Source organism: Cibotium barometz, chromosome 42, assembly GCF_041138505.1.
Source record: "Cibotium barometz isolate CiBa-2024 chromosome 42, ASM4113850v1, whole genome shotgun sequence".
Classification (NCBI taxonomy): Eukaryota; Viridiplantae; Streptophyta; class Polypodiopsida; order Cyatheales; family Cibotiaceae; genus Cibotium; species Cibotium barometz.
In genome coordinates this window covers 4,387,025-4,459,113 of record NC_141087.1, presented here as the reverse complement: position 1 = coordinate 4,459,113, position 72,089 = coordinate 4,387,025, and the positions used below count along the sequence as shown (strand labels likewise).

Below are 72,089 nucleotides of genomic sequence, written 5' to 3'. Positions count from 1 at the left end.
GTCACGGTGTTAACTGGAATGGGAAACTCGTTGAGCTCCTTTTGCCAGCAGAAGTAAGACTGTGTGCTAACAGCCTCCACATATCTTAGACAATGTTCTTCAGATTCTAATGGGAAGATGTAAGCTTCCCTTCCTTTGAAGCCATTTGTTTTATGGGTCTTGCAGGTGGGTTTTGCTCATAAAAATGATCTTTCCGCTTTGATGCTCACAGGTTCATGGCTCATAGCATCGGGCATACACATGATTCTATGAGGGATGTGATCTCTTTCCCGTCTGCCATGACAAATCTTATATCCGTGCATTTTAGAAGTATGTCCATGGTAGCAAGGATGTGCATCTGGTTCTTAGAGTCTTTCGACTTTGGGAGAGGTGAGAATTCCATGCTATTATGTTTTTCGTCCAATGTTTTATGGCATGTTTGGCATAAGTGTATTGTCATAGATCTCGCAGTAGTTACTAAATTCTCTGCCAAAGGGTCCCCCACTCAAGGAATGGATCTTCCAAGTATGTAGGTTGATATTTAGCGTTCGGTCTTTTTTTTCGAATGTAAATGTTATCCGTGTCGTCCTAGTCATGGATCATCTTGGTTTCTCTCATAAAGGGTCATTCTAAGATGTAATCGTAGGAAACAGGCTATTGGCCAAAATTCATCACAAAGGTGTGTCAAATAATTTTTTCGAGAATCTTAATCTTTAAATCCCGCAAAAGACCTATAGGTTTTGTGGTGGCTCCATCAACTAGTTTCACAATCAATGCGGTGTCATTCCATAGGAGGTTTTCCCCATTTTTCCTAGCATTGTTTGGTAAAAATGCAATGCTTACTCCTACTACCCCTCCGTCTCGGCGGATGGTGGTGACTTGAAGCTCATCAAAAGTTAGGGGCAGTGCTACGTTGAGTTCTTCTCCTTCAAAATATTGCTCTAACTAGTTCACACGGACCATGAAAACATCAGTAATTCCATCTAGTTCTATGGATCCTTACTCATCGGTCTCATTGGAACTTCCTAGTTCCACATGTTCTTCCATTCATTCTCCAGGTCTTCCTTCCATCCAATCCTTCAAATCCTTCCACATAGACTCAGGCTACCTTGGAGTAAGGTGCCAATGGGAATCTGGACTCGTGAAGATAGAAAGGAGGAGAGACCCGCAATATCTCTCAGAATGGGTGGATGCACATTCATGAATCTAGTTATCCCTATTCTCATGCTTAGGATTTTTAAGGTGTAGGGTATAGGGATATGAACTTCAATGTCTGATCTTCTTAGGTGGTCATCCCTCAGATTCTTAAGATACATAGCAATGGGGTCCACCTATTGTGAGGGAATGTTATGGCTTTTGGGTTTACCTCTCAAAGGAGGTTCTCAAGGGGTGCTTGGTGGTTGGGACTTCTGTTAAGCTTCTGGGTTTCCTTGGTTGGTTTTAACTTAGGCATAGAGGAACTTCCCAGAGTTTGAACTACTTGAGGTTTCTCCTCCATTTGAGCTTGACAGTCCTTGACTAGCTCTTAAGCAACCTTCAGTCTCCCCTTTGGATATTTGAATAACTTTTTGGGTAGATCAATAGGGTTTATTTTCTCTCTTTCTTGAGGGGCAGATAATAGTATCTTTTCTTCATTAGATGAGGAAGATGACACATTGGTAGTTTTCCCTTTGTTGGACCCACTTTTTATGATAACACGGCTATCTCCCTTTGACAAGCTTTGTGGACTTTTTCTATCGAGAGCACCTAGTGGCTCATGCTTATTTAGGAATCTCCTTAGAAGATAAGATGATTTCATGTCCTAAGGCTTCTTGCTTTTGCAAAGTAGAGGCTTCGACGACAATAACATGGGTTGTAGCTCTCCTCTCCTGCTTTGCATTCGAGTGACTACATTCAGAGGCACTGTGTGGATGAAGCCATCCCGTATACTCAACAAATTAATATTGGTACTTGTTTTAGCTTTATTTCCATTCCCCATTGCTCCGTTCTTTATGGGCAATCCTTGTACATATGGTCTATCCCCCACAACCTGTGCATAAATGAGTTAAGGTGGGAGTACTCATAGGAGTACTAGACATACCTTTCTTGACTAGACACTGATCTATTGGATGAGCTCTGGCACAACGATAGCATTGTATAGGCTATCATTTAGACATGCTATTCAAGTCTTGTCCCCATGGTGTTGCATTTTTTAGGTATATGGGGTACATGTTCTCACCCTCCATCACTCAAAGTAAGGGTACTTCGGGTAACCTGAGGATTCTTCTCGGGGCCATGAAGTGAGGATGACTCTCAGGGCCACTTCATGGCCAGGTTGAGGTGCATTGTATTGTGTTGGGATGGCAAGGCTAACGGTGGTTGCCTTGGGTTAGGCAGGGCCTGCGAGGCCTTGCTTGAGAAGATCTTTGGTGGTTTTTTGAATTTTGTGATTGCCCCACCTTTGGTAAGTAAGCGCAATAAAGAGGGGATCTGGGTATTAAATGTGGACATTCCGTACTAGTGTGGTTTGCTCGACAAATTGGACACCATACTAGTTCTCTCTTTGGGTAAAGATGAGGTTGCCCAACTTGGTCATGACTTTGGCCTACTCTCCATTGTTGGGTCATTTGTTGCATTAATGCATCTGCTAGCTTTTCCACCTGTTGTCTTGAAGAGGATTCTTTTCCCTTTCCTTCTAATTTTGTGCTAGTGGTTTTGAAGGAAGCTTCAGAAGTACCCTCATCATGCAATTCTCAAGAATGAGTTCCCTTGAAATTATCTTCAAAATCCATGGCACTTTTGCATCATTGCTCAAAGGAGGTGTGCCCTAGGGCATATAGGGAGTTATGCAAGGCTACATCTTCAAGTCCTTTTAGGAATTGACTGATCAGTCTTTCATCAGAGAACTTGTCCCTATCATATTACAGCGGGAGTAAGATATCTCATCCACTTGATATAGTCCAAGATGGATTCTCTCTCTTTCTGTTTGACATTATGCAACTGTTCAATCAGACTCCATTGAGTTCCTTATCTCAAATATCCTACTCTGAAAGCCTCTTTCAAGGCATCAAAGGTAGCCTTATCTTATACTTTTAGTGACCAGAACCACTGTCTTGCTTTTCCATCAAGGGTGAGGCCAAAGGCACTCACCTTAATCTGATCTTCCATGTGGCCAAATTCCTCACAGATCTGGTTAAACATCTCTAGATAAGGTATGGGGTCTCTGGACCCGTCAAACTTCGTGTGATAAGTTTGGAGATACGGACCAATTTATTCCTTTTCGATCTCGGCCCTTGCACCGGCTGTGTGGGTGTTGGTGGTATAATTCTTGAAGCTACCCCCTCCCTATTTCCATGGCTATCCTCAACATTTCCAGTGTCAATCCTGCCATAGTTGGGGCTGGTATAGGTTGGGGTATGATAGGTAGGGGAGCTAGGCCTGGAGGATAGTATCCCCTCTATGGATTGTGCCCCAGTGGTGGTGGGCTAGTGTGTGCTTTGTAAGGATCCATATGGTATCCGCCGAGATACACTTTGCAAGACAGGTAGTGGCTGTACATGTGTGATGTGTGCTAGTTGGAGTGTTCTAGGTGGGCTCTTTCTCTTTGGTAAGAGGTCTCTAGACCTAGGCTTGGTGTGGCCTACAGTCCTAGAATGAATATGTGACATAGTAGTCGACATGTCTCCCCAGAATGTTGGATCGGTTTGGATGGGGTTATCAAGGCCCTTTCCCACCTTAGGTCTCGAATCTAGCAGAGGTGTGACAGTCCTCAGGTTGATAATCCATACCCGTGTCCTTGGGATGAGGCTCTTTTGACGGAGTGTTTCCTAGGATAAAGTTTTTTAGTCTCCAGGAAAGACTTCTCTATGAATGTGCAAGGGATCTTGGGGCTTGCTCTTGAATCAATGGTCTGTGTATGCATTGGGTAGCCAATCCTCCCGACTCTAAGTTAGAGGTGGTTCATCCCATGCTTGGATGTTCTTCACTTTCATTAGTTCTATCAAGGATCAACACCATTTGACTCCACCTTGTGTTAACCAAAGGGTCAGATCTAGTAAGTGATTATGCATAGGATGGTTCAACGTCGTCAAATAAGGGGTTATTTTGCACCAATTTCCCTAAGCGTAGGTGTATGAATGTGTCGAGTGATCATGCAGTCACGCTTCGGACATGGAAAATTTTACCCTCTGGAAGCTTAGAAACGGTCATTCGTTCTTCACAAAGGAACGGGAATTTGCCTGATGTTCGTACGAGCATGGCTTTATCGAAGCTACGACTATTCATGGTCGTAAACAGGAGCATGCGTTCCCTTGTGAAGGAATGAGCATTCGTGCATCGGCTGGGTATGACCATGGATAGACAAAAGAACGGCCATTGCTCGGCTAAGGAATGATTGTCCAATTACAAAAGGTACAGTCGTGTCTTGTGTCAGCAAAAAGACTTTTGCTAATGGGGAGAAACAAGCATTCAATTGTGAAGGTATGATCATTCACTCGTTAGAGGAACAAATGTATGTTTGTGAAGGTACAGATGTACGCTCACAGACTGACAAGCATGTCTCTTAACTGCGTGCCAAAACGAGCATTCAATTGTGAAGGTATGATCATTCACTCGTTAGAGGAACAAATGTATGTTTGTGAAGGTACAGATGTACGCTCACAGACTGACAAGCATGTCTCTTAACTGCGTGCCAAAACGACGTATCTTTTAATAGTCAACTTCAAATATTCTCCTGACAATTTAGTTGTACCTATTTTATGCTCCCTTAATGCATATTTATGCTCTTTTTAATGCCCCTTACTCTCATTTATGAGATAGATTTTGATAGATTCTCTAATAAGAAGTGAACAGGCGTGGCTAAAGAAGGTATGGCTATACCTCTATGAAGTCAACGGCTGTTCACGTCTGAGAGATACAGCTCAAGACTAAATCGTGCCCAGTATTTTCTTGGTCTTTCCCTAATTTCTCTCCCTCAATGATGATTTAGGGTTTTCTTTTTATGAATGGCTTAGGCTAGTCCCAAGCTACCTAATGATGCAAGGAGTGCCTAATTAATCTTAATATCCTATAATTAATGATGGGATTAAACTAATATTTAGTTATTAAACTCCCTGAAGAAAAAACCAAAATTAATAGAATGAAGAGCAAAATTAGGGCACTTGTAGCTTCCGCTTTTGGTGTAGCCTCCAAAGCTCCTTATGCTCCCAATGCTCCATTGCACTTCATTGTATGAAGAAAAACAAAATGACACAAATCAAGTACACATCTCATAACCAACTCCTACCGGTGGATTTGCATTCCATCCATGTGTGAATAAGGACTCTAGCTTAGGAATAGATTGTGGAGGACCCTAAGCTAAGTGCTATCCCCACTAGCACTTGTGTCACCCAAGTGGAGCTTTCCTTGAGTTGGGCACAGCAGGGAGAAATGAGAGAAGGAGCTATGGAGAGCTCAACTCCTATCTCAATACCTTTGTATGTGCAAGAGTGAATGAGAGAGAGAGAGAGAGAGAGAGCAAGAAGAAGGACAAGAGGCAAAGGAGCATCACCTACAAGCACACATATAGAATCAAGCAAGTAAGCATGCATACACACAAGCTCACCACCATAGCCACAAGACAACAAGAGGGAGAGAGAAGAAGACTCAATTGTGATAATGGCATTGTATATCCTTTTCATATTTCATAAGTCGCTTATATACATGAGCTCTCTTTTTACAAGGCCAACTGCCCATTTAACTATTAGGGGCCAAAAATTGGTTCTCTAGCTCTATGTACACCTAGGCTTGTTGCTCATGGCCGGTGCTACAAATGTCGTAAGCAAGGTCATCCCATATCTTTTTGTCCCACGCTACATTAGAATTGTCTTTTGGTTCCTATGGGGTTTCGGTTGAAGGGAATTTAACTAGACATAAACGCTAAACCTCCTAAAGTCACTAGTCTCCCTATCTAAAGGTCTCTTATTCTCGAGGAAATGTAGATGGCATGTCTTATACAAATGGTTCAAATAGATTGGCGCCATGGAAAGGATGCAGGGAATAACCTAATATCATGGGGCTTTATCCAACCGTATTAATCTTAACTTGGGCAACCTTTATTCTTGATTTCTACTCGTCGACATCTCGACCGTGTAAAGATGTGGGGATACGACTAATAGGTAAGACCTAGTTCTACTCGCAGGGGGAGCATGGTCTCATAAATGACTCTTAAATTTAAATCACCTTTACAGTGATTAATCTTAACTTGGGCAACCTTTATTCTTGATTCCTAGAAACAACCCTTTTTTCCCCATCTACACGAGGCACATCCGTTGGCGTAATCCTCTAGAGTAGGGTTGCCCAGGGACCTACTTACCTAACGTAGAACTTTCAATTAATTTTGTTGGAAAGCTAGCCGACTAATCGGGTCCACCAAATACTTGCAGCCAATGACTCCATTAGGTGAAAGAGAATTTTGAGCCTCTGAGCATAAACCATGAAAATAATTTGAGAGAGTAGATCATGTTACTTGCATCCATCCAAACAGACATTCAAAAAGTTAGCATGTGTGTGTCTTGCACATGTCACAGGATCTACCACGTGTTATAGATGTCACCCAAACTATCTTATGATTTATGCGGTAGAGGGATAGTGGACCCTTGATATAACTTAGGTTTATTATCCTAGTATCCTTCAGGAGTCAAGGAATAAGACATTATCTTAGTTAGGCTCAACCATATATATGAGAGATTATAAGGCAGCCATCAAAGTCAAAAATGCTAACCCTAGGATTGCCACATGCAACTAAGAAGAGACCATACAATATACAGTCATTATGCAAAGGCGAATCACATATACAATACCCTGAGAGGTATGAGTTAAGTTAATATGCGAAGCTTGATATAACAAAAATAACATACATACCATGCATGCATTTTCCTCAAGTACAAAGCATAAATTGGTGTGTATAATGGAACATGCAATAATGAATAAAAAACATATTGAAACATCTACCATTAATCCCAGATGAGAACCATATTATCTCGGCAAAAACAGCAAGCTATCTTATCATAGCAAGTCAACACAGCCAGAGTATCTCATGCCATTCTTAGTTAGGCTCAGTCACATTGCCTAACTAATCCATCATATTTATGAGAGATTTTAGGGCATTGACAGTAGAATTACCACATACGAGTTATGCAAGGCTACATCTTCAAGTCCTTTTAGGAATTGACTGATCAGTCTTTCATCAGAGAACTTGTCCCTATCATATTACAGCGGGAGTAAGATATCTCATCCACTTGATATAGTCCAAGATGGATTCTCTCTCTTTCTGTTTGACATTATGCAACTGTTCAATCAGACTCCATTGAGTTCCTTATCTCAAATATCCTACTCTGAAAGCCTCTTTCAAGGCATCAAAGGTAGCCTTATCTTATACTTTTAGTGACCAGAACCACTGTCTTGCTTTTCCATCAAGGGTGAGGCCAAAGGCACTCACCTTAATCTGATCTTCCATGTGGCCAAATTCCTCACAGATCTGGTTAAACATCTCTAGATAAGGTATGGGGTCTCTGGACCCGTCAAACTTCGTGTGATAAGTTTGGAGATACGGACCAATTTATTCCTTTTCGATCTCGGCCCTTGCACCGGCTGTGTAGGTGTTGGTGGTATAATTCTTGAAGCTACCCCCTCCCTATTTCCATGGCTATCCTCAACATTTCCAGTGTCAATCCTGCCATAGTTGGGGCTGGTATAGGTTGGGGTATGATAGGTAGGGGAGCTAGGCCTGGAGGATAGTATCCCCTCTATGGATTGTGCCCCAGTGGTGGTGGGCTAGTGTGTGCTTTGTAAGGATCCATATGGTATCCGCCGAGATACACTTTGCAAGATAGGTAGTGGCTGTACATGTGTGATGTGTGCTAGTTGGAGTGTTCTAGGTGGGCTCTTTCTCTTTGGTAAGAGGTCTCTAGACCTAGGCTTGGTGTGGCTTACAGTCCTAGAATGAATATGTGACATAGTAGTCGACATGTCTCCCCAGAATGTTGGATCGGTTTGGATGGGGTTATCAAGGCCCTTTCCCACCTTAGGTCTCGAATCTAGCAGAGGTGTGACAGTCCTCAGGTTGATAATCCATACCCGTGTCCTTGGGATGAGGCTCTTTTGACGGAGTGTTTCCTAGGATAAAGTTTTTTAGTCTCCAGGAAAGACTTCTCTATGAATGTGCAAGGGATCTTGGGGCTTGCTCTTGAATCAATGGTCTGTGTATGCATTGGGTAGCCAATCCTCCCGACTCTAAGTTAGAGGTGGTTCATCCCATGCTTGGATGTTCTTCACTTTCATTAGTTCTATCAAGGATCAACACCATTTGACTCCACCTTGTGTTAACCAAAGGGTCAGATCTAGTAAGTGATTATGCATAGGATGGTTCAACGTCGTCAAATAAGGGGTTATTTTGCACCAATTTCCCTAAGCGTAGGTGTATGAACGTGTCAAGTGATCATGCAGTCACGCTTCGGACATGGAAAATTTTACCCTCTGGAAGCTTAGAAACGGTCATTCGTTCTTCACAAAGGAACGGGAATTTGCCTGATGTTCGTACGAGCATGGCTTTATCGAAGCTACGACTATTCATGGTCGTAAACAGGAGCATGCGTTCCCTTGTGAAGGAATGAGCATTCGTGCATCGGCTGGGTATGACCATGGATAGACAAAAGAACGGCCATTGCTCGGCTAAGGAATGATTGTCCAATTACAAAAGGTACAGTCGTGTCTTGTGTCAGCAAAAAGACTTTTGCTAATGGGGAGAAACGAGCATTCAATTGTGAAGGTATGATCATTCACTCGTTAGAGGAACAAATGTATGTTTGTGAAGGTACAGATGTACGCTCACAGACTGACAAGCATGTCTCTTAACTGCGTGCCAAAATGAGCATTCAATTGTGAAGGTATGATCATTCACTCGTTAGAGGAACAAATGTATGTTTGTGAAGGTACAGATGTACACTCACAGACTGACAAGCATGTCTCTTAACTGCGTGCCAAAACGACGTATCTTTTAATAGTCAACTTCAAATATTCTCCTGACAATTTAGTTGTACCTATTTTATGCTCCCTTAATGCATATTTATGCTCTTTTTAATGCCCCTTACTCTCATTTATGAGATAGATTTTGATAGATTCTCTAATAAGAAGTGAACAGGCGTGGCTAAAGAAGGTATGGCTATACCTCTATACATTGTTAATGTTTACCATCATAATCATTACTGTAGGAGCAAGTTGATATAGTTTTACCAATGTTGTTTATCATTGTTATTGTTTGTCATATGGTTCTTTCATTGTTTACCGTGTAATTTTCATTTCGCACAAGTTTGTCATATGGTTTTTTGTCCAACAGGCCATGGGTGACTCACCGCCCTACGACTACAGTCCAGATTTCTCATTTAATCCTACACCGCAGGGTTTGAGTCCCCAGTAGTTATATGGTTTTCTTTCGTCCGTGACTCAAGAGCAGAGAGCCATGGCTCAGAGTTATTGGGGTTCTGGAGCAGGGACATCTGCCTCACCATCTGGCTTCCCGACGCCAGTTCCCACACCCGTGGGTACGACAGCAGCTCCCACACCTCATACCACACAGCCTTCCACTCCTCTTACAGCTCGATCTACCACCTCTTCACATAGACGGCGCTCACGTAGTAGGTCTTCAGGGGGAGGTTGTTATGGTGGTAGTGCCACAGATGCTGTGACACCACCACCACGTGAGCGTCGTCCTTCGCTCTCATCTGTTGATAGCACACCCATAGGGTCACCTTCCACTCCCTGGGGTGCACATGACCATGACAACAGCAAGATTTACACAATTAGGGATGGGGCACCAATAATGGATAGTGCAGGGACGGCAATGAAGACACGCATTCGACAATTGTGCACTATACAGTTTCACGACTCTGTCATGACTAAATGGGATCAGCAAGATAAGGGGAAGAAAAATTATATAAATACAAAGATAAAGCAAGAGTTTCAGCCATCTGACCCTATGAATGTCGTCTCTAATGAGTGGATACAGTATACAGCTCGCATTTTGATGGGGCATCGTAGGTCAGAGGCGAGGGACGCATTTAGAGAGGGGAAAGAGAAACTTGTTTGGCTAGATGACAGGGAGTGGGCAGCCATTGCTCAGGAGCTCACCGAGACACCAGAGAGGTTTCAACAACAAAGAGAGGTGGCAAGGGCAAGACTCCAAAACAGTAGGGGCTTCTCATCTTGGGAGTGGTGGTTACGAAACCATGCGCCATGAATTCGTAAGTATTTGTAGCAATTTTATTTATGTAAATGTATGTATGTGGGCTAAATGTTGATTTCTAAAAGTTATAATTGTTAATCGTTTGTGCAGGAGTTGGCCATGAATCGCCCACCAAGTAGGCGAGAGGAGAAGTACGCTCACAAACATGGCCTTATGGCCTTGTTTGAGATGCTTGAAGAAGAAGGAGAGACCGTCAATTGGGAGGCATTACCATGATGTAAGATGACCTTCAAACTAATGAAATATGATCAAAACATTCTTGAGTATTAATGTTTAATTTAATTTCTTGTTTGTCGATCAGGAAAATAAAAAAACGAGCACGGTTGTTTTTGTGCTCTATTTTAGACAAAATGGTGCTGTCTGTTTGCTGTTGTTGATCTTGTTCATTGCAGGCAGCCAGGCAGCACTATTTTGCCCAAAAAAAAATTTCTGGTACAGCGTCGGTATATTCCCCGGTACTAGCGTCGATATATTCATTGGTATATCTCTCGGTATTAACGTCGGTATAAAACCCGATATATAGCCCGGTATACAGCCTGGTATATGCACCGGTATAGACGCCGGTTTAGCCGTCGGTATGACCCCCGGTGAGCGTCGATATAGGCAACGGTATAGGCGCTGGTAATGTTACCCGACGCTTATACCGACGGTGTGGTTCCGGCGCTTATACCGGCGTTTATACCGATGACGAGGCTTTTTTAGACCCCGTTAAATGACGTCGATATAAGCGCCGGTATTAGGCTAACATGTAGTAGTGATAGTTCTCACATGGTATCAGAGCTTTGAGAACTTAGCCATCCACAAGCCTTTTTCATCTTGAGATCTCATCTTAGCTTCACTCCTCTCTACCTCCAAACTTAAGCTCCTTCTCCTCAATCAAGGTATCATGGAGGTAGTCTCATCTTCCGCTACAACGACCAAGCCAAGGTTGTTCTCACCAACCTCATAGTTCTCACATGGTATCAGAGCTTTGAGAACTTAGCCATCCACAAGCCTTTTTCATCTTGAGATCTCATCTTAGCTTCACTCCCCGTCCTAATTCTTCAATTAAAAAGTAAAAGCAAGAACATATTAGGAGAAGGAGAAAAGGAGAAAAGAAGAAAGAAGGAGAAAAGAGGAGAGAGGAAAAAAGAGGAGAGGGAGAGAAAGAGACCCTCTCTGCAACTCTGCAACGCTGTCTGCGAAAAAATCAGAAAATACGTTCTCGGCTGTAAAAAACTTACGAGCGTCGGTATATGCGTCGGTATATGCTACGGAATATGCGTCGGTATATGCTACGGATTATGCGTCGGTATATGATTCGGAATAACCGTCGGTATGTGCTTCGGTATACGCGTCGGTAAACAAAAATTTGAAAAAACCCCGCCCGACTTGTCTCCTCCAACATTATGACGGGCATACCGACGTTCGACATTTGCGTCGGTATTTTAGCGTCGGTATGCCCTCAAGCTCTTGTAGTGTATGAGGTTGGTGAGACGAATGAGTAGAGTACGCAGAGAGAGAGAGAGAGAGAGAGAGACTTGAGTATCTAACACCTTGCAAGTTTGATCATATTTCCGAATGAAAGAGAGTGTCTCTTTATACAAACTAAGGTCAGTATAAATTGTAGTGACCGTTTGACTAGAGCTGTTACATTTGAAATAAAATGGCAAGATGCTTTCCTATATTTGAAAGCATCTTCCTACAAGCAAGGAGAGAATAAATCTAATCTAAGCGTTAGTCCACTCCGGAACCTTATCCACTTATCACTAATTATAGCTGAAACATAACAAAAACAAGTCACGTTAATTTATAATTCCTAAACTCAAGAAATTGTCTCTAATTGCAGATAGCAAATTATAATTATAATCTCCTGTTCTGCAATTTGCTGCATTATGCCGTACGCATGCCTGGTGGTGTAACGGTTTTCAGGGGGCAGAGTGTGAAACCACCCTAAAAGCCATGGTATAAGTACCTATGAGCGGTTGTATGCTCCCGCGGAGATCGCTCTCTTTGGCGCAGCTCTAAGATCGGATGCCGCTCTTTCTTCATCTCTCCTTTTCTTGCAACCTTGATGATCCGCTTAAGAAGATTCCGTGTGCAGATGCTGCCAGTGGTGTCACCCAAGTGCATGCGCTACCGCATCATAAGATAGAGGACGACGTGGAGTACAATGCAGCCGAAGTGCCTGATCATATTACTCGGCCTTCCACAACGTCGTCCACGTCCTCCGATGGGCGGCACAACAGCGCCAGCGCTAGCAGGTGCGCGCAGTGGAGACAGAAATCTTGGTGCTGGACGCAACGCGCATGTGCAGCGCTTGACGGGAGAAGATTGGTCCATTCCGTCAAAGCTGGCCTGGCTTTGGCCTTGGTTTCTTGCACCGTACTCTTGCAGGCAGTGTACGAGAGGCTAGGTAAAAATGTTCTGTGGGCGGTCCTGACGGTCGTTGTTGTGTTCGAATGCACAGTAGGTGAATATATACTATTGCTCTTCCTCAAGAATATATTCATCTTCGATCAATTTGTTCTAGCTTTTCTTGAATATCGTTACTGCTTAATGCTTGCTTGTTTACTTTGACGACACTAGACGTAAACGTGGTGTCGTAACAGGCGCAACGCTGAGCAAAGGTTTGAACAGAGGGCTGGGAACGATCTTCGCTGCCTCGTTGGGTCTGCTCTTTGATCATGTCGCAAACAAGAGCGGACCAGCCATAGCACCTTATATTGTGGGATGCTCCATATCTGTCATCGGTACTAAACCGCTTGATCAAACCATAATATATAAGTTAAGTTCTTATAATTTACTCAGGCCAAAAGTAATGTGTAGCTGCTTACATAATGTTTCGACATTGACAGCCATGGCCACCACTTACGCCCGCTTCTTCCCACAAATAAAAGCCAAATACGACTATGGCATTGTCATGTTCTTGCTCACATTCAGCCTGGTGGTTGTCTCTGGCTACCGAGCTTCCGACAACGTGGATCTTGCTCTTGACCGTATGTTGACTGTAATTCTAGGTTGTTTGGTGTGCGTTGTGGTGAGCGTGTTCGTATGCCCGGTGTGGGCAGGAGAGGACCTTCACAATCTCATCGTTAACAACTTCGATGATTTAGCTGCAGCCATTGAAGGTTTGATCATTATATGCTATGATCTCCGCGCCCCAGCTGGCCGGTACTATGATGATATATACGTACAGTATTGATATTGTAATTCGCACAGGATCATCGATGATAGGCACAGGATGAGAAGCTGTTGATTTTTTCATTTTGTTTGATGAAATTGAGACCATATTTCGAACCCTGCGCAGGCTGTACGAGAGAGTATTTCTTTGGCATAGAAAAGCTGGCAGCTGCGCCACGAAGGTCTTCCAAAATATGTAAAGGTGAACCTTTTGACGACCCAATTTACAAAGGCTACAGGGCCGTGCTCCTTTCCAAGCAAACAGAGGAGTCTCTCGTAAGCTAATTAAACAAGTATCCCTCATCTGCTTTTTTTTTTTTTTTTTGTAGAAAACCAAGAATAAGGAAACATCAACAGTGAGAATTAATGATGTGCAGGCCAATTATGCAAGCTGGGAGCCCTGGCATGGCCGTTTTGGCTACATGTATCCGTGGGGAAAATGCCTTCAAGTGGGTGCGATTTTACGGCATTGCGCGTATAGCGTTTGCGCTTTGCATGGGTGCGTACTCTCGGAAATACAGGTTTGACTTTTAGCAGCGCAGTTCTTGAACGTAGGTCATATTGCAGAGATAACTTAATCACTATGTAGATGAGTATGATATAATTGAGCGCGTGTTGCGAATGATTGCGCGCGCCTGCAGGCTCCTGACTCCCTGCGGCAGATCTTCTCGCAGCCATGCATGCGGATGAGCTCGGAGGTTGTGAGGGTGCTTCGAGAGCTGGCGGATGGACTCAAAGAGTGCCGCAAAACCCGTAGGTCGAAGGAGTGCATGCTGGAAGCCTTGCATGGAGCTGTGTTGCACCTACATGCGTCCATGGAGTCTTACAACTACGATGCTGCTCAACAAGCCCAACAACATGGTCATGATAGTGGAGCAACTTCTTCTACTACTGCACATGATGATCATCATCTACCTGAATATGAGCGACTGTCCTTTGTTACGCTTCTCCGCCCGCCCCCAACTTTGCCGGATAACAGTTATAATCGTAATATCACAACGTCAGCGGCTGCAGGAGATGCAACCTATTTCACGTTGGACGAGGAACTACGTTTGCAGAGGTGTAAGGAGTTCACCGAATCTCTGTCTGTGACGACTGTCGCCACCTTGTTAATCGAAATTGTGTCACGCCTACAGCCTCTTCTGAGAGCAGTGGCAGAGTTAGAAGAGCAGGCTCTTTTCAAGGAACCTGAGGAGCCCAAACCATCATGGGCCAAGAGGCCTAATCTCAAAAGATACAATACAGAGAAGCTTATTTTGCAGCATGCGTCATCACAAATTCATCCATTATAGAAGACTTTTTTGATGAGCGTGCATAGAATCAAATGGCAGAAAAGATGACCCGTGCAGTACATGGCCCGATTTGTTAATTTATGAATTATGAATATGCCAAAAAAAAAAAGTAGATACGAAGCAGGGAGGAAGCCTTCCTGGATGCTTGATAAAATGTAGCATGCTAATATTTTTTGTGGTGATAGTTCAAGCACATGATTTGTGCTAATTGGGCATTTGGGCATAAAATGTAACATCGACATAATATTTTTTGTGGTGATAATTCAAGCACATGATTTGTGAATAATATTTTCATTAATGAAAGTAAAAATTTTGGATGAAACTTTAAAGAATAATGAAGGGTGCTGCCCATGAGCACACCTCAACGTGGCTCATTCTCCCAACAAAATCTTACGGGCTAAAGTTTGTAGTTTATATAAATGAATGAGAGAAAAGATTCTATACTTGTCCATGTGAAAGTCTTGGTAATATAATTGTGGTGCTATACAAAAGCTGTAAATCCTTGTGAAGTTCACTCTTTCTCTTCCAATATAGCTCTCCATGACATCATGTACTTGTACAACAATAAAAGCTTAAATATTGCAAGTAACCTCTACTATAAAAATAATGTGTTAGCTAAAGATAGATTGTCTACTAGAAGTATAACAATTATAGAGAAAACCAACATGGCCTATGTAGCAAGATCACATTCCAAACGCTTCTCATGCATCTCCTCTCCAAAATCTATAAAATCCAAGAACATGCACTACAAGAGATCTACCGAGTACCGATGTTTTCTACCAACATTTTTAAGGAGAGAGTTTTTATTAGGCATGTGATCTTATTCGCCTCCAGTGCCTTGATTATAATACTAGATTCGGTTGTATTCACATGTAGTGTGTATTGTCCACATCCTAAGTATACACAGTAATTGTTGAGAGAGTGAGCAAGATTGAGAGAGAGAGAGAGAGAGAGAGAGAGAGAGAATGTGTGTGTGTGTTTTCAGTCTTCTACATCAGCAAGTCAGAAAAATCCAAGAACCTTATCCAAATTGACCAGTAAAAATGTTAAACATGATTATATAACAACAAATTTGTATCCAATAATCATGTTACAAGCAAGTGGAGCCAGTGACTCCATTATTTGAAAACATTTGCCATGGAGCATAAACCCAACGATATTTTGAGAGAATAGATATTGTTATCTGCATCCATCCATACAGACAAAACCAATTGTTATCCCGTATGTGTAGTACATGTGTCATAGGATCTACTACGTGTTATAGATGTCACTCAAAATAATCCTAGTCTTATGCTCTAATAGGGTCCATCACCCTATAGCATGTTGTGCTATGTGTAAGCAAGGAAATAGTATTATCCTAAGGTCAAACCCTTTGAAAATAGACCCTTAGTTTGTGTGTAATGATGGCCAAGGTAAAAGTCAGCCATTATAATTTTACAATCTTGTATCAAGACAAGAAAATATATATCCATTATCACTAGTGATGGTCCCACATAAGAAGTCAACCATAAGACTAGTCATTACTCGAGTCTGCAATAGAACTCATGCTCCATACCTTAATCAAGGTTTGATAGTTTAATTAAATAATCGGAGATATTCTTCTAACGATCCCCGACCAATCAGATAAATAGGGCCTATGTATTCATAACACCAATGCAAATTTAATCATTGTAACCTGAAATTGTATGTTTACAATAGCAAACATAATATTTGCCCGAGGTCAAACTGATAATGCCTTCTTAAAACACATACCTCTGTTAGAAACCAGAGAATACAAAAACAAAACAACCAAGTAATTTAGCTAATGTTTTATTCCTATAGAACATATGCAAGAGTCAAATCAATGGTCTCCTCTACAATCTTATTGTGACCAAGATATCTGCAAGAATTCAAAGAACAGAGATGTACTGTGCCTCTTTTAACCTTTGTTCGTGGACATTCCGCAAAGCACACATGGAAACAATATAATGTACAACCATATATCATAAGCCTATGAAAAGAGGACACCAGGTTATGATCAAAGACAATCATCATTGCATAGAGAGATACAGGTTTTATGTGAAGCAATATTTAAAATGCATGGGATATTGGGGCCCCCGTAGATTTCAAAAAAATTATGTTAATCACCTCAACAACTCATTAGGCCGCGCAGAATAGCACTTAGAGAACTTGATGAAAAACATTCAGAATTCAGATATTACACAAGAAGATTCGAGATGAGATGTCCATCTAAAGTATTTGCACAATGTGGGTCTTGTTTACATTATTGAACCAATATACCATGCTTAACCACAAACACATTATGAAAAAACACTATCATGGGACTTGGCTATTCATTGTCCATGCAGTGTTCAAATTTTGCACATTGTTAACGATAAGCTTTTTGTAACCCGTCTAAAGCATATACACAATCTGAGTCTCTTCTTTGTCATCGACTCAATGTATCATACATAGCCGAGTAGTCAATGAGTTGTGGAAAGAAGCGTAAAAATCAATCATGGGACTTGGTCTCCCATTATTCTATGCCCTAGTGAAAAAACCTCAAATGTTCATCTCAAACATAGCAACATATACACAGTCCACGCAGCATCATATATACCAATAGCAAAAACCAGGTGATTAATGTTCAGATATAAGACACATGCAAAATCCAAGATGGGATTTCCATAGGTATAATATTCATATACCGATCTCATATCAGTCCGCGGCTTTGTGCAGAGCCAAGAGATTCTCAAAATATGCACAAACATAATATTATGAAAGCCCTCCTAGGATTCCCTATCAGACACTAGTGAATCAAATGCGTTAAGTTACCTGAGAGGAGCTCCTAGTTGTTGCTAGCACGATAGACATAGCTAGAAAAACACCAGACAATACAGGCTAAAAGTGAGTGTGTGTGCACTCACCTGCACGGCCCAATTTATAGGCGGAGCGAAGTAGCTACCCTTCATTGTCATGAAAGCACCTTGCCGTCGGCACCGACTTCATGATCAGAGATATAACCCACAAAATGCCGCAACCAGTCATTTTGTAAACAGAGTGCCTGACATCAGCTAAGCCATAACCACAAAATGTCATAGCCAGAGTGTTTAACACATGCAGGCGGCCTTCGCATGTATCCAACATGAGCATGTATGATGTGCATGCATCTCACACGAGAATGAAGATTTTGCATGCCTTGAATTAATACTCTTGGTGGGTGGTTGCAAGATGAAGTGAATCGCGATTGTCAAACAAACCTCGTTTGTGGTACTCACTCAAGATCTAAGCCATCCATGTATCTCAAAGGAGATATGCATTTCAAATCGCAGTCCCATCGATCAACCACCAACCCTAAAATCAAACGCATATTTTGGCTGTTTGTCTCACTAACCCTAAAATTACGGCTACATCCGGGGCATTGATCTTGCAAACTCTAAAATGCATGCCACCGAACCTCGACCGAGGTTATAAAACCAAAAAGTTTTTTTTGCCTCATTCTCACACGTCATTTTCACTCTCCTTGCTCTCTTGATTTGGATTAGCAATTACTAGGCTCATTAGTATTGTTTTATAGCTTCATTAGTGCTACTTAGCACTAAGCATTGAACCTTTCACATTAGACCTTTCACATTGGCCTTTCACATTAGACCTTTCACATTAGACCTTTCACATTGGCCTTTCACATTTGTGTTAGGCCTAGGTTCTAGCATGGAGTCATGCGAGGAGGACCACGAGGAGGGCCGCTCATCTATTGTAGACCTCATTGTTGCAGAGATAGACCATGAGTTAGCGGCTATCCGTAGTAGGATTGCTAGAGACACACCGTCTACATTACATATCGTGTCAGACTTAGAGGCGATGCTATGATCCCTTCGTAGCCTTCACGATATTATTTATGTAGATGAGTGGATAGCTCACCATCGCACTTCTCCTGTGTCACATGGCCTGACATATCATCAGGTCTGTGAGCTTGGTCTGATTAGGGATGGAGCCTACTTAGACCTTTTCCTTGATAACCGTGGGATGCGGCCTAGGCGGGAAGCCCCTTACTATTTCGCGGTGTTTGCATCCTTGTATGGCGGCACATATCTATAGTCGATATGTTGCCGCATATGGGAGGATGCCAAGCAACCGTCAGATTCCCATATACTTTGCAAAGAAATTATATGCGGAATTTGTCTTAAGGGAGAAGGTGGATTACACTAGCCATCGGCCTAGTGGTGGTGTTGGTCAAGGTTGTCTCCAGGACCAGGGTAGGTGGCCTCCACCAACCCTTCGTGTAGCTGCTACTACAGATCCCACGTTTGTGCCTTTGTCGATGCTCGAGGCACTTGGCACCTAGATGGGTATCGGCGTATGGAGTACCACAGAGAGCATCCAGCATGTGGTTCACTTTTTTTCACGATCGCTACTGACAAATGTCGAGGTATTTACATATATTTATTACTTCTTAAGGTTTTTCACAGTCATTTGTTTACATGTTTATATGTACTTTTCTATATTTTTAAAATGAGCAGCATGGTTGATTGTGTCATGTAGGGTCCCACACCTACCAGTGAGAGACTCATTTAGGAGTTGATAGAGGCAAGAGCAGAGATTGACCACCTTAGAGTAGTATTGTAGATAACAGAGGCAGCCACTGCAGAGGCACGCCATGCGAGAGAGTCTGACATCCAGCAGGTAGGTTTCCCTTGTACGTATTAAGGTTTCCCTTGTACGTAAAAGAGTTATAATTAAGGTCTAAAGTTATAAATTTCTTTAAGTAATACCTAATGAAAGAGACTAATCAATTATTTGTATGCTTTACTTTTTGAGTAAGCCTATTGAGGTAGAGTTGAGGCCGAGTAGCACATGGTTATGGAGCAAATTAAACAGCATAGGGCAGAGCAGTTGATGCTGCATGTTTTGGAGTTTCGTAGCTCTTCAGACGTGATAGTGCCTTACTTGCCTCTATATCCACGGCTTGTTTTTTTTACAGAGTTTTTTCCATGACCTCTCCCTCAAAATGCACCACCATTCCTCCATGATGCATGTTGTGCTCTATGCCTCGAGGACATTGATAGTACTGGTGGATATGCTCTAGGATGTGGACATTTTTTCCATTTGTCCTACATCATCGAGGAGCTAGTACGCTTCTCGGCATGCCCCTCTTGTCGAGCATGCGTCGAGACCTAGCGACATATAGAGTTCTTGGCATTGACGATCTTCACCCAGGCTTTTCTTGAGTAGATGCTAGGACTGGCAGGCCACTTGATTTTACCTCAACTACTAACATAGGACTCGACGCCGTCCGATGACAAAGATCAAGAGCTTGAGGTGCCTCCAGAGATTGAGTGAAGTGCAACAAGTTTGATGCATACCAGAGAGTCCTTCAGGAGAGCCACCTCACATCACATGAGTGTGTGGGTGGTGCTGGTTCTAGTGGCACCTCAGGCGATGGTGCTGGCATCAGTGCTGCTTCCCATGAGCAACGTGTCCTTATAGAGCAAAGAAGCTTGCATGCATAGAGTAGCAAGCACATACCATTGTTGATTACATATTTTGGTTTTATAAACAGAGACGTCTTGCAGTAGCATGACGTAGAGAGAGAGAGAGAGAGAGAGAGAGAGAGAGAGAGAGAGAGAGAGGGCTGTAGGCAACTTATGGGACTCGTGAGCTCCCGATACACCAACACCATCTTATGATCCTGCCTTTGAGACAAACCTCCCCGTAGATATTTGACGACCCCCACAGCCAGCACAGCCTCCTTGACGTGCACACAACAGCCTCAATGTCCACGTCAACCACACCAATTAAAGATGACGATATTAATTGGATTCCCGTTTTGATAGTGACTAAACTCACACTAGCTGGGTTAGCTCACTTACATTGTACTTAGATTTATTGGCAGTGACAAACCTCAGACTAGCTGGGGTAGCTCATTTTCATTATGCCTTGATCTGTTGAGTTAGTGGCTAAACCCAAAGTAGCTGGGTTAGCTCACATTCTGATATACTTAGTTGATGTTTATATCATTATGAGTTTTTTAATATATTGAGAATGATTTCATTTTAGTTGATGTTCATGGTTAGAGTGCCGATTTTTCAAGTCTCTTGTGCTGAGAGGCCATAGAAAATCTCGCTCTTCTCCATGTCATCATACCCAAACATGCTCTGATGATGACCAAACTTTGCAAGCATGTGGAGGGGACCACCCCCACATGCTCACAAATTTTGGTCACCATCGAAGCATGTTTGGATTAGAAATTAGCACTAGTACAGATTTTTCAAGTCTCTTGGTGCTTGATAGGCCATGGAAAATCCCGCTCTTCTCCATACCATCATACCTGAACATGCTCTGATTGGTGACCAAATTTTACGAGCATGTGGGAGGGACCCACCTCCACATGCTCGCAAAGTTTGGTCACCACCATCAAAGCATGTTTGGATTAGCAATTAGCACCCAGTGTAGATTTTTCAAGTCTCTTGGTGCTTGAGAGGCCATGGAAAATCCCGCTCTTCTCCATACCATCGTACCCAAACATGCTCCAATGGTGACCAAACTTTGTAGCATGTGGGGGGGACCGGCCCCAAATGCTCGCAAAGTTTGGTCACCATCGGAGCATGTTTGGATTAGCAATTAGCGCCTAGTGCGGATTTTTCAAATCTCTTGGTGCTTGAGAGGTGCTTGAGAGGCCATCGAAAATCTCTTGGTGCTTGAGAGGCCATCGAAAATCCCGCTCTTCTCCATGTCATCGTACCCAAAACATGCTCCAATGGTGACCAAACTTTGCCAGCATGTGGGGGGGACCCACCCCTACATGCTCGTAGAAAGTTTGGTCACCCATTAGAGCATGTTTGGACTAGCAAAAATAGCGCCCAATGTGGATTTTTCAAGTCTCTTGGTGCTTGAGAGGCCATGGTGACCAAACTTTGCCAGCATGTGGGGGGGACCCACCCCTACATGCTCGTAGAAAGTTTGGTCACCCATTAGAGCATGTTTGGACTAGCAAATAGCGCCCAATGTGGATTTTTCAAGTCTCTTGGTGCTTGAGAGGCCATGGAAAATCCTGCTCTTCTCCATGCTATCGTACCCAAACATGCTTTGATGGTGACCAAACTTTGCAAGCATGTGGGGGGGGATGCACCCCCACATGGTCGCAAAGTCTGGTCACCATTGGAGCATGTTTGGATTAGTAATTAGTGCCCATTGTGGACTTTTCAAGTCTCTTGGTGCTTGAGAGGCCATGGAAAATCCCGCTCTTCTCTATACCATTATACCCAAACATGCTCCGATGGTGACCAAACTTTGCGAGCATGTGGGTGGGACCCGCCCTCACATGCTTGCAAAGTTTGGTCACCATTGGAGCTTTTTTGGATTAACAATTAGCACCCAGTGCAGATTATTTTTCAAGTCTCTAGGCGCTTGAGAGGCTATGGAAAATCCCTCTCTTCTCCATGTATTCGTACCCAATCATGCTCCAATGGTGACCAAACTTTGCAACTTTGCAAGCATGTGGGGGGGACCCACATGCTTGTGGGGGGGACCCACCCCCACCACATGCTCGCAAAGTTTGGTCACCATCGGAGCATGTTTGGATTAGCAATTAGTGCCCCCAGTGTAGATTTTTCAAGTCTCTTAGTGTTTGAGAGGCCATGGAAAATCCCACTCTTCTCCATACCATCATACGTAGAACACATCATCATTATCATTTATTGCATCTCCATGCTCATTGGAGGATTTGTACTAGTCATCCCCATATCCTCATGTCATGCATTTGTTCCATAATAGTATGACCACTATCATTACCCAAATGAACTTGAGCAACATTCTCTTCATCAATTGCATGTTAAGCTCCACGTTGGCATCTTGTAACACTTCCAAAAACCTCTTAGGTCTTTCCCTTAGCATAGCTGGAAGCCTGTTCAAGTAGGTTAACCATCAAAATAATGTCCGATTTAGGATTTCTCTAGCTTGATGTGGAAAGTTTACGATCTCTAATTTTCCAATATGTAAGTTGTTTCACTTCAGTCCAAGGGTAACCTTTCTCTAATATGACTTTTGTGATTCATAACTAAAAATAGAAAAATGACTATAGATCCTCAACAAGCGATCCAATGGGGGTGATCTATAGCTCATGTGAAGATGCATTTGACTTTAGTCAAATACTATCTATTTTGTCTTTTATGAAAAGTTCAAATATGCTCTTTGACCCCTTAAATGGTGTCCCATTCTTGCGTTCTTGCACTTAAGAAGCTTTATCTAACCAAAACCCTAAATCTTAAAAATTTTAAGTATATACAATGCTGTCCAAGATCCATATATGATAGGAAAATGCTAAGTTGGTCAAGACTCAAAGCTTATGAAATATGCTTTTAATCTATATGATCACTTTCAATTCACTCTGCATGGTTTTTTATTGAATCAAACTTCTTTAGTTCAGTCGTGTGTATAGTAAATTTTGTTTTAGTTTCCCCCAAAATTGATGCAAAAGTTAATATACCATATCAAGTGGTCACTCCGGTAACAGTAGCTCATTAAAGAGTGTTCTAATGTATGATGTTTTCAAAACATTAAGGCATCACCTCCCTTAACATTTTGCAAATCGGTTGCCAAAACTTGCCTAACCAATTGTAATGTGTTGCTTAATGTCGATGACACGTGAATCTTTCAACACCTCCTCGAGAATACCTAATCCTCCATCTATCCCCTTTTTACAAGGCACTCAAAAAAACACTCTCCCTTGGCTCCAAAGATCCACTTACAAATAGAGTGCCTAAACTCATGCTTATGCCCATACTTTTAGCATGTACTCATCATGCTCAGTCCATTCCCAAAAGCATAGTTTCATGTTTCCACAAAACTCCAAGGTATCAAAAGCCTCAAAAAGTCCATACATCATGCCTACGCCCATACTTTTAGCATGTACTCATGCTCATTCATCCCCAAAAGCATAGTTTCATGGATCCACATAACTCTAAGGCATCAAAAGCCTCAAAAAGTCCATACACCATATGCCTTTACCAAGGATGCATCATTGGTTACAATGAAGTAAATCAACACATAAAACATGTCGTTACTAGAAAGCATCACTATCACTAGTGATAATCAAGCCATCCACATAAACGACCAACCTATCTACCTACCTTTTTTACCTATCTCTTTACCACGATTCAAAGGTATGCAATGTTGCCTACTTGATGAAATTTTGGTTAACATAACTAGAAACATTGTTATTTCCTCTTGTTAATGTTGATTATCCAAGGTAAGTCAAAATGTTAAGGGACTGTTATGCTAGAAGCATTGCTACACCAAAATCATTGATAAACGTTGGATCTTACTTGCAGGATTGAAACGCATCACCAATCTACAAGTCCAAAATCACCCCTATGCATGAGATGTTATAACCCCACTACAAATGATATGTAAGTGAGCAAGGATGTTGTGTTTAATAAGATGAGTAGGGATATTGTGTTTGATGAAATGAGTAGTTGGTATATGCTAGTGAAGCATTCTATAAAGGCTAAAGAAAAGAATTAGATGGGTGCATTAAATGCTAAGAAGCAACTATAGATGCTTATTAGACTAGGAGAGTCCACTAATAGTAGGCTATTATGAGATGCTTAATGGACTAGGAGACTAAACAATGGGTCTATTATGAGAACTTGACCAGAAAGGTTGAGGTAGAATGTTAGGCATTCGATGTATCAATGTCAATACATATGCTGAAAATTTAGCAAGTTCACATGTATCACGCAAAGTAAAAGAAAAGGTGAATCTACCTTTTATAATGTATGCCTTATATTTCAGTAGGTCATTCCTTTGATGATAGGGAGATCTTGGTCATGATAAAGCCTTGATGGGGAGTTTGGGATCCCAGATGTTGTTACACCTACTACTAGTGTACAAAGAGCCATAGTAGTGTTGAGAACACCTCGTAGTGATACATGTGTATGTAAATTGACTAGAGTTAGATATTCAATGGGACAGCCTCATATATGATGGATATGCAATCCATATATAGTCAAAGCTATACATGAGGCAGCACCCCATTTTTTAAGGACTTGGACATAAACAATGGGAAGATGCCATGGATGAAGAGATGGCTACATTAGATGCTAATGAGACATGGGATTCCATGCCTTTGCCTGAGAAAAAGAAGATACTTGGATGTAAGTGGGTCTACAAAGTGAAAGATAATTAAAATGGTTCTATTAACATTTAAGGAAAGATTGGTTAAGAAGAGATATACATAGATATATCGATTTAACTATGAGGAGACATCCGGTTTTTTAGGATGGTAACCATGAGAGAAATCATTGCTATAGCCGTTAGCTAAGGGATGGTCTTTACATCAGAGATGCAAAGAATACATTTTTACATGGTGACTTTCAGGAGGAAGAAGTATACATGTATGTAGATTAGGCTAGTAATGTCTCTGACATGAGATCTACTAGCAGCTTTATGTCCTCTTTTAGGAGTGTTGTTATAAGTTAGAGCAACAAAAAGCAGCCAAATGTTGCTTTGTCAAGTATAGAGGTTGAGTATAGGGGCATTTCTACAAGGGCAACATGTGAGGTAGCTTGGTTACACAAGCTATTAGCAGATATGGGTGAGTCCATAGACAGGGCAATTGTCATTTGTTGTGATAACATGAGCATCATACAATTGACATACAATTGGCGAGTAACATAGTCAAAGCACATTGAGGTGCATTATCATTTTGTGGTGAGGGAGAAGATTTTAGCAAGTGATATGCATTTGGTTTTTTTTCAATAACATAGGATCATGTGGTTGATATTTTCATAAACACATTAAGCACAGAGAATTTTCACACGTTTAGAAGCCTACTTGGAGTGTAGGGTATGGAGTTAAGCTCGAGGGGGATTGTTGAGACATCGAGATCAACTAGTGTGGATATGGATTGCCCACCAGGATGACACCTCTGCACTTATGGCATTGGCATGGTTTTCGAGGTTATGGGTGATATGTTATAAGTGGTCTATAGGCTGTAGAACAACCACTTTGGTTTACAAGAATTATGGCATAGTTATACAACTTGCTCGTATAGTTAAGCAGTTAAGTACTTTTTCATACAATATGTACTCTTATCTTTATAATACAGTTAAGTACTTTTTCATACAGTATGTACTCTTATCTTTATAATATGGTTATCGCCGAGAAGTGAAGAAGTACGAAGAAAATTCACCCATCCCTCTCTTCTATGCTTATCTTTTCTTGTACATGTGTGTGAGAGAAGATTGCTTACAAAAAAAGGAACTCAATCTCACCTTCTCCCTGACATTCTTCTCAACGATGCTCATGTTCCAACCAGAGTGTCCCTTCTTGGTCTCTTGTGTATGACTCTCCCCTATATTATGTGTGGATGTTTGTATGTTGAGACAGAAATTGCTTGCATCCTCTCTAAACAGTTGTGTTATGAGACTCTCTCCTCTGTGATGTGTGTATGTTAAGAGAGCAATTGTTGCATACTTATGCCATAGAGGGATTCTCTTATTCTTCTCTATTTCTAGAGTGTGTGAGGCTAGCAGTGTTGTGTGAGTGGTGGTGCCTACATAGCCCACCTTCCAAGCATTACTCCATACCCAAAGGATTGAGGACCACTACAGCGTTAGAATGGAGTGGACATGCAAGTACATGTAGATTTCTTTACTACGGCACAAAGGTAAGTCCCCTAATGAACCTTGCATCAATAAGGCTAAACATAGTCCATCACACAAATGGTACAATGTAATGGATGTAGGAGTAACTTTACTAAAATTTAAGTACGTAGAATTAACTTACATGCCAAGAGATGATGCTCAAGATAAAAAATAAAAATCTCATTTTCCCATTCAAATTTATTAAGAACTATTTTAATGACCAAGTTGATGATTCTAATCAGCTTGTTAGCTTAACAAAACTTATGTTAGTAGAACATAGTTAGTATATTCTTTGACAATTCCAATAGTTTCTTAATCTTACCTTGCCTTTTATTTGGGTTTTTTCAATCATTATTTTGATGGTTTTCACTTGTGTTTTAATTGAACTTTCTATTGCTTCATGTTCCCAAAAGCATGTTATGGTCTATTCACCGATTTGAGAACACTTGAGCCTTGCAAGGTAGAAAGAAGGAAAGGAGAATAATGCAAGGGTCTTATTGGCTTGCACCTCTAGCCACTCTTTGTAGAGTAACCCTCTCTTGTGGAGAGCTAGGATGCTCAACCTTGCCTCCTTTGTTGCTTTATAAATGGGTGGGGAGAAAAGAGAGAGAGAGTACTATGGAAAGCTCAACCTCTACTTCGATGCCATGGTTAGTGAGATCATGAGAGAGTAGACAAGAGGAAGAGAGAGAGAGAGAGAAGAGAACACAAGAGGAAGAGAGAGAGAGAGAGAAGAGAACACACATAAGGACCATCACTCAACCTCTACTTTGATGCCATGCTGTGAATGAGAGCATGATGGAGGGGGTCCTGTTTATAATGTAAACTATAGTCAATCATAATTGCTTCAGCCCATTAATGATGAGGCATGCTCTTCTTAGCCATTAATGTATGAGCAACCTCTTCAATGTGCATGTTCTTCCTCTTAGCAAAACACCATTTTGTTGTACTTGCATGTAAGTTATATCTGAATTCCCTGTTTTTTCAAATACACATTAAACTCATTGAAGAAATATCTCCTCCTCCATCTGACCTCAGGCACTTTTATGGTCATCTTGTTAGTTTGGTTCAATTCTATGGTTTAGTTCTTGATGTTTATGTGAGTTTTGTATTATTCTTCAAAAAGTATTTGAGGTTCCATGTCAACCTAGGTATGCATGGAATAATGATCAATGAATGTGACAAAATAGAGGTAGCCCCTAATAGATGGTGTCCTCATAGGACCCCACATACATCACTTTGTATAAGCTGTAATTTTTGGATAGCTCTAGTTGAACCATCTTTGGGAGATGATGTCTGCTCTGCTGCTGTGTTGCATTTTTCCAAGAATACAGCCCTCAAAAACATGTTTGATAGGCGCTTCAATATATGACAGCTTAGACACCATGTCATATCAATGAAAATGTAGCAAACTCAAGTGACCAAAGTGTGCATGCCACAACTTAGCATCACCCATTGCCTTTGTGGGTAGAAACTGTACATACATTATGCTTTTGTCTTTCATATGCATCTAGCTTGTAAAGACCATAAGACACAGTACGAGAATGTAGAATTATATGGTAGTGATGTGTGTGAACACACTTAGGACCATCGGGACACTTTTTCCCTCACTAGGAGGTTTTTTCCCTCGTGCATATGTACACCCTCTTATCTACTCATTTTGGGGTGTGTACTTATCTACTAGATATGCATGGAATAATGATCAATGAATGTGACAAAATAGAGGTAGCCCCTAATAGATGGTGTCCTCATAGGACCCCACATACATCACTTTGTATAAGCTGTAATTTTTGGATAGCTCTAGTTGAACCATCTTTGGGAGATGCTGTGTTGCATTTTTCCAAGAATACAGCCCTCAGAAACATGTTTGATAGGCGCTTCAAGATGTGACAGCTTAGACACCATGTCATATCGATGAAAATGTAGCAAACTCAAGTGACCAAAGTGTGCATGCCACAACTTAGCATCACCCATTGCCTTTGTGGGTAGAAACTGTACATACATTATGCTTTTGTCTTTCATATGCATCTAGCTTGTAAAGACCATAAGACACAGTATGAGAATGTAGAATTATATGGTAGTGATGTGTGTGTTCGAACACACTTAGGACCACCGGGACACTTTTTCCCTCACTAGGAGGTTTTTTCCCTCGTGCATATGTACACCCTCTTATCTACTCATTTTGGGGTGTGTACTTTTTCCCTCACTAGGAGGTTTTTTCCCTCGTGCATATGTACACCCTCTTATCTACTCATTTTGGGGTGTGTACTTATCTTTTGTATCTGGCACACATTTGTCTATTCAAACTAGTGAGTTTGTGTGCTCTCAAGCTTCTCTATCTTGTGTGTGCATTGTTGTAACCCTAACCCTAATTCCAACAATTGGTATCAGAGCTAGCTTCCTTGACACTTGATCTAGTATTCTGCCTCCCTCCTCACACGACCCTGTTTTTCTGTCTTCGATTGAGATACCCTCTTAGGAGAAGAAGGTATACACTGTAGTGTGTTGACTACAAAGTATACAAAAATTTTTGAGGTTCGCGGTGCGATTCGGGCGTGTTTTAGGCACCGCAAGGTTTCTACATACGTTCTGGAGAGGCGTCATTTTAGATTGATTCTACTTGATTTTGGGTGTTTGTAGCGGCAAAGATTTGGTGTGTAGCAGCATCTACAGTGTCTTTAACAACATCGACCATCATACTTTCACCAGTAACACTCTATTCTCTACTTTGTGTTATTTTTCATACACTTTGCAGGTGCTTTAGTCAGTTGTTGGCACCTATCCACGGTTGCATTTAGTGAATACTGAGTACTTGTAGTGTGTTGAAAGATTTTACATTTGGTAGATAGTCATGGTTGGTAGTAGTGATGTATTCAACATATTGTCTATACTGAGGACAAACTTGATGGGACTAACTACCCATTGTGGTCCTATATGATGAGGCATGTAATGTTGCTAAAGGCCTTTGGAATGTGGTTAGGGGTAGTGAAACTCGTCCTGTTTCACAACTACCAGTGCAACCATGTGTTGTAGGTACATTTGAAGTATAATTTGATATAGATGTGGCTCCTCCACATGCACCACCAGTATCTCCAATTGTTGCTCAAATGAGATGGGATCAAAGAGATGCACACAGACACATGCATTGCTTACACTTTTTGTGAAGCGAAGCATTATTCCTCATATTCGGTCATGTAAGACTTCAAAAATAGGCATGGGATGCACTTGTTGTATTATACCAGGTGCACAATGAAGCACATGTTGCATATCTGCACAAATAGTTGGAGTCTGAGTACATAAATGAGGGAGACTCAATGGATAGCTTCTTGACTAAGATCAAAGATTTTAAGGAGTAGTTCACTGGTGTTGATGAGATATATCCTGATAGTACATTGGTGCCCACAGTTCTCAATGCATTTCTAGATTCTTATCAGAGTTTTACCTCTACCCTTAGACTCATGATGATGAAGGGAAATCCAAATGTCCTTACATTTGATGAGTTGGTTTCAATACTCTTGCAAGAAGAGCAGTCTAGGCAAAACAGATTTGTTATGCGAGTTGGTGAATAAGCTTTTGTTACCAGTCAGAAAGGCAAAGGTAAAGCTTCTTTGCATGGTGGCTATAAGCCAAAATTAGAATCCTCAGGTAAGGATGCAGAGAAAGAAGGTGATAAGTCTAAAAAGAAGGGCAAGTGTCACTATTGTGCAGGAAACCAGGGCACTACATAAATGAGTGCAAGAAAAGGCTAGAGAAGGAGAAAAAGAAAGAATCGGGCATGGCTGTGGTGGCTGATGCATTTTCACCAAGTGTAGAGAAGAAGGAATTTGTAAGTTTTGCTCAAGATGATTGGGCATGGGCTGTACACTGCAGTTATGACCCTTCTATTCATGAGATGTATGCATGTCAGTGGGTGGCAGAATCGAATGCTTGGTACTTTGACAGTGGTGCTGGTAAGCACATTTTCACCAAGTGTAGAGAAGAAGGAATTTGTAAGTTTTGCTCGAGATGATTGGGCATGGACTGTACATTGCAGTTATGACCCTTCTATTCATGAGATGTATGCATGTCAGTGGGTGGCAGAATCGAATGCTTGGTACTTTGACACTGGTGCTGGTAAGCACATTACTTCAAAAAAAAATTGTTCTCATCTTTGGAATCTGTCCCAAGTGCACGAACTGCCACATGTGCAAATGGTTCTTCATATCCTGTCAAAGGAGTCGGTAGAGTTGTGCTCATTGCTGCAAATGGGGGCACATTTACTCTTTCTAAAGTTTTATATGTGCCATGCATTAAGAAGAACTTACTGTTAGTTTCAGCCTTAGCCTTGTCAGGCTTGATGGTGAAATTTGTGGATGACAGATGTACATGATAGAAATGATGGTTATTCTATCATTGTCTCAGGTACCTTGTTTCATGGTCTATATAAGATGGATGTATTTGAGAAGTTGAAGCATGATGCTTGCTTAGTCTCTACTACGACTCGTGCTATGAGTGATGTAAAATTATGGCATGCACAATTTGGCCATTTGAATTATGGCAGTTTGTTATGTCTTTAAAGGCATGATATGGTGTTTGAGTTGCCAACTCTTGAGACCCCTGCTAGACATGTCACTATTGGGGGATATCTCTACTTTGTCACTTTTATTGATGATTACTCCAGATATAGCTGGGTGTATCCATTAAAGCAGAAGTCAGAGGTTTTTATGTGCTTTAGGCACTTTGTATCCATGGCTGAAAATGCATGTGAATGTAAAGTTGGCACTCTTTGTTCAGATCAAGGGGGGTAGTATATGTCCAAGGAATTTCATGCATATATAGCTGAAAAAGGCATAAGGTATCAATGTACAGTGCCATACACACCTTAGCAAAATGGTGTGACTGAGAGGAAGAACATGTCTCTCATGGAGATGGCACGATGTATGGTGAAAGCCTAAGATTTACCTCATAGTTTTTGGTTAGAGGCAACTATGTGCACAAACTATGTGTTGAACAAATGCCCTACTAAGGCCTTGCAGTCTAAAACTCCTTATATGAAGCTTGGCATGGCAGGAAGCCTTCTGTGGCTCATTTACGTGTTTTTGGTTGTCTTGCTTATGCTCTTGTGCCTGAGCAAAAACACAATAAACTTGATGATAAGACAATTAAATGCATATTTGTGGGATACAGTTCAGAAAGCAAGGGATATAGACTCTACCATTCGGTCTCAAAGCAGATTTTGGTAAGTAGAGATGTTGTTTTTGTCCAAAACTCAGTTCAGCCCATACTTTTATGCAAAAAACAGTAGAATGTATGCTCACATGACATGTTTGATTTGCTCCTAACTTTGTTTAATGGAGGGCAGCCATATGTAGAGCACTTGAATGCTTAACCAAGTGTTGAAATTCAGCCTTTGCAGGTGCAAAATTAGCCTACAAATCAGCCTTTTGATGAGGCAATTATTGAGGATGTAGTGGATGAGGAGAGAGTAGCCATAGAAGAATCTAGGCATATGCCAAAATGGCTTGTGCAGACATTGAGGGATAGTAAGTTGGCAACTCCTTTACCTAGTAAAACTCGTGCAGGTTCTCATCATGCAAATTATTCTCATGTGGATCATGTTCGCATTTCTACTTTATGTAATGAGGAGGAACCTATTTCCTTGGAGGAAGCACAGGATCATTGGATGCATGCTATGTAGGATGAGTATAACTCTATACTGAAGAATGACACCTGGTATTTGACAGATCTACCTCATGGTGGCAAGAAGGCCATTGGTACTAAGTGGGTTTACAAGTTAAAACGCAAAGCAGATGGTAGCATTGATCGCTACTACAAGGCCAGACTTGTTGCAAAGGGGTTTTCCCAGCAAAAGGGCATTGATTATGATGAGACTTTTGTACCCACATCTCGTATGACTACCATTAGGTGTCTCATTGCTTTGGCAGCACATCATGGCTGAAATGTACGTCAGTTGGACATTAAGACTGGATGGTGATTTACATGAGGAGGTGCATGTATCATAGCCTCCTGGTTTTGCTATGAAAGGAGAAGAGTCTAAAGTATGCAGGTTGAAAAAGGCTTTTTATGGCCTTAAGCAGGCTCCTAGAGAATGGTATGAGAAGATTCATGCATACTTGGTTGCAAATGATTTTTGCAACAGTCCAACAGAGAGTACCCTCTATGTGAAGAGGAGTAAGGACACATTTTTGGTCATCGTTCTATATGTTGATGACATGCTGCTCTCATGGGACCCGATATAGATCAGATATTAACCTTTAAGGTTGATTCGCAGTCATCGTTTGAGATGTCAAATTTGGGACCCTTGCATTACTATTTGGGGATTCAGTTTATGCAGTGCAATGATGGCATTGTATGGTGTAGTCTAAATATATATAGCAGCTACTGAGGAGGTTTAATCTTGAAGACTGTAAACCTCTGGCTACACCTATGGAGACAGGTACTCAACTTAGTCTTCAAGATGCAGGAGATTCTTTTGATGCTAGTTTGTATCAACAAGTTGTTGGATCTCTTCTTTTGATGCTAGTTTGTATCAACAAGTTGTTGGATCTCTTCTTTATGTGTATAACACGAGGCCATATATACAGTATGTGGTCTCACAGTTGAGCAGATTTATGAATAGCCCATGTACAAAGCATTGGCAGGCTTTAAGTGAGTTTTTCACTATTTACAGGGCACTCAGTATTTTGGATTATTTTATCCAAAGGGGGGTGAGTCACAGTTGCATGCTTTCAATGATTGAGATTGGGCTGGATGTTATGACACACGAGTGTCCACTACTAGTGGTGGGTTTTGCTTTCACCTTGGTGATTCATGTATATTATGGCTCAGCAAGAAGCAGCCTACAGTGGCCACTTCCAGTTGTGAAGCTGAGTACAGGGCAGCTTTTTTTACAACTACAGTTGATTGTGTGTGGCTCAAATGTCTTATGGCTAATTTGGGTGTTGGACAGTCGTCCTAGCACTACGATTTTCACTGACAGTCAGAGCGCATTAGCAATTGCAAGGAACCTAGTGTTTCATGCTTGCACTAAGCACATTAAGGTGCATTACCATTATGTTAGGGAAAGACTCTCTGCAGTAGAGATCAGCTTGATCTATGTGCCTACACATGACAACATGGCATATTTATTCACGAAGGCTCTTCCTTGTGAAAAGTTTGAAGCTTTTCGTAAAGCTTTGGGTTTATTGCCTTTTCAGGGCTAATTGGCCATACCCTGTACATGTTCACATCATCACTCTAGGGGGGATTCATAGCATTATATGGTAGTGATGTGTGTGAACACACTTAGGACCACTGGGGCACTTTTTCCCTGACTAGGAGGTTTTTTCCCCGGTGTGTATGTACACCCTCTTACCTACTCATTTTGGGGTGTATACTTATCTTTTGTATCTGGCACACATTTATCTATTCTAATCTAGTGAGTTTGTGTGTTCTCAAGCTTCTCTATCTTGTCTGTGTGCATTGCTGCAACCCTAACCCTAATTCCAACACATAAGCAACAATTGTATTGCCATCACTACGATCATGTCAATACACCTGTCATCAACACAACCACTAAGCTAGCCTTAGTAATTGTGGAGACACATAACAAGTCCTTCTTGGCCCTTGGTACATATAAAACATCTGAGAGCGTGATTGTTCCACCATTTGCAGTAGTGAGAACAAATTTACAAACTCCTTTTACAAGAAGTTATTTGCACATATAATAGTTTTTCCTTGTGGAGCGGATTCAAGTGATGAGAACAAACTATGATGAGAAGTAATGTGCTTACTAGCACCACTGTCAAAATACCAAACATGTACATTTGTAAACAACCATGCATACATCCTTATGCAAAAGGGTCAAAACTGCATTGCATAATGAAAGCCTAATCATTATGTATATAGTTTACAGATTCTTTGTTTTCTACATTAGATGCCGATGCATCAGCTCTACAGCCATACTTGAGTCTTTCTTTTCTCTAGCCGCTTCCTACACTCATTAATGTAGTGATTAGGTTTCCTACAATAGTTGCATTTGCCCTTTTTCTTTGTCTTGTCGCCTTCCTTGTTTGCAGGCTTGCCCGATGACTCTGGTTTTGGGCTTGTTACTACCCTGAGGAAAGGATTTACTTTCTCCTCTTTGTGAACTGGCAGCAAAAGCTTGATCTTCTGTATGCATGGTAAATCTATTTTGCTTGGATTGCTCTTCTTGCAAGAACACAGAAACCAACTCCTCAAACTTTAAGGCATTTGGATTGCCTTTCATCTCACGAGTCTGATGGTAGAAGCAAAACTTTGATACAAGTTCGGCAATGCATTCAAGACAATAGGCACTAACAATGAAATGTCAGGATATACACTGGCCAATTGCTCCTTAAAATCCTTGATTTTTGTAAGGAAACTATCCATGATGTCTCCCTTATTTTTATGCTCTAACTTTAATTGCTTGCATAGATAAGTAACATGTGCTTCATATGTACTTGGTACAATGACACAAGTGCATCCCAAGCATGTTTAATAGTCCTACATGACCGAATGTGAGGAATGATACTCCTCTTGACAAAGCAAGCAATGCGTGTGCCTGCACATCTCTTCCATCCCACTTTGTTTGTTGCTGCATAAGAGGTATGGTAAGCACCATGTGAAACTGAGTCCATGTCTATAGATCATGTTCATCAGAGGAGCTAGGACGTTTCTTAGTACCAACCATAACATTCCATAGCTACTAATACATGCCACATCATATAGGACCATAATGGGTAGTTGGTCTCGTCAAGCTTATCCTCAGTGGGGATAACATTCAAAATAGATCACTGTCTGCCATTTTTTATAATACCTAAGCATGTAATCATACAACCTGTAAGTGTTAAGTGATCCTTGATGCAACCAAGGTGGCTACTAAATAAGGCCACTAATAATGGAGACTTGCAAGGTGTGAAAGAAATATAGAGTAAAGTGAGTAGGGATTTCTCATAAGATGTAGAGATCGTTGTTGCTGAAGTGTAGCTCGTAGACAAGATATGGTGTGGTGAGTGTCTAATGATGCTGTCACACATATCTGCAACCTATCTGCAGTAGATCTGACAGTACTACTCTAGAATCTAATGAAGAACAGTGCAAATTCGATCCCTGAAGATGTATGTAGAAAACTGAAAACCGCACGAACGGCCCCCCAAAACACACCCGGAATGAAAATTTGACTGAAAAATTACAATCCATAGTAGTGCACACTTTTAGGTCCTCTTTCTTCTCCCAGAAGGGCTCCTTGATCCGATTCAAGAAGATTCAAGAAGACAGGTGATTCGAGGTGAAGGGTAGGTAGACAACAGTAGCAATAGGGGTAAGGAGCGTATGCTGTGATACCAAATGTTGGAAATAGGGTTGCAGGAGTGCATGCTCACACACACACACACACACACACACACAATGGAGAAGCTCAAGGGAGCAAGATGTATACCCTAAGATGGGTGTATACTAGCATGAAGGAAAAAATCTCCTAAAGAGGGAAAAATTGCCCCGTCTGGTCCAAATATGGTTACAATAAGGTTTATTCAATCTCTTTTATCAGTGCGTTGTGAAGAATTGCACCTTTCTCGCCTTGATTTATCGAAGCAAAATTTGACTTCAAGTTTGAATTTAGATCTTGTTTGAACATTCATCGAATGATTTTTCCTAATTTTTGCACAATATCCTTTCACAGACCCCTCGTTGTAAATTTACAATGTGTCTTTTGCCAAAATCCCATATGCAAAAGATGGATGATGTGGCATCTTCCAAGTATTTGCTGTAGAGATGGAAAAAGTAGGCCCGTGTCTGTATAGAACCTAGTCCGAGTCTGTTCTGTTTAGAACCTAGTTTGCTCTGTTGGGTCTAGCGTTCAACCGCGATGGGGAAGAAGAAGTTCATCGACAAGAAGAAATCCGCGACCTTCCGACTTGTGTTCAAGGATTCTTCTACTGCAGGTTTCGGGGATGGTTCAGACAGGGTTTTTATGCGGGTGGATGGAGGCGATGCCCATGTCCCGGGCTTCGATGACGACTGTGAGAGTTCCATTTTTGACGATGCAGAAGAAGGAGAAGAAGAAGAAGAGGAGGAGGAAGCAGCTGGCCATGGCGGACGGCCGCCCCGTCGGCTCATTACGAGCAGCCACAGGGGCAGGAGTGCGGGCAGTGGCGTCCATTCCGCTGACCGCAGCTCTGGCATTTCCGAGCATGTCCGGCGCGAACTTGTGGAGCTGGGCTTCCCCGATGATGGTTACAACTACCTGCAGCACCTGAGAGAGGTCGGACCATCCGGGCGCACCGGCTCTTTTGTTCCCAACAACAACCTTCGCCTCGATCTTCTACGCCCAGATGTGAAGGTGGGTGCTTCCACTCACACAGCTATAGCAATCAAGTATCCTCTTATGCATCATGCTCTAGTAGTGTATGTGTGTGTGCAACGTGTCTAAGAAGTATACAGCTCCATATTGGCATTTCAAGCAGACTACAAAACTAAAAAGCTTCAAGTTTGTTGTAAAATGTTGCCCCACTTTGAAATGCATATTAAAATTCTGATCTGTTGGCATGCTGTACATATTCCTGGTTTTATGCTCTGGGCTGTCTGTACTACCATACAAGTTTAAGTCAGTGACTTAAATTACGACTAGTATGATTTAACGCAAAGCTTGTCTACTCAGCATTTAGAATGCACAAGCCTTGGAAGGACAAATTTAGTAGATTGCAAATTATGTGATCTTGCCCATTGCGAGTGTCACACAAGTTACATCATGGAGACACCATAAATTTTGAAATATGGAAAGCAGCGAAGCTGCAAAAGCAGTCCAGGGAATGATCAAAACCTGCAACCATCCCCATTTGTCAGAAGCTGCTCTTCTTTAGAATACATGTCACAGTAGGCCTTATATCATACTCAAACAAGTAGCATGACTGGGTTTACCCAGCGTCACACTCCACGCTTGTGTAGGCCTAGACAATTATTGGTTTCATTGTTGACAACTTCACAATACCTTTTGTGCTGCCATTTAAGTTAACTTTGGTGTTTGAGAGTTAGTTTTTGTGAAGGTACTAGCCTTGCTGACATGGCTGGTTTTGTGCTTTAACTTACTGTGATAGTGGCTGTAACCAGGCCTATGATGCATCGAAAGTTCATGCATTTTCGTCAGTGGAGGATAGTGACAATGATGCCTTGCTTGTCAGTGGAAGTACATCCAGAATACGGGGTCCTGCAGCAAAAGTTGTAGATTCTGATGTGGCTGCTTTGCTGGAAGAAGATGATCATTTACTTGTTTCTGCTGATGAGCTTGAGGATGACTTTATTGCCATGGCAAACAAGGGTGGAGAAAATCTTACAGTTAGGGAAAGTGAATCTGATCATAGTGCTTTGAAACCTCCAAATGTTAGGAATGAGAGTTTGGATGTGAGCGAAGAATCTGAAGGTGATGACGACGATGATTATGAAAGGCCTTCATGCTTCCTTGATGAGCAGTTTGAGCTGGTATTTACTTTTAACTTTTGCATTCTTCATGAAGTGAAAATTTGATTTCAAGGAACATGTGGGAAGGTTGAGGGGGGTTCTTGTGCTTGTGTATAGCTGTGATTTCCTTTTCAACGAGGTGTTGCACAGCTGAACTCAAGCTGACACTGTTGCTAGCTTACTTTATTATAAATTGTTTTATCTGTTTTTGGCATTCAGCTAGCTTTGCGAGAGTATGAGGACGATGAAATTGGCGAGCTTGATTATGATGATCCCTCAGCACGAGGGCCTGCTCACATATCCAAGTTCAACAATGTGATGTCAGACTTTTTAATTAAAAGCTCTCTTGTTCAAGACAAGTATCAGACTCCAGCAGAGATTGAACACAATAATGACGGGGGCAAGTTCAAGAGCCAAGGATTTGGGCATATAGAGAGAACAGAGAATAATGACAAGGAAAAGGAGGGCTCAATGAACACAGTCAACAAGACCTGCTTGATAGTAGACACTATGTTCTATCAAAGTGATTCATCAGAAGAAGTAAAGGAATTTATAGTAGCAGGTGACACTGATGAAGATGAAGGCCGGTGGGACTGTGAAACTATAGTGACCACTTTCTCTAACCTCGATAATCACCCAGGCAAGATTTACTTTTCACCAAAGGAGCCAAGTAAGGGCATATCAAGGGGAGAAGCTAGAATGACCGAAGCAAACGAGTCTGTAATTCGTCTCAGAGGAAAGCAACAGCTGCCTATTGATTATCTCCCAGAGAAAAGTCATTTAAATAGAGCTGAAAAGAAGAAAGCGTTCAATCACGACCAGAACTCTATGGGTGTCCAAGAAACGAAATCGTGTGCAGGTAGGCGGAGGGCAGGGGAGACCAGGGAGGAAAGAAAGGCTCGAAAGGTGAGAACATCTCAATGTCCTTAATGATCTTATAATTTCTTCTTGCTCTAGTGTGTTTGAATTTTCTGTTAATTCCACAGTTTTCAATGTTAAAATAAACAAAGGGAATGTGAACTATTTAATGGCAAGAGAGCTCATAAAGATCTTTGATTTCAGACTAAGAATCAATCTAGCTTTGAGTCCTGATTAAAGCCATGCAAGTACTTAAGTCTAAAGCTAGAGGTTTGTTCATGTGAATCCATCTCCTTGGGATTAGTGGGAACAAGTATGAAAGTCAATGAGTTTAATGTAAGAGCACTAAGATTCAATATATGCTAGTGGAGTATGAGAAAGAGAAATGAAATGAAATGAAATTTCATTATTGTCTTCGAAGGACCATAACGGGTCCATGAGACACATGTCGAACATACATGAATACATAAGTCGATGTGCTCGGGAGCCTCATTGGAAAGCATAATGAAACTGAAATGTGTCAAACTAGAACTGAAATTGAAATGTTGTAGGTGACAATGGAGGGTCTCCCCCGAGGTGTCTCTGTCTCGGAATGCTTGTAATGTCCTCTGAGAGAGAGAGAGAGAGACAGAGAGAGAATTTATTAACATCTACAAAGCATATTAGCTATGAAACGCATTTTGTATGGTACGAAACGTTTCGTAAATGTATGAAACACGTGTCATACTTTAGGGGCTGCCCCAAAAGGTAAGGTGGTCTCATGTGCAAATAATCATTCTTATCTTGTGAAAGGCATTGGTGAGTGTACTCACAACTGATGGCACAGGATTTATGCTTGCGACGAGTGTTGGAAGGTTGGTGATTTCGAGTGTGTGATCTATGGCTAGAAGGTGCCTTGGATTATCCCATAAGTGGAAGCATGGGAAGTTGAAGAGCCATATATAGGCTAGAGTGGCACCTTGTCATAATCATCTCCTCCGGCCGGTGTTTTGAGAGGCAGCTCACCGGGAAATGGGAGCCGGGTGGAGGGATGTTGCAGTGCTCGTTGGGGGTGTTTGTGGTGCTCGATGGTGATGCATCTCCTATGTGCGTTAGTCTTCTGCTGCGCATTCTGACATGGTATCAGAGCCTAAGCGTGTGTGGTCCTGGGCGACCCCCTCGCGCCTCGGTGGCGTGCAGAGCTCGAATCGAGGGAGGGTGTTGGAAGGTTGGCGATTTCGAGTGTGTGATCTATGGCTAGAAGGTGCCTTGGATTATCCCAGAAGTGGAAGCATGGGAAGTTGAAGAGCCATATATAGGCTAGAGTGGCACCTTGTCATAATCATCTCCTCCGGCCGGTGTTTTGGGAGGCAGCTCACCGGGAGATGGGAGCCCGGTGGAGGGATGCTACAGTGCCCATTGGGGGTGTTCGTGGTGCTCGATGGTGATGCGTCTCCTACGTGCGTTAGTCTTCCGCCTTGCATTTTGACAGCGAGATGTACTTTATGCCTGTGGGATTAATAAGAATTTGTTGTTAATGTCCTCTTTGCTAGTCACTTCTGGGACACTATCCATGGACAAAGCTTTAGGCTTACTCCCATTTGGAGAGTGGTTTGCTATCCTAGACATGTTCACACTATCACTACAAGGGGGATTTGTAGGATTATACATATGTGGTAGTGTAACTCGCGGCGGGTGCCCGGGGGACTAGGGTCTTTGACACACTTGTTGATACCATCAATGCATATTAAAACATTTAAACATGGCCATAGCCTTAACATATATCCATCATCACGTTGCATGAAACATAAAAGCTGGACAAAACATCTACAAATGCTGAAAGTGGAGCTTGTACGTGTGACACCGCATAGAGGCCGGAATGGGCCGACCCCCCCCTTGGAGTATTTTATTACCCAAGGAGAATAATATCATGTACAAGCTTTGAGGGCCTTACTCTCCCCACGGGAGATGCCGGATTATCCATATACAAATGCCATAACACAGCCCAACACGAGGCTACCAAGCCGGAACATAGGCTATAGAAATGCCGAGCCAACAATATAATCCATATACCTCCGTGCAGGTATTGATTCTTCCCCAAAAACCACGGGTCTTCATGCAATAGAGCTGGTACAGCAAGTACAACTCTCCATTCAGTCGGTATAGCAGGTACAGTGGTTGGTACAGTCGGTACGATGGTTGGTACAGTAGGCACAACAAGTATAAATGTTGGTACAACATGTACAATGATTAGTACAGTAAGTACAGTGGTTGGTATAGCAAGTATAGAATCTGGTACAGCCAGTACAATGGATGATACAGCAAGTACAACAAGTACAAGGACTGATACAGCTAATACAACGGCTGGTACAACAGGTACAAAGGTTGGTACAACAAGTACAATGACTAGAAATCATAATAAATGATTAAATACCCTTGCCTTCAGTATTTCTTCGCGATGGAAGCCTCCAAAAGAGTCCCCAACAGCCGGTTTTCTTCATGGGCAGCCTTCAAGAGAGAGAGAAAGAGAGTAGCCATCCTTAGGGCAGCTTGTAACGGTGGTAGAGGCTAGTGTGCAGCAAGAGAGCCTCCCTTAATGAAGAGAGAGGGCTCCAATTTATAGATTTGGGCCTCCCATAAGCTAAAATGGCAAGAGAAGGCTACAATGACAAGTGAAGAGCCACACAATAGCTGAAGTGACAAGTGTGAGGCCACTTGTCTCACTTTGATCCACTTTCTAACAAGTGTCAGGCCACTTGTCTCACTTTGGTCCACTTTCTTGTCACACAGGTCCCAATCTAAGAGATGGGTCCTTCCATAAACTTTCTCTCTAAAAATATCCCAACTGGTAGACATTCTGTCATAAGCACTTTGCCAACTCTTGGTATCTGCTCAATTCCATATGTAATGACGCGAACAGAATTTCCATCGGAGTCGGGCCAAAAATAGCAACTCTCCTAAATTTTAGGAGTGTGGTCCTTTGTATTCTAGGATAATCCCCCATTCCCAAAGCTTGTACTTTCCAAATATTTAGACATCCTAGAGTCGAGAAGACTCCTTTCATACTGGGAAATGTCCAGGCTGGTGAGGATGTAACTCGCGGTGGGTACCAGGGAGACTAGGGCCTTTGACACACTTGTTGATACCATCAATGCATATTAAAACACTTAAACATGGCCACAGCTGTTAGAAGTCATCTCTTGTCTATATTTATACACCAGGGCCTCTGTTGTGGGTGTGCCCACCCTGTATAAGGTGTTTTATCATTTTTCCACACTCCCCGTATTTTTCCCTAATTTTTTCCATTTTTCCTAGTGGTGGGGAGGGTTGCCAGAGGATGGCAGGAGCACTCCAGAGCTGGCCGATTGTCCCAACAGCAGTCCTGCTGCTGCTGGCTGACTGCATACAGATGATGCGTAGGTCTCTGGATTGCTGGCCGACTGCATTCACACAGTCGTGGGCCTTTTTCTGCTGGCCGACTGTATTTATGCAGTCGTGGACTTGTACAGTGCTGGCCGACTACTCTCCCAGGGGCGTATAAATAGGCCCCTTGCCCCCACCACTTCCTCATTCAGTTTTCTCGGGATCTTGTGTATAGAGAAGAGTTTACACACCTATCTCTCTGTGTTTCTTGTGCTGTTTATTTTCTGCAGTCTACTTGCTCTTGTCTACCCAAGTTTGGTTATCATTTCCGCTGCATATTGTGACATGGTATGAGAGCCCTAGGCTCGAGATAGATCTTGGGAGTTTTTTTGAGCAAGAGGGGGAGCGTTAGGCTGCTGATTGGTGGACTGTTTTGGGCTGTACGGGAAGAGAAGGTGCAAGAGGAAGGCGGGCTAAGGGGCTGGACAGCCACTTGCAGGTTTACAGATTTTTTTTTCCCCACCCACCCACCCTTTCAGGTTACTCTCCGCGATGGCAGATTTACTAGAGATGGCTGAGAAGCACGTGAAGATTCCGACTCTCCCCATGTTCCCAGTGGATCGGCAGCTGGACGGGTCCAATTAGGGCATCTGGAAGGTCATGATGGAGTCGGTGCTGGAGTCATATGACCTTGCTGATTTTATCATCATCGGGGTTCCACGGCCGGAAGCTGAGGAAGGGGAGTTACTATCGACGAGGAAGGACCGAGAGGCATAGGCACACACGTGGGATCGTGTCAACGCTAGGGTCCGGTCGTTTATTTTCCTCAATTGCACACCACAAGTGATCAATCATGTGAAGCACATGACGCTGGCGAGAGGCATATGGGAGCACTTGGCTTCTTTGTATAACAGGATATCACCCATGAACCGGATCTCCTTGGAAGTGCAGATGCGGGATATGAACCCTGCAAAGTCCCCGACGATGCGGGAACACATTAACAAGCTGCAGGCCCTTCAGCAGGAAGTCCTACAAGCTGGGAAAGAGATATCATCTGAAGACATGGCCATCACTTTGCTGTCCCACTTGCTTGGTCAGTATTCTGCTTTCTATTCCTCGTTGATTACGAGTGGCAGGCTCAGCACCATTACTTGGGAGGAGCTTGTGCCAATGGTCTTGGATGAGGAGGAACGTTTTACGAACCCTCCTCACAGCGGAGGTTCGGAGGCCTTAACTGGCCAACGGTCGAAAGGCCGGAATAACAACAAGGGCAAAGGGAAGGCTTCACCGGAGAAGTCTTCTGAGAAGAAGCCTGATTCAGAACGAGAGAAGCTGAAGGCCGAAAGATCTTGTAATGATTGTGGCGAGAAAGGCCACTACTGGAGGAAGTGCCCTAAGCGGACAGGGAAGAGTGTTGATTCCTCAGCCTCAGTTGCAAAGACTCCGGCATTTGTGCACTTAGAGATGGTGGACTCCGATACTTCATCATCTTTGAGCGAGGAGGCAGTTGGCTTCACCGCCGCGAAGGATATACGGGAATGGATTCTCGATAGTGGTGCTTCCAGGCACATGACTCCATCCCGTGACTTCTTTCTGGATTTGAAACGGCAGTCAGGTCGCATCTTTATTGGCGATAACTCCACTATTCCGATACATAGTGAGGGCCGGATGGAGATTATTTCCGACGGCAAGGGGGGCAAGCATGCTTATAACTCTCTTTCCAAGGGATACAGGTTGTATGATCCAGATAGGAATGAGATTGTTGTCAGCCGGGATGTGGTCTTTGACGAGCATGTTCCAGCATCCACTGTCGAGGAGCCGCCACTTCTTGGAGATCTAGAGGAGTCTGATGATGATTCCCAGTCTATCATTCCAGTTGATCCACCTTAGTCATCACAGGAGGTTGAGTCCGCAGCTGGAGTAGAGCCCCCGCGACCACAGGAGGCTCCACGATCTGTTCGAGTACCTAGGTGGTTGTTAGACACCCTTCGGGAGTCAGGTGTCACGGGCTACCCTCCGAGTGGACCACAGAGGACGGCCCTCGAAGATCACATCGAGTCCGAGATAAAAGCAACACAGTGGAGGTTCTTCAGGTGAACTATGCTTTGATGTCTCGTATCATGCGGGATAAAGAGCCCACTTCCGTAAAGGAAGCCCTTTCACAGGATACTTGGAGGAAAGCCATGCAGGTGGAACTTGATGCCATCGAGAAGAACAACACTTGGGAGTTGGTACCGAGGCCGTCGAAGCGGTCAGTCATTGGTGTCAAATGGGTCTTTAAGACCAAATACGCGTTTGATGGGTCGGTGGACAAACACAAAGCCAGGCTTGTGGCTAAAGGTTATGCTCAGCGGCCAGGCATCGACTACGAGGATACCTTTGCACTGACAGCGCGGATTTCCACGATTCGGACCGTTCTTGCCCTTGCTTCTTCTCAGAGGTGGCCCGTGTATCAAATGGATGTAAAATCTGCGTTCCTTAATGGGCGTTTTGTTTTTTTGGTTTTTATTAAACTTTTTTTTTATACAAAAGTTGAGGGTCTCTAAGGTTCAATGTGTTTTTTTTCTTTTTTTTAAGAAAACAGAACTTATATATATATATATATATATATATATATATATATATATATATATATATATATATATATATATATATATATATATATATAAACACAAAAGCAAAAGCTCAAGAAGCTTTTGGGGCAGGCTTTATAAATCCCTTAAGTGGGCTTCTTGCCACACATCTCTCCAGTTTTCAAGCTCTCAAGCTCTCAAGTTTCCTTGCACTTTCTTTGTGCAAAGATCGAATTTTCTCTCCACGTGTCCTCTTCACGATGTCGACTCCAGAATCAGAGTTGGAGCCCCTTGTGGAACGCGAAGGCTTGCCGGCTACGGAAGGTACCGATGCCGATCTTTTTGACGATTTTGTGTCAAAATCAAATGTCCAAGAGTTCAAAGTAGCTCTCGAAGCTTTTTCGTCGGAACGTCAGGCACAAATCGCAGCCCAGATGCAAGCTTTGCAGAACTCCATTGCTCTATTGACCACTACTCTCTCTACTTTATCGGGTATGGATACCTTGGCCTCTGCTTGGACCCCAACATTACTCCGGAACCGTTCGGGGGCGAGCAAAAGCAGCGCACCAAGGAGATCGTGGACACTTGGCTACATAAGTGGCAAGTTCACTTTTAGTTTCATCCGTACGATGATGGAAAGAAGATCTAGTTAGCAGCAGGTTTCCTGTTCGGCAAAGCTTTGCTTTGGTGGAAGGAACTCAACCCTAAGCCAACGACTTGGGTACAATTCGAAGACGTCTTCAAGAAAGAATTCCTCAAGAAAGAGAATGATTATGATGTTGCCCGGTTTTTAGCTTTGACCATGATCTCGCAGCACCTCACGTATGAGATCTACCTCCAGAAGTTTAGGGACTTGTAGATGAAAGCTACAAAGATGGATCCCACTACTCTTTTGGGGTTCCTCGTAGCTGGTTTACCAGACTCATACCGTTTACAGGTTGAAAATAACAAATGTAAAACATTGGACGAGGCCATTCATTCGGCTCGTATCTATGATGATACAATGGTCTCTTCCAAGTCGAAACCCGTTACCGAGCAGGGGAACAAGCATAAAAGAAAGTTCTCCGCACCCATGGCTAACATGACTGAAGGCAAGTCTTCGGACCAACCTTCGAAGAATTCAAGTTCGACACCAGCGACGAAGAAACGACTCCTTAGGACTTTAAAGCTCAAGAAGGAAGGACGTTGTTTTATCTGTGAAGAAAAAGGACAAATGCGTAACGAGTGCCCAAAGCAAAAGGGTGTCAAGACAAACGCAGGACCCAAGCCAAAGGCAGCTAACCAGTTGTCTTTGACAGGTACGTCAATTACTGTACTTTCTCGCCCTAGTACTTGTTCTGATTGTCTGTTCAATTCTAAAGTGTTTGGCTTACATGATCTTCTCCGAGTTTATGAAGAAGTGAATGGCTATAAGATTCACATTCTTCTAGACCCTGGTAGCTCACACAACTTTGTTAACTACAAACTTGTGCAGAAATTGAGTCTTGGTATGACACCGAGCGATCATACCTATGAGGTACGCCTACCTGCGGGAAGGCAAGTATGGGATCGAAAGGTGGAGATGCTTCCAATCCAGATTCAGGACTACAAAGACACTCTGGAATGCTATGTAATGCATCAAAATGTAGACTTGTTATTAGGGATTGAGTGGTTTAAGACTCTTGAAGTCCAGATAGATTGGTCTAGTCATATTTTTTCTTTTCAGCATAAGGACACGCAGTATAGTATTTTAGGTAATTGTATTCATCCCTCTCAGGGATCTCTTGTAAATACAATTGATTTTGGAAATATAATGGATTCTTCTTTGTATACTGCTTTCCATTGTGTATTGATTCCACTTTTTTGCTTTCTCATCCCTTCCTTGGATGTAAATGAATTAAGTGTGTTTGAAAGCAAAGAATTACAGAAGATACTTGATTTGTTTCAAGATGTATTTCCTAAGGAACTGCCATCGGGTTTACCACCTGAACGGGCAGTAGATCATCGTATTGACTTGATCCCTGGTGCCCATCCTATCAGTATTCCACCTTACAGAATGAGCCAAGCTGAGGAAGATGAGTTGGCTAAACAACTCGAAGATTATTTGAGGATGGGCCAGATTCGTCCAAGTAAATCACCTTGGGGTGCACCTGTGTTACTTAGGAGAAAGAAGGATAATACCTGGAGAATGTGTAAAGATTACAAGAGATTGAACAAGTTGACCATTAAGAACCATTATTCTCTCCCTAGATCAGATGACCTGATTGACCGGTTAGCAGGAGCGAAATATTTCACGAAGATAGATTTACGTACTGGCTATCACCAGATACGTATTCATGAAAGGCATGTCGAAAGAACCGCCTTTCGGACTAGGTATGGCCATTACGAGTTTCTTGTATTACCTTTTGGGTTAACCAATGCTCCAGTCACTTTTCAGCAAACGATGAACGATCTTTTTCGTGAACATTTGGGGAAATTTGTGGTGGTGTTCCTGGATGATATTTTGATATATAGTCGTACTCATGAGGATCATGTTAGACACCTCACGATTGTCTTATCTATTTTAAGATAGAATCGACTATATGCTAAGTTAAGTAAAGTTCTTTATGACCGACATCATTTACTTGGGACACAAGATCACTCGAGATGAATTGAGCATTGACTATGACCGAGTTCAGAAGGTTCTGGACTGGCCTATACCACGAACAGTGAAACAACTTCGTTCTTTTCTCGGTTTTGTTGTTTTTCTTCGGAAATCTGTACGGGAGTACTCTCAGCTCACACTATCGAGACCGACTTATTGAAAGGTCGTGGACGTAAGTCAAATCAACCTATCACTTGGAATAACGATTTGGATATGGCCTTTAGACTTTTGAAAGATAAAGTCAAGGAATCACCTATCTTAGCATTGCCTGATCCTAGTCGGCCTTATGTTCTTGAAACTGATGCCAGTGACTATGCTATCGGGGCTGCTTTATTTCAAGATGGTAGACCGATTGCTTTTGAAAGTAAAAAGCTAGACGACACTCAATGGCCAACCCTTGAGAAGAAGCTTTATGCTGTGATTCATACTCTCAAGGTTTGGAGACATTATTTATATGGCTCCAAGTTTGTGGTATTGACTGATCATCAGTCAATCAAGTATGTGTGTGATGCGGATGATTTGAGAGGAAGGAAAGCTCGTTGGGCGGAGTTAATGCAAGATTTTGATTTTGAGATCCGTTATCGGAAAGGGTCCATGAATAGTATTGCAGATGCGCTTAGTCGAATTCGAGAGGTGAATACTTTGTCGTTCACCGAGATTTCTACTGACTTATTTCAGTCATTGAGAGGGCTTTGCAGGACTGATAGTTATTTTGGTCCATTTTGGCGGAAGATCCAGGACGGGAGCTCATTGATTGACCAAGACTCAATGACTGAGCAGTCTACCATTCAGGCTGCAGGAGGCCAGTGGATGATTCGGAATGGTTTACTATTCCATAATGACAAAATTTGTGTACCACAGATCTCGGACATTAAGTCCAAGATTCTTAAGGAGTGTCACGACGCTCCTTTTGCTAGACACCTTGGGGTACACAAGACACTATCGTTAGTGAACACACTTTTTATTGGCCAAAGATGAAAGGGTATGTAGAAGATTATGTTCTCAAGTGTCAAATTTGTCAGGCAAATGAAGCTAACGCTTTAGACAGGCTGGGTTGTTGTTGCATCCTTTGCAAATCCCAGGTAATAAATGGGAAAGTATTTCCATGGATTTTATTATCGGATTGCCAAGAACACATCAAGGCCACGATTCTATTTGGGTTGTGGTAGATCGCTTGACAAAAATGACTAGATTTTTACCGACCCGGAAGACTATTACAGCTACGCAATTAGCACGACAGTTTATCGAGCAATTGTTTAGATTGTACGGGTTACCGCAGGACATAGTCAGTGATAGGGACTCTAAGTTTACGAGTGACTTTTGGAAACTTGTTTTTGAGAAGTTGGAAACAACTTTGAATTTGAGTTCCTCTGATCATCCTCAATCTGATGGCCAGACTGAAAGAGCAAATTAGATTTTGGCTTCGAGCATATGTATCCAAAAGACAGAGTTCATGGGAGGATTATCTTCCTATGTTAGAATTTGTATATAACAGTACTAAGCATACGAGTACAGGTTTTAGTCCTTTAATGCTTATGTATGGTTTTCAACCTAGATCACCTGTTACAGTAGGATTCTCAGGACTTCAGCATGATGCAGCACGTATTTTTTTGCAAGATATGCAAGAAATGTTACAAGTTGCGAAGGAATTTATTAGAAGTGCTCAAGACCGAGACAAGTTTTATTCTAATAGACATCGTTCACCCAGAGAGTTCTCTGAAGAAACAATGGTGTATTTGCGAGTTCCGAAAGATTCCGAGACTTTACGGACAGGTCGATCTTCGAAATTATCCCCTAGATACTGTGGACCATTTCGTATTACACGACGGATTTGCTCAGTTGCATATGAATTGGATTTGCCTTCTCATGTGAAAGTTCATCCTGTATTTCATGACCTTAGACTTAAGGAAGTACTGAGTGAAACAGATCAGTTAGTTACTCCTCAAGAAATCATAGCTGTCGAGGACATGACATTTGTTCCGCACGAACGTGAAAAGATTCTTGGATTTCGTGAAAGAAGATTGCGTAATATGCTTATCACGGAATACAAGATCAAGTGGAAGGATCATGTTGAGGAGGACGCTACATGGGAGACATTGACTACTCTTCAGAGAGATTACCCTGGCTTTTTAGTGAGCTCAGGAGTGAGCTCTTAGAGGAAGGGGAGTATGTCATGTGCACAGTGTGTATCCACCGTGTGCTACACGCACACAAGACTAGTTTCGAGGCTTGGGGAAGCTTGGAGCTAGGCAGGCTGATTGACGAGCTGCACAGGGTTTGCTTTCCTCCACCTACGGAAACAGTAGCTGATCATAAATGTAACGATCCGTATCTCCAGCAAATCAGCTAACTAAGGGTTGGCCAGCTTTGTGTGCTTTGCCACATTCGCCCATAAACCCCCTTGTTGTTTGTTTGTTCGTTTGTTTGCAGGATTCGAGTCTCGTACCAGGAACGGTCACGAGGAGATCCGTGGGGATTTGACAGGAAGCCTCCAAAACAGTCCCCAACAGTCGGTATTCTTCATGGGCAGCCTTCAAGAGAGAGAGAAAGAGAGTAGCCATCCTGATTCCTTAGGGCAGCCTGTAACGGTGGTGGAGGCTAGTTTGCAGCAAGAGAGCCTCCCTTAATGAAGAGAGAGGACTCCAATTTATAGATTTGGGCCTCCCATAAGCTAAAATGGCAAGAGAAGGCTACAATGATAAGTGGAGAGCCACACAATAGTTGAAGTGACAAGTGTGAGGCCATTTGTCTCACTTTGATCCACTTTCTAACAAGTGTCAAGCCACTTGTCTCACTTTGGTCCACTTTCTTGCCACATGTCGCAATCTAAGAGATGGGTCCTTCCATAAACTTTATCTCTAAAAATATCCCAACTGGTAGACATTCTGTCATAGGCACTTTTGCCAACTCTTGGTATCTGCTCAATTCCAGATGTAATGACGAGAACAGAATTTCCATCGGAGTCAGGCCAAAAATAGCAACTCTCCTAAATTTTAGGAGTGTGGTCCTTTGTATTCTAGGATAATACCCCATTCCCAAAGCTTGTACTTCCCAAATATTTAGACATCCTGGAGTCCACAAGACTCTTTTCATATTGGGAAATGTCCAGGCAACTCGCGGCGGGTACCGGGGGACTAGGGCCTTTGACACACTTGTTGATACCATCAATGCATATTAAAAGACTTACAAATGTTGAAAGTGGAGCTTGCACGTATGACACCGCATAGAGGCCGGAATGAGCCGACCCCCCCCTTGGAGTATTTTATTACCCAAGGAGAATAATATCATGTACAAGCTTTGAGAGCCTTACTCTCCCCACGGGAGATGCCGGATTATCCATATACAAATGCCATAACACAATCCAACACGAGGCTACCAAGCCGGAACATATGCTGTAGAAATGCTGAGCCAACAATATAATCCATATACCTCCGTGTGGATACTGATTCTTTCCCAAAAACCACGGGTCTTCATGCAATAGAGCTAGTACAGTAAGTACAACTCTCCATTTAGTTGGTACAGCAAGTACAATGGTTGGTACAGCCGGTACAGTGGCTAGTATAGCAGGTACAATGGTTGGTACAGTAGGTACGGTGGTTGGTACAGCAAGTACAGCAAGTATAAATGTTGGTACAGTATGTACAGTGACTAGTACAATAGGTACAGTGGCTGGTACAGCAAGTACAAAAGCTGGTACAATCGGTACAATGGGTGGTACAATAAGTACAAGTACAAGGATTGGTACAGCCAGTACAATGGTTGGTACAGTAGGTACAAAGGTTGGTACAACAAGTACTATGACTAGAAATCATAATAAATGATTAAATACCCTTGCCTTCAGTATTTCTTCGCGATGGAAGCCTCCAAAACAATCCCCAACAGTCGGTATTCTTCATGGGCAGCCTTCAAGAGAGAGAAAGAGAGTAGCCATCCTTAGGGCAGCTTGTAAAGGTGGTAGAGGCTAGTGTGCAGCAAGAGAGCCTCCCTTAATGAAGAGAGAGGGCTCCAATTTATAGATTTGGACCTCCCATAAGCTAAAATGGCAAGAGAAGGCTACAATGACAAGTGGAGAGTCACACAATAGTTGAAGTGACAAGTGTGAGGCCACTTGTCTCACTTTGATCCACTTTCTAACAAGTGTCAGGCCACTTGTCTCACTTTGGTCCACTTTCTTGTCACATGTCCCAATCTAAGAGATGGGTTTTATCTCTAAAAATATCCCAACTGGTAGACATTCTGTCATATGCACTTTGCCAACTCTTGGTATCTGCTCAATTCCAGATGTAATGACGCGAACAGAATTTCCATCGGAGTCGGGCCAAAAATAGCAACTCTCCTAAATTTTAGGAGTGTGGTCCTTTGTATTCTAGGATAATCCCCCATTCCCAAAGCTTGTACTTTCCAAATATTTAGACATCCTGGAGTCCACAAGACTCCTTTCATACTGGGAAATGTCCAAGCTGGTGAGACAGGTAGTGACCATGTGAATGGGGGCTTACCAAGGGCACTTTTTTCCGTGTACACATTATAGAGGTTTTTCCCCCCCTTGAATATTTGGTGTGTCTGGACACCTATACTTTTACATTTCGGGTTTGTCCTTAGTTTACTTGTGGTTGTACACATCTTATCACTTCATTGTAGTATGTCCACACTTTCAATCTCTTTATTGCTCCCTACTCTATGTTCTTGCTGTTTTTTGTGTATTTTTGTTGAACTTTAGCTTTTCTTTGAACCCAACAGTCTTTCACATCTTATGGTTGAAGTGTTATGTTGGTCCATCTTTGTAAGAGGTTTCGGATAAGCAAGATGTGAGGGCAAAAAGACGAAAGGACTAGATGTACGAGAGATCAGAGCAAAACAACACAACATGAAATATGTGAGTGAGTCTATATATAATGGTGAGTGCAAATATGTACACCAGTGTAGAAGGGTGTAGGCTCTGATGACGAGCTCTGATGACAAGGGTGCTGCGTCCCTAAAGGGTGGTGAGGAGCAGAGAGGGCTGCCATCCCAAGTGGTGCAGCCTCTGGTGACACGGGTGCTGCGTACCTGAAGTGGTAAGGAGCAGAGAGGGCTGCCGTTCCAAGTGGTGCAAGCTCTGGTGACACGGGTGCTGCGTACCTGAAGTGGTAAGGAGCAAAGAGGGCTGCCGTTCCGAGTGGTGCAAGCTCTGGTGACACGGGTGCTACGTACTTGATGTGGAAAGGAGCAGAGAGGGCTGCTGTCCTGAGTGGTGCAAGCTTTGGTGACACGGGTGTTGCGTACCTGATGTGATGTCGATGATGAAGCTAAGCAGAGAGTGGGCAGCCGTCTCGATGGTATGGTGTAGCGGAGAGTGGGCTGCTGTCCCGATGGTGAGAGCTGAGGCAAAAACGCTGATATGATCTATGTATAGCAGAGGGGGTTGTTGTCCCATGAGCTGTGGAGAAAACGCAGATGATATGCTAATGTAAGTACTGATGTGAGCCTTGATGTAAGCGCTGATGTAAGGTTGAAGATAAACGCTGATGTCAGCCCAGATGTAAGGGCTGATGACAGGCTGAAGATAAACGCTGACATCAGCCCAGATGTAAGCGATGCTGATAGGCTGATGTAAACGCTGATGTGAGCTTGATGTAAGCCTGATGTAAAACGCTGAAGAATAAGCATTGATGTCAGTGCTGATGTAAACGCTGAAAGTAGTAGAGAGGGCTGATGTCCCATGGTGTAGCCTGTAGTAGAGAGTGGGCTGCTGTCCCAATGTGTGGCAGACCAGAAAACGCTGATGTGCCGTCCTGACAGGCAAGGGTGATGAAGCTATGTGATGTAGAGCCCGGCAGAGGCAGCAGCAGCAACAGATGGTGTGGTACCGGATATGATCAGTGAAGTGGTACGCCGTAGTGAATGATGAGGCGAGGCTATATATACTGAGGGGGGGGGGTGCTGGTCGGTCAGCCTAAAGGCTGTAGGCCAGTAGCCAAGACAAAAAACCCCAAATAAAAAAATATTGAGAAAAATCTCTTTTTAGGATTGGGAAAAATATTGTTTTCACACCCCCCCTCTCAGTCCAAAAAGGGGACCATGAGTGTCACGATTGTGACTAACTCTCTTAATCTCTCCTTAATTACTCCTTAATCTCTTATTAACTGAAAGGACACCTGTGAAGGGTCACACCCTTACACATGGGTCACTATCAAAGGACATGTCTATTCATTAAAAGACACACCCCTAAGTCCAAAGGATATAACCGTTGACTCAAGAGCCACACCCCTTTCCAGGGATGTGTCTCTTCACTTGGACCCTTTCGGCCTCTATTTAAGAAAGGCCCCTGTCTCAATGCAAACAACTCAATCTTTCTTGTAGCATTTGTCTTATGTTTATTAATTAATTCTTAATCATGTTAATAAAGCTATAAAAGCTTTACAGTGGTATCAGAGCAGCTTATGGCCATACTCTCCTTATTCCTGCCAACTTTGTTCTTCAACATAAAGTGGCTTTAGCAAACCACCTCATTCAAGAAATGCAAGATATTCTATTACAGATTAAGAATAAGATGATCAGCGTCCAAGAGCAATATCAACGCACAGCTAATAAGCGTCGTCGTCACATTGAATTTCACAAAGGAGACTTGGTATTATTATATATTGCCCCTCATCGATACAAGGGAGTGAAATCAGTTTTCCCAAAGCTTCGCCCAAGATATTATGGACCCTTTCGTATTATTAAGAAGAACTCATCTCTCAGTTATAAGTTGGAGTTACCACCTTCTTGGGGTAGAATTCATCCAACTTTCCACATTTCTTGGCTCAAGAAGTTTGTGGACGGTGATTTTTCAGTTTTAGATCATTTGGATTATGTTCCAGAAATCGAAGATGAACACATACTCTTAATTCCAGAGATAATTCTTGATGTCAGACAGAAAGAAACACGACATAAACTCACTACAGAATTTTTAGTTAAATGGAGAGATGTTGATGATTCCGACAAAGTGATGAAGACTTACAGGAATATCCAGAACTTCTTCGGGAATTCTTTCAAAGACAACCATCTCTTCTTAGTCGGAGTCTTATTTTAAGTGGGAGGGAATGTCACGATTGTGACTAACTCTCTTAATCTCTCCTTAATTACTTTTTAATCCCTTATTAACTGAAAGAACACCTGTGAAGGGTCACACCCTTACGCATGGGTCACTATCAAAGGACATGTCTATTCATTAAAAGACACACCCCTAAGTCCAAAGGACATAACCGTTGACTCAAGAGCCACACCCCTTCCCAGGGATGTGTCTCTTCACTTGTACCCTTTCGGTCTCTATTTAAGAAAGGTCCCTGTCTCAATGTAAACAACTCAATCTTTCTTGCAGCATTTGTCTTATGTTTATTAATTAAGTCTTAATCATGTTAATAAAGCTATAAAAGCTTTACAATGAGAGAAGATGATGGATGCTAGGGTCCCACATTGACACACTGGTAGAAGGAATGTATCCCCGTCTGGAAACAAAATTTAATAAAGTTAGAGAGGGCGATTGTGATGGCAAAGGTGGTGAAGATGAGTGTATTCTTAGATTAAGTGTTTGCATAAGCCTAGGTAGCCATAGATAGCCATGGACCTATTTTTGAAGTATGGCCGTCCAAGGTGTGAAGGCTATGGACCAAGATAAGGGTCATTGTGTATAGTCACCATTCATTCTTTTATGCTAATTCAAGAGAGTGCTCTTCTTCTCTGTACTCTTATGATGTTGCTTTCTTGCTTGCCTCTTGCATGTTCGAGCTCTTGTGTGCTTGCTTGCATGTGTGTGAGAGAGTGAGTGTGTGATTGAGTGAGAGGAGGGTCGAGCTTCCATTGGAGTGTGGTAGGCGGCATTGGAGTGGTGCTTGGAGTGTGGCTGCGCGCGGCAGCAAGCTCTCCTATGAGAATCCGAGCACAAGCAATCAGCAAACAACGAGGTGAGTGACACATCTTGTTTATCCAATTGTAGGCTAGGTTATGGTAGACTAACCTCTTGGTTTGAGCTGTTTATGCTCTCCGGGAGTGCGGGTAGACGATCCATGCTGTGTGCTCTTGAGGTCTTCAATCCCTTTGCGCACTATAGCTTTGATACCATGTGAGGGCAAAAGGACGAAAGGACCAGATGTACGAGAGATCAGAGCAAAACAACACAACATGAAATATGTTAGTGAGTCTATATTTAATGGTGAGTGCAAATATGTACAAGAGCCCTCTGATGTGAGGTGACTCTGAGTAGAAAGACCAATGCAGAAGTAGAGATGATGTCGGAGCTGAAGCACAAGGCTCGTGTCGATGTGAGGCAAAGCACTCTGAGAAGTGGTCGCTGTCGAAGGCTCGCGTCGGTAGATGTAGAAGCACTCCGAGGTGGTAATGGCAGCGAAAAATGAGGTGATGCAGGCTTTGATGACAAGGGTGCTACTGTACCTGAGGTGCCAGATGAAGAGCAGAGAGGGTTGCCGTCCCGAGTGGTGGTGGTGGTGGTGGTGCAAGTTCTTATGACAAGGGTGTTGCAAGACCTGAAGGGTGCAGGCTCTGATGACAAGGGTGTTGCGTACCTGAAGGGTGGTGAGGAGCAGAGAGAGTTGCCATCCTGAGTGGTGCTGGTGACATGGGTGCTGCGTACTTGAAGTGGTAAGGAGCAGAGAGGGCTCCCGTGCTGAGTGGCGCAAGCTCTGGTGACACGGTGCGGCGTACTTGATGTGGAAAGGAGCAGAGAGGGCTGCCGTCCCGAGTGGTGCAAGCTCTAGTGACACGGGTGCTGCGTACCTGATGTGATGTCGATGATGAAGCTAAGCAAAGAGTGGGCTGCTGTCTCGATGGTATGATGTAGCGGAGAGTGGGCTGCTGTCTCGATGGTGAGAGCTGAGGCAAAAACGCTGATATGCTCTATGTATTGCAGAGGGGGCTGCTGTCCCATGAGCTGTGGAGAAAACGCAGATGATATGCTGATGTGAGCCCTGATGTAAGCCTGATGTAAGGTTGAAGATAAACGCTAATGTCAGCCCAGATGTATGTGCTGATGACAGGCTGAAGATAAACGATGATGTCAGCTCAGATGTAAGCAATGATGATAGGCTGATGTAAAATGCTGAAGAATAAGCACTGATGTCAGTGCCGATGTAAACGCTGAAAGTAGTAGAGAGGGCTGCTGTCCCATGGTGTGGCCTGTAGTAGAGAGTGGGCTGCTGTCCCGATGTGTGGCCAGACCAGAAAATGCTGATGTGGCGTCCCGACAGGCAAGGGTGATGAAGCTATGTGATGTAGAGCCTGGCAGAGGCGGCAGCAGCAACAGATGGTGTGGTACCGGATATGATCAATGAAGTGGTACGCCATAGTGAATGATGAGGCAAGGCTATATATACTGAGGGGGGGGGGGTGGGGGTGCTGGTCGGTCGGCCTAAAGGCAAGTAGCCCTTCAGTCCCATCCAAAAATCATCTCATTCTTACATCATTCAGCAGGGTAACACAGCAGTGATCATGTGTGCTTGAGTCTTCTGACGTGTGCATACATCTCTAGAGCAGAGCTGTAGAAAACTTGTGCCTAAGTGCTAGGGTTTTCCATAGGTAGTAATACAACTGAAATTCAAGTACATGATGTGGCTGAGAATGAAGACATCAAATCACAGCCCTGCACTCCAGGCTAGCACTTTGTCTACAGGGAAAGGCTTTGTGAAGTCCAACCCTGAGGAAAGCAGGTGAATATGAGGACTTGGCTACCCACGTATATATATTGCACCATACCCTCTGAGCTTCCTCCAGTTTAGAACCCAAGTTGAAATATTTGCACTGCTCATGCAATTCTGAAAATAATGTTACCTCACAAGTTGATTCAGGCTGGCTTGATTAAAAACATTTCTGCATTTAAGTAAAATCTAAGTAAATGTCTGCAAAGTACAGAAAGTTGCAAGCTGTTTTGTTGTGTTTTAATGGTTGCAAGATGGCGCTCCATGCATCTTCCACATTCAGTGTATTTCCAATTTTTTTCAGGCAGCTGTGAAAGAAGAGAAAAGAACCGCGAGGGTAGCGAAGAAGGAGATGAAACTTCTGTACAAGGATGAGTCACAACATGCACAACATATTGCTGCTTCTACAGGGCCAGGGACTGTCCATTTGTCATAATGGTTTGATGTCAAACCATATTCTTTACAGCAATATCTTTTTTCAAGACATATCTGCTTCATTCTAGTCTGAACAAGTTAGTTACATCAGTATATTCAGTTAGGAAGGAGGTGATAATGGACGGAGGGAGAGAGAATTTAGTGTGGTTTAGGAAAGGTCAATCTAACACAGTCAGGTTGTTTTTGTTTTAGTATACCTACGGAGGTCTGCTGGATTGATCTGGTTGGGGAACGTTTAATTTAATGCCAACTTTTTGAGTCTGCTGGATTGGTCTGATTGATGATCCCTCTAATTGCCTAGCTTCTGTGGATATGGTTCTTAGAGGGGGGCAGTTTGCATACAGTGTTTATGGCAAAAGTGTGAAATGCAGCACATCATGGTTATATTTGCTGCTAGCATCTGCATACTTTTATGGTAAAATAATACAATATCATGTGGTTTCTTAATCATGGTGCTTTTTGGGGTTCGCATTGTTTGTATATAATGCAGGTGTCATAGTTTTCTTATCATTCTACATTATGACGTTTCTTGCAGGGTCTCATTTTTTAATTCTCAGCAGGTGATTCTCAAGGAGTCACGCCACCTTAATGCAATCTTATCTTTGGTTATTTTCATTTTATCAATACACACTGTTCAAACGATGTATTGAGCTGCAAAAATGTCCCTACCTTAGGGATGGCCTCTGCACAAGTACATGGATTTTATTTCAATTCGGTAGCTTGAACACTGGTGGGTAGGGAATGAACAGGACTACTCCCATAGGTGTGCCCTTGTCGAGTCAACAAGGATAAAGCGAAATAGTAGTGATGTATGCAACTATTCTGTCCCATCACATTTGAACAAACATGACACCACATAACATCTATTCCTAAGACATAAGAACCCTTTAGAGTACATACAGAAGAACATTCACCAATAAAAAGACAAAACTATCACCTTTTCCATTTCCTTGATTGGAAAACTCTTACATCCCTAACTGGGCTAGGACTACTGTGAATCAAGGGTTAGTATAACGCAAGGTCAATGAGATGTGCTAGCCTTGGATTAGGGCTAGGGACAGGTTAATAGTACTTGCCTAAGAGGCTGATGGCTAGCAAGGATGAGGTCTACATAGACTTTAACCAGGGGATTACAATGATAGCTTGGATGGGGAGTTTTCGCTCACTTGTGATTAACATGAGGGATCCTTGTGGTGGAAGTGTCTACCGTGGTGGGAGATGTCATAGCCAAGGGTAGTTGCTGTGGGTAGTCTGGTTGTATGGGACATCGGGCAATGTCACCGAGGCCCCGTAGCAATCCGAGCTCGGGAGTTGTTTTGAAATAGAACTTATGGATGGGAGGAGAATTGCTAGCTAGTTTCTATGGTAGTTATTTTCTTTGAATTTGTTGCGTGCATCCATGAGGCAATTGATCTTGGCTGTTGTTTTGAAATACAACTTATGGATGGGAGGAGAGTTGCTAGCAAGGACTACTGTGAATCAAGGGTTAGTATAACGCAAGGTCAATGAGATGTGCTAACCTTGGATTAGGGCTAGGGACAGGTTAATAGTACTTGCCTAAGAGGCTGATGGCTAGCAAGGATGAGGTCTACATAGACTTTAACTAGGGGATTACAATGATAGCTTGGATGGGGAGTTTTCGCTCACTTGTGATTAACATGAGGGATCCTTGTGGTGGAAGTGTCTACCGTGGTGGGAGATGTCATAGCCAAGGGTAGTTGCTGTGGGTAGTCTGGTTGTATGGGACATCGGGCAATGTCACCAAGGCCCAGTTGCCTCGTAGCAATCCGAGCTTGGGAGTTGTTTTGAAATAGAACTTATGGATGGGAGGAGAATTGCTAGCTAGTTTCTATGGTAGTTATTTTCTTTGAATTTGTTGCGTGCATCCATGAGGCAATTGATCTTGGCTGTTGTTTTGAAATACAACTTATGTATGGGAGGAGAGTTGCTAGCCAATTTCTATGGTAGTCATTTTCTTTGAATTTGTCGTATGCATCGTTAACCTTGCTAGGGTTTCTAGGACTGAGGTTGTAACATTGGTATCAGCGCCTAACCTACTGGTACGAGGTTTGTGGAACTCCAGAAAGGGAGAGGGGAATTGTAGCCACGATCTCCCAAAATAGGCTAATGGGTTGATTTTCCAAGCGTCCAAGGTTTGTGGTGGTATGAGATGAGAATGGAAGAAGGAAAAACCTAGGTCCATTAGAAGGGAGATGGTGTTGATTGGCACACCCAAAAGCAATTGAGTCATGGATGAAACATGGTTGTGTGTAGGTTAGATACCATGCGTGTACGTCGCATGATTAGTATCTATGCTTGGGCATGGTGTCTTGGATGACCAATGCTATGAATGGGTTGATAAACAAGTTGTTCCAAGTCTGTGTAGGGTGGTATATCCTTAAAGGAGTCCATGTACATCGGAGGCCCACGAGAGAAGACATCAAGGCTTGTTGGAGTAGGGGAGCATTGTGCAAGTTGGAACAAGTGGTACATGGCGATGGCATGGCCGTGGTCTGAATAGACATACTAGGCATGGTTAAGGGCAAGTCCCTAGATGGCAAACAACTGAGGCATGCTTTTTTCCACGAAAAAGTAGAGATCTATCGTGATATTATGTGCATTAGATCAAGGTGACGCTTTACGGTTTGCAGGTTGCTTTTTGCGTGGAAGCCACTTGTGGAATTAGTGACTAGAATAGAGTAGAGTGTTATTCATTTGTCTCATGTGTATCCATTTAATGGATAAAACTCATGAATCTAGATTAACTTGGATTTGCCTAGCTTAGCCTAGATTAGCTTGGATTAGAAAGAAAACTAAAGATCTAGGGTGAATACCATAAAAGCTATGTAAAAATATCAAAATGGTCAAAAGGTCATAAAGGGTACAATAGTCCTAGGGTTGGTACCTTTTATAGTCCCAAGGCCTACATGCCCTAGGCCCATCCCACATGTGCTCGTGTATCCTAAAATCCCCTTTGTTATTACAAAGCATCCCCTCTTATAATGATTTTTTCCTCGAAATTGAAGGGTGATTGTGCATAAAATACACATATAGAAGGCTATATACAAAGCCAAAAATCACATCCAAAGTTGAATGTCAATGTCATCATCAAGAGCGTATGAACCCCCCCCCCCCTTGGAAATGCAAAGCTCTCAAAATCCATGTGATATGTGTGCACACTCATGCGTTGCCCATGAGGTCTCACCTCAATGAAGTCCTCACTACCCTCATGCACTATACCTGACTGCTCAATCACATGAACTATATCCAAACGAACATTACCAGGAGTACTATGAAAGCTAGAAGTGTGTTCGACCAATAGATATCCCCCATGTGAACTCTCTAGAAAAATGGCCCAACATCTCTAACATAAGAACCTCAGACCTAAGCTCCTCACAGTTCATCATATGCTCTTGGGTATCCTATGGAGACTCTCTAACCTCGTGTGCAAACGATGCATCACTAATCAAATACTCAAGATTCTCTAATTGGTCCTCACTATGATCTCTAGAAAAGGAGGTAGACATACTCGATATATCATCATCTACAATGCTCGATGTGCTCGATACCATCCTTAACCCTCGAGCTCATGCCCGCATGATCCAGCTCACACACACCACCATCACATACATCATTCATCATCACCTGCATGTATATCAATACTATCATGTGCATGTACATCAGTATCATCATATGTGTATGTGGGCAATACATCATCATGTGTATGTATATGAGATGCATCATCATCATCTATGTCAACGTCGATGTGGTATACATCCTCGATAATATAATCACGACTACTCAAGAATGTAGGACGACACTCGAATAAACGATCATAGGAATCATCCCAACTTAGAAAAACTAACCCATCTGTCTCTAAGAAGTATCTCAATGACCAACATCGCCGAATGTGCCAATGTCTCTCATCCCATAGATGGGGAACATGTGTAGTCAATAAATTGTGCAACTCCATCCTTCATCTATGACCTAAATGGACTATCTCCTCATCATGAGATACCTAGATGATGGTGGATCCAATGGCCGAATTCTAGATGTCCAAATGTATGCACAAAGTCAGCAAACATTGTAAAATCTAATCGTGTTGCTGCGTGTGCGAAGAATCCCCAATAGAAATCTAGCATCGCACATGCATCCCCAATCATCAAGAGTGACGAAATGATGTCATTGCTGAAGTTAGAAAGAACCATGGTGAGTAGCAAAAGGATAGTAGTAATAAACCATGGTCATGCGTGAACACCACCCAACAAGTACAAGCGTGTGAAAAACAACCAATGCTCAACACAAGCCCCACAACTCACAAAACCCAATCACATGTAAAAGAATCCCAAGTGTGTGAACACCCTCTATGATCTCAAAATGTGTGGTTCACATCCCTCACAAAACACACGAAATTAGTAAATGTCACCATAAAATTTGCTCGATTATCCAACCCCACCCCTCAAGTGTGAACAAGTCCCAATTGCGAAGATAAACCTGCATCGAGCACAACAAAAAGCTAATGGGCTAGGCAAGAGGAAATAGAGAGTGGACTGAATGGAGACTTAGAGTGGACAAAGTGACAACTCTACCTAGCTCAGAGCTAAAAGCTTTATGATGCCAAACCTTCTTTGCTGAGCTATAGCTCCAACAGCTCTATGATGCCAAATTCTTAGAAGAGCTATGTGCATCCGTTGACTTACATGAGCTTCTACAAAGCTGTGTGTCGCTTGTGTGTCTGTGCAGTGAAAGCTTGAAAGTGTGCGTTTACAGTATGAGATCAAAATCACCCATGAGCTGATCAGTATAGACATGGGGAACTAGATGCAAGTTAAACAATCAATAATCTGCAGGCACTCCCATGTGATCTACAATTCAAACCTTACCATGTTGTAACAATTGTCTGGTTTATCTGGCAGCATTCACCTTCACAACCTTCTCTAGCTTCTCCACCGGAGTAGTTGGAATATATCTTGCAAGAGGGACCTGCTTCACCTTCAAGCCCTCCACACCTTTTTAGCATAGAAAAGTATGGGTGGAGCCACAAAGTGCACAACGTGAGAAGCATAGGACAGTTTCAAAAACTATTTCCAGGTAGCATAAGTTCACTTCTCTGCCCCACAGGCTCATAGGTTGCAATGGGGCAGACTCATAGGTTGCAAATTTGAAATAATAGACTTCACTGTTTCTGGGACTTGCCTAGAAAAACCATAGGCCTGAGATGACTTCTCTTTGATAGCTTGAGGAACAACACTGTTAGTCATAACCTGTATGGGGAGGCCCATTATTTTTGTTGAGAATATTTCAGGGATATTTTATTTTGGATGCATCTTTTATTTATATAATTTTCTTGGATTAATATGTTTAATCAACTGGGTGCATTGATATGAGATAGTTAAGATTAATGTGTTTAATCAGCTGTGTGCGTTGACTAATATTATTTTGGATGTAAGCGATGTGATTGAGTGGTGGATTATTTGTTAATGGCATGTGGAACATTTGTTGGGACTGCACTGAGATATTTGGAAAGACATGTAAACATCTATTATGATTTCATGTTTTGCCGTTAATAATTTTATAAGACTAAGGCCTCAAACCTTTGTACATACTAATTAGTATTTTATACTTTTGGTAGGCCCAAGAATTTATATTTGTAGCTTGCTATATTTTGTAAGAGCTTTTATGTTAAAAAACTCAAAAGCACTTTGCTTTCTTTAAAAGGCTTTTAATACATATAAATATGGATGAGTGGTACAAGGAGCCACACTAATCCAAGGGAAATTCAACCCAATCTTGTGTTGATGGTGCCTATTTTACAGCTTGTTACAATTATTTAATTTTATTCATTAAGGTTTATGCTTTTAATTTGTGCAAGTCTATATTATGCTCTAATTTTTGTGCTTGAGAATTAGAAATCTTCTCCAAGTGTCATTAAGATCATGACAATGATATCGGAGCTTCGGAGATCACTCAAGGAGAAGGAAATTTGAAGAAAAATTCAAAAGCAGATCTTTATGCAATTGTTTGGAGCAAAGGAGACTAAGGGATTTGATTTTTGGCAAATATTCAAGCTTCAAAGAAAGAAGGAATACTTGCACGGGAAGAGGCAAAAGGTTGAGGCACTGTTAAAAATTAATTGTGAAGTGAAAAGGTTGATTTACATGCTTTGGGGTACTAGTGGTGGGCAATAGCACAAGAACATTATCCATTGGGCAAAGCTTTATCCTCTCACCACCTTTTTCAAAACCATCTTCCAAAACCACTTTGTAGCCCAAAACTACCTTTCATCTTCCTCATCCTTTCCAAGATCCAAGCTTATGGATTGAATGAGCAGGTCTTGAACATTATTATTCTAATCTTAGATTTGCAGGAGCTTCAATTTTTAGGTTTTTGGTAAATCGACAGTGTGGGGATCCACAATTTTATTCAAAATAAAAATTCTATTTTTTCCTCCATTAGGTAACCTTTGGACATCTTTTGGGCCTTGTAAGGATTCCTAATTTTTAGGGATTAAGGCTAATTTTGAGCATTCTTAAGGAGACAAGGGCAATAAAGAGGCCTACTTGGAGCCTATAGTTTAAAGTAGTTATTTTCTCTCTCTTATAGCAAGCACTTTCCATATCACCAAGCTCGAACTGCCCAAAATAGTGATTTTTTTTTCATTTTGCAAGCTTTTTTGGCTTTGAAACTTATCATAGACCCTTATATATATATATCAAAAATTCAAATTTCAACCTCCGTTTTTCCCTAAAACCTCCCCTTAAATGTGACATCTTTTTCTCTCTCATTTATTGCCTCCACTTCTCCCACCAAATCACCCTCATTTATTGCCTCCACTTCTCCCACCAAATCACCCTCATTAAATGCCTCCAAATTATCCTATCACTTTTCCCATCATCATTCTCGCAACTAGGTGGGGGCCAAAAAAGTGCTTTTTTTCATCTTTTTTGAATTCTCATGCTTTAAAACTTAACCCAAACTGTTATACATATATAAAATTCATTTTTTAAACTCAATTTCCACCTAAAACCGTCTCTACCCTACCTTTTTCCATCCAAATCAGCCTCTCCCACCTCTCCCTCCCTCTCCCCCCCCCCCCCCCCTCTCTCTCTCTCTCTCTCTCTCTCTCACTCTCTCTACTGTGAGCTAATGGCCTACATACACACAGTCCCTCTCTCTACTATCAACTCCCTCCCTCCCTCCCTCTCCCTCTCTCTCCCTCTCTCTCTCTCTCTCTCTCTCTCTATTGTGAGCTTATGGCATGCATACTCACTTTCCCTCTCTCTCTCTCTCTCTCTCTCTCTCTCTCTCTCTCTCTCTCTCAACTATGCTTTCATGCCATTGTCACTCTCTCTCTACTGTGCTTTCATGGCTTAACATCAACATAGAGCTGTTAATCTAACATTACTTAACTTATTAATTCTTTTCTCCACTTGGAGCTAGTTCGGTTGTGTGACTTGTCACCTAAGTAGAATCATGGCCTTGCGCCTTTGGGCAAGGATCATCTCACAGAACAAGAGAAGATTGCACAGAGACAAGGTGGTCACACAACTGTGGATCTGTGGATTGATGGAAATCTATACCCAACAGACCCTTCTGCACGATACCCACCAACTTTCAGAGACTTTCCCATCAGTATGTGGGAGATGGTAACAATGGGATGTTCGGGTATTGCAAGAGATTATCAACAAGTGATGCTGGCAGAGTATTATACTTGTTCTCGCAATTGCATGCTCTTCAAGGTACGTTAGGTGGTTTCACTAAGCCCTACTTCAGTCTCACGCCGCCAAGGTTAAGGAGCTCGAGGATGCAAATCGAGAGGTTGCAGCATGCATCGAAAATCTAAGGCAGATCATCGACCACATGAAGAGCACACCTGTTGGAGCAAGGGAGCGTAAGAGACCACTCAACACATTGAAACACTTGCTGGGTGGGATGGGGTGCTCGTCGTCGCGTAAGCGAAGAGTTCACGCAGCGCGGTATGGCTCTTAACCATTCCATTGGTAATGTCGATGCAGTGTCAATGCACTTCCAAGTTGGAAATGTCAATGCGTACTTTTTACTTTGAAGGGTATTCCTCTAAGATGTTACAGGTGTTGATAAGTCTGGGGACTGTAATGAACTCTTGCACTCAATCACAACAACGAGGAAGCATGTGCTTAAAATGATCAAGGATCCCCATTGGTAAGAAGATACGTTTGGCGGTGGCCAAATGATATCATGTTCGAGGTAGCCCAAACTATTAGTAGTGCTAAGGTTGTTAATGCGTGCGATGAGGTAGGCATTAGCACCAAGGGCTATAAGGCACTTCATCAGTTGTGCTAAGGCAAATATTTCTCATCCATGCCCTTGGTGCATGCGTGGAGTGAAACAAAAAGGCAAGAATAAATGCAAGGGGAGACATTGGTGAAGAGGAATGTGACGAGATGGGTAGTTGTGAGGGTAAATGGGATGGTGGTGTACTTTCATCACCTATGCGCACCTCCAACGAGGGATTTGCGAGATAATAGTTGGAGCCCCATTCTTCCTTTTCTTCTCAAGAATGTTCTCTTTGTACTTTGCATGATTTCATGCGTATCTTTGACCGCCTCTTAAAGTGTCACATAGACTATGCTTTCACTATGCCTGGTAAAGCTTAACAAGATGAGGCGATTACAAAAGTAGCGGAGTTGTAAAAGCTTCATTAAAGCGACATCAACACATGGGGTGAATTGAATATTATGCATTACATGGTATTCCATAGATTTCTAAGATTTGCACTAAAAATATCTTCTATTAATGCATTTTACAGAAATGTGGTTTTGTTATCTGACTATAGCACATATTGTACACTCATGGTGCATGGTTCATGAACACATATGGCTCCATTGACATGTGGAGTACCCAAGGAATGGAGAAGAGTCATTATCGTGCAAGAGGAGTGTACTTCAAGAACACATGACATGGAGGCGATAAAACTCGTACAAACTATCTCAATGAAATGTTTGATTGGTTCTTTCGATACAAACATTTCAAGGGAGAGGGCTCAAAGGTCCAAATTGGCCTAGCTTGCCAAGTGGACAGGGAAGGGGAAGAAAGCACCACGGTGGAGAGCGAGGATAGGACCCACATGCCATGTTGCATGGAGGATAACATGAAGGAGAGTCGGAAAATTTTGGGCTCCGATTGACGTCTAGGGTTTTGGTTTTATGGTCTAGGGTAATTAGGTTACAAGGTTGGCTATTCCAATGCTTATAAATAGCCTCCCCTGACCCCCTTCTCATTTTCCATTCCATTGCTTCTCCAGAGCACTCCTTATCGTGGCAACCATGAGCGTTGGAGGAGCTTGCACAATATTTGCTTGACTCAGAGCTACCCATTCTAACTGAAGAGAAGGCTGCCTCCCTATCCCAGGAAGCATGCTTGGAGAGAGGGAGATTCCGTTCCCACATCCAAGATTTGCAAAACCTTGGTGGCCGCATTGGCCATACTACTTGGGTAAGTAATGTGTAAGAGCCCTAGAGCATCATTTGTTTCATGGTGTAAATTTTTGATGATTGAAAAACTTGTTTTGCAGGTTTGCAGTGTAAACCGAAGTGCATTCCGCCACGTCACATGTGGTAGAGCCCACAATGACCCCGCAGTGCTGCAAGAATACCAAGCCTTTGCCTTATGCTACAAATATTACACAACACCGGCAAACTATGGTGCATAAAATTATCCAAGTACTAGAGTCCCCTGCTGTTTCAAGCACAATTAAGTCTAGTGTAGCTCAGCTTGCTTTGAATGATCTATTTCCCTAGTTAGAATCTTGTAAGAGATGGAATTTCGATGCCAAATTTTGGCTTGTAAAACTTCTACCCTTTATGTAATATGATACCAATAAATGATAATTTTATTTTTTACCATTTATGGGGTCAAGTGGCATTTTGCCACAATTTTTGTTTTTAGTTTCTCCAACAATCATTTAATGTCAACATTGTGGATTATCAAGCTAGGGAGATTGTTAAGTATTGTAGAATTGAGTTTTTTCACCCAAAAAAAAAAAGCGAGCCTAAAGGGTGCGAAAATGCCCTGTTGCAAGGTGCTCGGATTGGGCATTTTCACACCCTATTGGCCCGTGTGAAAAGCCTCCTAAAATTAGGGTCTCTTGCAATGATGACGTATTTTTAAGCTCTCTATAAGGAGATTTCCCTCTTTTGGCCATTTCATACATTCATCAAGAGCATACATCCTCTTTAAGCCTTTCATACATTCGAGGCCATGGCGCACTAAGCAGATTGTGAAGAAAATCACAGAAGAGAACTTAAGGAGGGAAGCAGCTGTGCCAAGGACATCGCGGATGAATTTAATGCCTCCAGTACTAAAAAGTAAAGGAGGGTGCTTGTCAATTATGACAACACCGATAGTGATAGCACGTAGAGCAGTGACTCTGATTTAGAGAGGACTCAGTCGGACGACAAACAGGCCATTGGGGGAGCCCTCATGTGTTGGCATGGAGATTCCAACACACCTAGCAGTAACCGTGAAGACTCTGCCTAGAGGTCCTGCCCCTCCTAGACAGCCAAAGGCCATCGAGACTACCCAAGAGTCTGAACGGCCAGAGGATGCTCCGTAACATAGCCGTTGTAAGAGCACGTTTTTTAGGCCCCCCACATGCATGGCCCGACCCCCCAAGCTCTTTCGTGTGGTCCATGATGCAAAACGCGCTCCAGCTTTAGAAAATTCCAGGAGATACGCCACTACCAAAAGTCAACGGAGTTGCTAATTTTGAGGGCTCCATTTGCACGGACATGCAAGGAAATTCTATGGGATTACAAGATGGAATGTCGCATGCAGTCCGTTGCCCTCGAAGCATTATAGAAGGCGGTGGAGGCCTACCTGGTCACTTTGTTTGAGGACACTAATCTTTGCGCAATTCATGTGCGCAATTCATGTGAAGGGAGTGACCATCATGACAAAGGACATGCATTGGCACGGCAAATTCACAGAGAAAAAGGGCCGCAGAGATAGACCATTTGATTTTTAATGTAATTGGCCTATTAAGAACAAATGTAACATTTTTGCAATTGTGAATGTAATATATCTTTTTTGTCTTTGTTTCATTGTTTGCGATTGTGTTTGATGAGATTGATTGGTTTTTTTTTAAATTCTACCAAACAAGTGGACCAGAAGGGTGTAAAAAGGCCTCTGTGTGGGAGGCCCGCAGAGTGCATTTTCGCACTCCTCTGGCCCCTTTGGATTTCCATGTTTTGTGCAATGTTTGAGTTTTTTTTGAAAGCAATGTCACATAAACCAGATGCTAATTGGGATTTAACTAGCAAGACATGTCAATTCTATTCATATTCCCAAATGGTTTAAAATTTTACTTATACTATAAGGGTTCATTCTCTCTCTAGAATTTTCTAGGGTTCATTGGTGTTTAGCCTTTAATTTATTCAAAAACTTATCAAATTAAATCTAAGTTCAAGGCATTAGTAGGTTGTTTTGAGTAAAAAAATATCAAATAGATGAAAAAACAAGTGGGCCAGAAGGGTGCGAAAAAGGCATGTGCAGGAGGCCCGAGGGCATTTTCGCACCCCTCTGGCCCCTTTGGATTTAAACCTAAGAGACACTGTAAATTTTTAGAAATATTTAAACCTAAGACAAAATGTTAATTTTTATAATATGAATAATTTATTTGATTCACCCAAAAATTTATGAGCGAAAGTAAAGTTAACAAATCAAATCAAATCCAAGTCAATTTGAAGGTTGTTTTGAGTAAACAAATATCAAATAAATAAAAAAATAAGTGGGCCAGAAGGGCGCGAAAAAGGCCTGTGTGGGAGGCCCGCACATGGCACTTTTGTACCCCTCTAGCCTCTTAGGATTTTAACCTAAGACACAATGTAAATTTTTAGAAATATTTAAACCTTAGACACAAAATGTTAGGTTTTGAGTAAACAAATATCAAATAAATGAAAAAACAAGTGGGCCAGAAGGGTGCAAAAAAGGCCTATGCGGGAGGCCCGCACAGGGTATTTTTCGTACCCCCTGGTCCCGTTGGATTTCAACCTAAGACATAATGTAAATTTTTAGAAATATTTAAACCTTAGAAACAAAATGTTAATTTTTACAGTATAACTAATTTAATTGATTCATCGAAAACTTTATGAGTTAAACTAAAGTTAATAAATTAAACTAATTAAATCAATTTGTAGGTTGTTTGAGTAAACAAATATCAAATAAATGAAAAAATAAGTGGGCCAGAAGGGTACGAAAAAGGCCTATGCGGGAGGCCTGCACAGGGCTTTTTCGCACCCCTCTGGCCTCTTCGAATTTTGATGTTTTGAGCAATTCGAATGCATGGAGAAGAGAACATAAAAAGACAAATCATATACAAACTCCACATAAGACAATTCTTAGAGATTGCAATATACAGTTGGACAACGATTCATAGAGATTGCAACATAACATTATGAAAGAGATCGTTTACATAAGAGTTTACATATGAGATGGTGGGATTCGGGATATAAGGGCTGTTCGCTGCTTTTTAGCTATGGGTAGCTCGCCTGTTAAGACTGCTTCTGCTATGTCCTTGGGCGAGTTTTGGTGTGCGGATTGTGAAATTCCTATTTGGGCCAACACCTTTCCTCTATAGTTCGTACCATGGCCTAAAGTGGCCACACATAGCTGCTTTGACAACGCTTTCAATGCAAAAAGTGAGAAAGTGGAAGATGGGGTGAAGTCCTTATGGATTATTACAAAATGATCCCCACAGGGAGATGGGGAATATAATGGTTCGGGGCTGGGTATGGGCTAGTGGAACCACGTGCCCCCCACCTCGTGCAGCCTAGCTGTCAACCTCCCCCATAACTTCTTGCTTTTCATCTTCACCTTTGTCGGCTTTGCGGTCCAAATCAGTCTTGGACTTTGTCTCATCCAAATCTGCCCTCTTTGGACTTCCGCCACCCATCTCCCGGCGCATCACACGTCCACAAGTTGGAGATTTTGTTGGCAGTTTGAAATTCCTCCTCAGTTACATGAACTTGTTCCACGGACTTCGTTGCCTCTAGCACAATCGCCACTATGTCCTTCATGGAATTTGTCAATGGGGCAGGAGGATATCCTCAAGGTAGCCTGTACCCGAATCATCTATAGGGAATTCGCATCACTTTGAGCATGCTAAGGCACTCATCCATGCGAATCCCACAAGATTTTTTGATGTTGTGCAAAAAGAGAAAGAGCTCCCCCCAAACACCACTGGACATAAATTTTTGATTTCTATTTCTAGAATGGGGGTAGAGTCATCTTCCTCTTCAATTGCCTTGCCACTAGCACTGGCCTTGAAATGGCGAGGGTTATCGGCCAACCCCCGCGCACCCTTCAGGAAGTCCTTTTGGACGAGCATTGATTCATCGGGACCAGCAGCGGCTACCCTGTCTTGCTCACCCTTCTCTGTGAGGTGACAAACCCTCCAAGGCGTAGCTGGGGGAGCTCAACCTCACCTTCCTCGGTTCCTTCAGAAATGTGGAAGACAAAACATGCCAACCACAAGAGGAAGTGATGGCCAATATCCCCTTTGTCGAGCTTGTGGAGTTTTTTGTTTTCAAGCTCTGTGAAGTGATCTGAGAGTGCCGCCATATGTTCAAATATTTTAAGCCATTTTTTGAAGAGTTTTTTTGTTGTGGGATATGTGCTCGTTCGAGAAGTTTACACGGCACCCACAATCCATGATCATCTTGTAATGTAAGTGAGTGTGACCTTAGGTGGGGCTCCATGTAGGTGACCATGTTAGCAAATAGATTTGAGTGCAGTCAGATGGTGGAGGTCCAGTCAACCATGCGAATGAACATATCGTGTAGGTGCGTGGCCTCAGGGAAGTCAGTCTTATGTAGAAAGTCCATGAATTGCTCTAGGGGCGTAATGATGAGGAGGGCTGTTGTGTAAGATTCCTCCCCAGTCCCTCAAGATGTCCAGTATCTTCCCCTGTAATCAATCCCCTTTTGAGAATAATAAAAGATCTTGTTTCTACATGTTTTGGCCTAGAGAGAGAAAATATTCTAGAGAGAGATAATTTTGTTTTTAGATATCTTGTTTCTACATGTTTTGGCCTAGAAAGAGAATAATAAAAGATCTTGTTTCTACATGTTTTGGCCTATAGAGAGAAAATATTCTAGGGAGAGGTAATTCCGTTTTTAGATATCTTTGGATGGAAAAATATCCTTTCTTATTAAAATAAATTTCCTCAAAACAGAAGTTTAAAAAGAATTTCCTAAGGTGCATTAGAAATAAATTATAATTTTCTCCAAAAGACCTTAGCCTAAGGGTCCAGATTTTTTGAAAATTTTGGATTAAGGTTCTGATGGACCAATAAGATTAATCCAAATGTAGGGAGGAGATAAATTGAAGAATAAAAGACCCCCCCCCCCAAAAAAAAAAAGAGTAAATGCTCACATAAGATGAAGAGTGGACTAAGGATGAAGAGTGGATTAAGGAGGACTAAGGATGAAGAGTGGACTAAGGAGTGGACTAAGGAGGACTAAGGATGAAGAGTGGACTAAGGACCAAAGAAAACATTAAAAAACTGAATTTTGACACCTCAGAGTGGGGATTCTCCCTCATGAAGGAGGCACCTTTTTACTCCCCATTTTAAATCACAATAAAATGAGATATTTCATCTCTCCTCTCTCCTATTTCAAGTCTAGTTCCAAAAAGTAAGATGAACTGACCCAAAAATGGTCAAAAATTGACCAAACTAATCTGGAAAATTCTAGAATCGGTTTGCTTGGTTTGAGGCTCACTTTTTCCTATAAATAGAAGCCCTTTGTAAAAGCTTAATAGTATTTATGCACTATTA

At 42.3% G+C, this 72,089-nt stretch overlaps 2 protein-coding genes across 2 annotated transcripts; both read left to right on the top strand.

The window, feature by feature from the left end:
- The first annotated feature begins 12,250 nt into the window (after positions 1 to 12,250).
- LOC147614084 (aluminum-activated malate transporter 2-like) lies at positions 12,251 to 14,954 on the top strand. The gene is made up of 6 exons (XM_086780360.1): positions 12,251 to 12,689; positions 12,829 to 12,969; positions 13,075 to 13,347; positions 13,527 to 13,675; positions 13,777 to 13,920; positions 14,041 to 14,954. Exons 1-6 carry the CDS (start codon positions 12,251 to 12,253, stop codon positions 14,689 to 14,691), a joined length of 1,797 nt encoding a protein of 598 aa, XP_086636486.1. The 3' UTR covers positions 14,692 to 14,954.
- Positions 14,955 to 36,069: 21,115 nt separating this feature from the next.
- LOC147614083 (Low temperature viability protein) lies at positions 36,070 to 57,536 on the top strand. Its single transcript, XM_086780623.1, has 5 exons — positions 36,070 to 36,657; positions 37,425 to 37,793; positions 37,992 to 38,678; positions 57,144 to 57,277; positions 57,467 to 57,536. The coding sequence occupies exons 1-4, from the start codon at positions 36,184 to 36,186 to the stop codon at positions 57,273 to 57,275; spliced, it is 1,662 nt and encodes a 553-aa protein (XP_086636749.1). The 5' UTR covers positions 36,070 to 36,183; the 3' UTR covers positions 57,276 to 57,277; positions 57,467 to 57,536.
- The last annotated feature ends 14,553 nt before the right edge of the window (positions 57,537 to 72,089 follow it).

Excerpts from the sequence above, each read along its gene's own strand:
- LOC147614083 (XM_086780623.1), top strand. The coding sequence starts at position 36,184 with ATGGGGAAGAAGAAGTTCATCGACAAGAAGAAATCCGCGACCTTCCGA. Across the intron at positions 36,658-37,424 it reads TTCTACGCCCAGATGTGAAG|GCCTATGATGCATCGAAAGT; the intron begins GTGGGTGCTTCC and ends GGCTGTAACCAG. Across the intron at positions 38,679-57,143 it reads AGGAAAGAAAGGCTCGAAAG|GCAGCTGTGAAAGAAGAGAA; the intron begins GTGAGAACATCT and ends AATTTTTTTCAG.
- LOC147614084 (XM_086780360.1), top strand. The coding sequence starts at position 12,251 with ATGCCGCTCTTTCTTCATCTCTCCTTTTCTTGCAACCTTGATGATCCG. Across the intron at positions 12,970-13,074 it reads ATGCTCCATATCTGTCATCG|CCATGGCCACCACTTACGCC; the intron begins GTACTAAACCGC and ends CGACATTGACAG. Across the intron at positions 13,676-13,776 it reads AGCAAACAGAGGAGTCTCTC|GCCAATTATGCAAGCTGGGA; the intron begins GTAAGCTAATTA and ends AATGATGTGCAG.